This window comes from Bos indicus x Bos taurus, chromosome 18 (assembly GCF_003369695.1).
Source record: "Bos indicus x Bos taurus breed Angus x Brahman F1 hybrid chromosome 18, Bos_hybrid_MaternalHap_v2.0, whole genome shotgun sequence".
In the NCBI taxonomy this organism is placed as follows: domain Eukaryota; kingdom Metazoa; phylum Chordata; class Mammalia; order Artiodactyla; family Bovidae; genus Bos; species Bos indicus x Bos taurus.
This window is the reverse complement of record NC_040093.1, coordinates 4,273,473-4,345,561: the sequence shown is the minus strand read 5'-3', so window position 1 is coordinate 4,345,561 and position 72,089 is coordinate 4,273,473. Positions and strand designations below refer to the sequence as shown.

Below are 72,089 nucleotides of genomic sequence, written 5' to 3'. Positions count from 1 at the left end.
CTTCCAAGAAGCAAATGTCTTTTAATTTCATGGCTACAGTCACTGTCTGCAGTGATTTTGGAGACCAAGAAAAGAAAATCTGTCACTGCTTCCATTTTTTCCTCTTCTATTTGCCAGGAAGTGATGGGACCATATGCTATGGTCTTCGCTTTTTGAATGCTGATTTTTAAGCCAGCTTTTTCACTCTCCTCTTTCACTTCCATCAAGGAGCTCTTTAATTCCTCTTCGTTTTCTGCAATTAGGGTGGTATCATATGCATATCTGAGATTGTTGATATTTCTCCTGGCAATCTTGATTCCAGCTTGTGCTTCATCCAGCTTGGCGTTTTGCATAATGTACTCTGCATATAAGTTAAATAAGCAGGGTGACAATATATAGCCTTGATGTACTCCTTTCCCAATTTGGAACCTGTCCATTATTCTATATCTGGATCTAACTGTTGCTTCTTGACCTGCATAGATTTCTCAGGATACAGGTAGAGTGGTCTGGTATACTTATCTCTTTAAGAATTTTCCACTGTTTGTTGTGATACACACAGTCAAAGGCTTTAGTGTAGTCAAATGAAGCAGAAGTATATGATTTACTGGTATTTCCCCCCACTTTCTCTGTGATCCAATAAATGTTGGCAATTTGATCTCTGGTCCTTTGCATTTTCTTAACTCTTTGTACATCTGAAAGTTCTTGGTTCACATATTGCTGAAGCATAGCTTGAAGGATTTTGAGCATAAACTTGCTAGCATGTGAAATGAGTGCAATTGTACAGTAGTTGGAACATTTTTTGGCATTTCCCTTCTTTGGGGTTAGAATGAATACTGATCTAGAAGTCCTAAAGCTATTGTTGAGTTTCCCAAGTTTGTTCACATATCGAATACAGCACTTTCACAGCATCATCTTTTAGGATTTGAAATCGCTCAGCTGGAATTCCATCACTTCCACTAGCTTTGTTGTAGTATTGCTTCCTAAGACCCACTTGACTTCACACTCCAGGATGCCTGGTTCTAGGTGATTGACCACACATCTTGGTTATCCAGGCCACTGAGACCTTTTTTGTGTAGTTCTGGGTATTCTTGCCACCTCTTCTTAATCTCTTCTGCTTCTGTTAGGCCTTACCATTTCTGTTCTTTATCATGCCCATCCTTCCATGAAATGTTCCCTTAATATCCCCAATTTCCTTGAAGAGATCTCTAGTCTTTCCCATCCTACTGTTTTCCTCTATTTCTTTGCATTGTTCACTTAAGATGGCTTTCTTGTCTCACCCTTCTATTCTCTGAAATTCTGCATTCAGTTCATTATATCTTTCCCTTTCTTCTTTGCCTTTCACTTCTCATATTCCCTCAGCTATTTTTAAAGCCTTCTCAGACAACCATTTTGCCTTTTTGCATTTCTTTTTCTTGGGGATGGTTTTGGTCACTGCCTCCTGTACAGTGTTAGGAATCTCTATTCCTAATTCTTCAGACAGTCTGCCTACCAGATCTAATCCCTTGAATCTATTTCTCACCTCCACTGTATAATCATAATGGATTTTATTTAGGTCATACCTGAATGGTCTAGTAGTTTTCCCTACTTTCTTCAATTTAAGCCTGAATTTTGCAATAGGGAGCTAATGATCTGAGCCTGCCAGCTCCAGGTCTTACTTTTGCTGACTGTATAGAGCCTCTCCATCTTCAGCTACAAAGATTATAATAAATCTGATTTCAGTATTGACCTTCTGGTGATGTCCAAGTGAGGAGTCATCTCTTGCGTTGTTGAAAAAGGGTGTTTCCATGTCCTCTTCTTCTGGGACTCCTATGATTCGAATGTTGGGGCGTTTAACACTGTCCTGGAGGTCTCTGAGATTGTTCTCATTTCTTTTAATTCGTTTTTCTTTTTTCCTCTCTGATTCATTTATTTCTACCATTCTGTCTTCTAATTCACTAATCTTATCTTCTGCCTCTGTTATTCTACTATTTGTTGCCTCCAGAGTGTTTTTGATCTCATTTATTGCATTATTCATTACATATTGACTCTTTTTTATTTCTTCTAGGTCCTTGTTAAACCTTTCTTGCATCTTCTCAATCCTTGTCTCCAGGCTATTTATCTGTGATTTCATTTTGATTTCAAGTTTTGGATCATTTTCACTATCATTATTCAGAATTCTTTATCAGGTAGATTCCCTATCTCTTCCTCTTTTGTTTAGTTTGGTGAACATTTATCCTGTTCCTTAACCTGCTGGGTATTCCTTTGTCTCTTCATCTTGTTTATGTTGCTGAGTTTGGTGTATCCTTTCTGTATTCTGGCAGTTGGTGAAGTTCTCTTTATTGTGGAGTTTCCTTGCTGTGGGTGGGGTTGTACAGGTGGCTTGTCAAGTTTCTTGGTTAGAGAAGCTGCTTGTGCACTGAGAAGACCCAGAGGGATGGTACCGGGAGGGAGGAGGGAGGGGGGTTCAAGATGGGGAACAGGTGTATACCTGTGGCGGATTCATGTTGATGTATGGCAAAACCAATACAATATTTTAAAGTAATTATCCTCCAATTAAAATAAATAAATTTATTTTTATTTTAAAGAAAAAGGGTGTTTCTATGACCAGTGTATCTATAAATATATCAATAGTTTGAGTGTTTTATATTACATCTTTCCCACAGGACTACTGCTTCTTGGAGCTCGTGAGTCCATCCTGGTTACCAAAATATCCATAGGAATCAACATTTTGGTTCTCATTTTCATTATCATCACTGGCTTTGTTAAGGGAGATCTGCATAACTGGAAGCTCACAGAACAAGACTACAAACTGAACACATCTGGATCCAGAGACATCTATGGCTTAGGAGGGTAATATTGGCCATAATATATGGGTGACGGGCATGCAGAGCTGGTACGGTATGAACTAAAGATATCTGGGCTGGTGGATCCAGATGAAGTGAGTCCTGAAGCCAGGACTTGAGGTATGAAGGAAGAAGCTCAGTAGAGATGGCTTAACACGCCTCACCCACGTTATTTCTCTTTCCTTCTCTCACCATAGCTTGGGCCTTCTGGGTTCTGGAGGGTTTGCACCTTTTGGCTTTGAAGGGATTCTCCAGGGAGCATCTACGTGTTTCTACTGTTTTTTTGGTGTTACTGCTGTTGCCACTAAAGGTAAGACGGTCACTGTATGTCCCATCTGGGGTTTGGGAACAGACTGGCTGCCCCTGGCTTAGTGGAAGCCTGCTTGTGGAGTACAAGAAGGAAGGGGATTTCACCCAGTGTGTTATCCTGACCCAACACTTCTTCCCTTTCTGCAGGGGGAGAAGCTATAAATCCTCGTCGTTCCATCCCCTGGAGCATCATGATCACGATCTTCATCTGCTTTTTAGCTTACTCTGGTGTTTCAGCGGCACTCACCCTCATGGTGCCCTACCACCAGATTCAGCCTCATGACCCTTTGCCTCAAGCCATTCTCTATAGTTGGTGGCTCCCCGCCAGATACTTCGTGACTATTGGCACCCTCTGTGCTCTTATATCCAGGTTAGCGCCATGGTTTTCTCCCTGTCTACTGTCAGATGCTCAGATCTCCCAGCCTTAGGATTGGTAGAGAAGACAGAGAGACACCTTACCCCAAGCTGACAAGAGAGCAGAAGTCCCAGTCTGTCCTGCTTCTCCACATCCTTATATGTTTCCATCGTCTCTTCCAGACTTCAGAGTGCCATGTTCAGAATGCCTCCTTTGATCTACATGATGGCAAAGGACGGGCTCCTTTTCCGGATACTTACCCGGATCCATGTCCGCACAGGCACCCGTGTCGTGGCCATTATGTCTGCTGGAAATCTTACAGGTAAAAACAAAAAAATGAAACCCACACCTTAACTTACATATTTCCAGATGTTTCTCACTCCCTTCCCCACCTTGTTTGTGCCCTCATTCTAGGGGTCATGGCATTACTGTTCAAGTTGACAGACCTTGTGGACCTCGTGTCAGTTGGGACCCTGCTCATTAACTCCCTGGTGGCATTTTCTGTTCTTGTCCTCAGGTGAGACCCCACTACACATTGGTGTGGAGCCTTGGAGATTAGTTGGGAGGTAACCATCTGCTGCCTTCATGCTATCTTCTAAAAGTCCTTCTCTGCTTAAGACAGGATACATGGGGAATAGGCTGTGTGATGTTGGATGAGTAGGGGCTGCTGTTAATATTGCCTTAAAACCTCTAATTCAGGTACCAGCCAGACCAGAATTTAAGCAAGAATGAGAACACAGAGGAGGAAATTGAGATGCCTGACCTTGATGAACATCCGTTGGACTCTGAACCTGAAGCAAGAAACTCAAATGTTCTAAAGAGTCTATGGTTCCCTATCAGCACCATCCCCACTAGGAAATCTGGCCAGATTGTCTACGGATGTGCCTCACTACTCGGTGAGCAGTGGGATTTCTCTTTGGTCGTTTTCTGAAATTGACAGTATGGTGTTGAAATGTATATTTTGTCAACTGAGGAGGCTTGGTGATATGAGGGCCCTTGCTGAGGTGGGCAGCCTGGGGAGAGGTGTGACCCAAGGTCTTGACTTCTTCAGCTTCTGAAGTTGAACCTGTTCTCCTCCACCTTGACCCTGAAGTTCTCCTGATGATAATCTTGAGCCTGATCGTGGTCCAGTGGTCCAGTCAGGGGTTCTCTGCAGGCTCTGGGTACACACCAGTGGCTGTGCTGCTGCTGCTGCTCATCATTGGGGTCACAGTCATCATCTGGAGGCAGCCCCAGAACCCCATTCCTCTTTATTTTAAGGTAAGTGACCTTATGTGCTCAAACTGTCCACCTGGAGTGAACACGCTTCATGGTCTAAACATCCAGGGGGTGAGGGGAACTGCTAAATCCACGGATCCCACAGGTCCCTGCTCTGCCTGTCCTCCCACTGGTGAGCATCTTTGTGAACATTTACTTGATGATGCAGATAACTTCTGGGACCTGGGCCATATTTGGCATCTGGAATGTGATTGGTAAGTGGCTTTCTGGGATAAAGAGCCCTCTTGAGTAACAGATCCCAAACTGAGCTCCCCTAAGCTTCTTGGCCACCATAATAGGAGGCCTATTAGACACTTGTACCAGGAAGAGTGCCTACTTATCCTTCTCATTTTCTCACTTCCTTACTAGGATTTCTCATATACTTTGGATATGGGATCCGACACAGCCTGGAGGAGAATGATGAGCAACAACCACCAGCCTCCACCTCCCAGACTCTTGACAAAAACACCCCTAGTCCTGAGTCATCTTAACCACAGTCATAGATGCTGTGTAGAATCCCTACATACATAGGAGGTGTCTTCTGCTACATGAACACTTTCAGCCTCTATGGATAGTGAAGGTGTATGCATCTACAGCCCCGTCTCTATTGTCAGTGGACTAAGTGACTTTAATTTTTAAGTAAGCTTTTCAAAGCATGATGTACATACAGAAAAATACATGCTTCTTAAGTGTGCAGCAAAACCAATTTTCACGAAGAAAGTACAACAACATAACCAGCAGGAGAAAGACAATGTTAACCTGGCACCTGAGAAACAACTCCTTGTTCCCATCTCCAGCCTGAGCACAGAGCTGGCCACTTGAGGAGGAAACATAGGTAATCATATATTGTGTAAGATTTACACTTTAAATATTAGGTCATCAAAAATTTGAAGTAAAAGGTCAGTTTTCATTCCAGTCCCAAGAAGGGTAATGTCAAAGAATGTTCAAACTACCAAACGACCGTGTTCATTTCACAGCCTAGCAAGGTAATGCTCAAAATCCTAAGCTAGACTTCGACAGTACGTGAACTGACAACTTCCAGATACAAGCTGGCTTTAGAAAAGGCAGACAAACCAGAGATCAAATTGCCTATTTTTTTTGATCACAGAGAAAGCAAGGGAAGTCCAGAAAAACATCAATTCTGCTCCATTAACTATGGCAAAGCCTTTGACTGTGGGGATCACAACAAACTGTGGAATATCCTTAAAGAGATGGGAATACCAGACCACCTTACCTGTCTCCTGAGAAACCTGTATGCAGGTCAAGAAGCAACAGTTAGAATCCAACATGGAATGGTGGAGTGGTTCAAAACTGGCAAGGAGTATGTTAAGGCCAAATGTTGTTCATCTCTTATTTAACTTATATGCAGAATTCATCATGAAAAATGCTGGGCTGGATGAATCATGAGCTGGAAACAAGATTGCCAGGAGAAGTATCAACAACCTCAGATGATACCATCCTAATGACAGAAAGTGAAGAGGAAATAAAAAGACTCTTGATGAAGGTGAAAGAGGAGAGCAGAAAGCCTGACTTAATACTCAACATTCAAAAAAACTAAGATCATAGCATCTGGTCCCATCACTTCCTGGCAAATATAAAAGGAAAGTGGAAGCAGTGACAGATTTTCTCTTCTTTGGCTCCAAAATCACTGCAGACAGTGACTGTGCCATGAAATTAAAGAATGCTTGTTCCTTGAAAAGAAAGCTACGACAAACCTAGACAGCATATTAAAAAGCAGAGAGATTACTTTGCCGACAAAGTCTGTCTAGTCAAAGCTATGGTTTTTCCAGTAGTCATGTATGGATGTGAGAGTTTGGCCATAAAGAAGGCTGAACACTGAAGAATTGATGCTTTTGAAAACTGTGGTGCTGGAGAAGACTCTTGTGAGGCCCTTGTACTGCAAAGAGATGAAATCAGTCAACCCTAAAGGAAATCAATCCTGAATATTCATTTGAAGGATTGATGCTGAAGTTGAAGCTCCAATACTTTGGCCACATGATGTGCAGAGCTGACTCAATGGAAAAGACCCTGATTCTGGGAAAGACTGAGGGCAGGAGGAGAAGAGGGAACAGACAATGAAATGTTTAGATAGCATCACTAACGCAATGGACATCTCCATCACATAGTGGAGGATAGAGGAACCTGGTGTGCTGCATTCCACAGGGTCACAAAGACTTGTACATGACTTAGCAACTGAACAACCACAACAGGACCCTGCAGGCATGCCTCTGAGATATTCCTGGTTTGATTCCAGACTACCATAGTGAAGAGAACTGGCATTAAAGAGAATCACTCAAATTTTTTTTTTAACCGACTCAATGGACCTTGGTTTGGGTGGACTCCAGGAGTTGGTGATGGACAGAGGCCTAGCATGCTGTGATTCATGGGGTCACAAAGAGTTGGACATGACTGAGTGCACTGAACTGAGTGCGTATAAACTTATGTTTACACTACATTGTAGTCTATTCAGTGTGCCATATATTCTATCTAAAAAATGTAAATACTTTAACTTAAAAGTATTTTATTGATGAAAAATGCTAGGTGTCATCTGACAACCCAGAATTGCCACAAACCCTCAGTTTGCAAAAAATGCAGCATCTGCAAAGCACAATAAAATGACATATGCTTGTACATGTGTATGTATATATTAAAAGATGTATAGTTAATGCACACAAAAGATGTATATGTCATATATGTATCAAAGTATATGTGTTAAGGTTCATTGTTGATCTAAAATCAATGTATCTAGTTGTCTTGTAATACTATTTGCTGTATCTGTCACCTCTTGGTGTCTCTGTATGCTCTCTTCGCATTCTAATAGCCTCTTGACATATGGGTATAGTCATCCTTTGTTAGGGCCCATCCTCATGTCCTCATTTAATCTTAATTACCTCTTTAAGGCCCCCCACAAAATATAGTCACTTTCTGAAGTCCTGGAGACCAGGACTTCAACATATGAATTTGAAAGAAGAGAGATGCATTCACCTCTTCACACTTTTGACCACCATTTGCTTCCCAGTGGCTAAAACAGTGTCTGAAATACAATAAGTGCTCAGTTATATTTGATGAGATATTTAATGAAAGAATCATATGTACATGTAATATTTTACATGACCCAAGATGGGGAACTTTTTATTTACCCGTAATTATCAAAGGGAGACCACAGTATTTGTTTGGGTAAAATAATATTTTGTTAAATGACTTGGAACAGAAAATGAGACTTTAAGGCCATGTCTAGTCTACGACTGGTCTTCCCTGGTGGCTCCAGTGGATAGTAAAGAATCTACCTGCCAATGCAGGAGATACATTCAATCCCTCAATTGGGAAGATCCCCTGGAGGAGGAGATAGCAACTGCTTCCAGTGTTCTTGCCTGAAAAATCCCATGGACAGAGGAGCCTGGTGGGCTGTGGTCCAGGGGATTGAAAAAGAGTCAGACATGACTTAGAGACTAAACAACAATGTTTATAGCTGGTGATGGCTAGATCATTTCACAGGAGAGAAAAAAGAAGAGAGAAATTGAGAAGAGGAGAGAGAAGAGAGGGGTTAAGAGAAGGTGGTGAAGGGTTCTTTGAGAGGGGAACCTCTTCCCTTCATCTGATCTCACTTTCATATGAAAATCATAAAGTGATTGATGTAGGTGGGCATCTCATGGAAAGAAAGATTTTTTTTAATGATTATTCTTGGTGTAGATTGATGAGAGGGGGAAACAGCTGGCAGAAGAAGGAGAAAGAGCAAATCATGAGTGTGTTATTCCATGAATATGTTATTTAAATGGATGGTTCCCACAGATCGCAGAAAGTCAGTGAGTGGTTATAAGCAGGGAAAGAAGGTGAGGAAGGGGTTTGGGAGATGACTGAGGGTCTGCTCTCTTTCCAGGGATAGGGGTACAACATGGACACCTTCCAGGCATCACACATTCCTTTCCCCCCACCCCATGCCTCCCCACTTTACTGTCCAAGTGAACCTGGAAAAGTCACCTAATGTTCCCTCTAACCCTCTAAAGGCTTGGCAAAGAAGTGGAGAAATAAGACACATGATGAGTCCTTACATAACCTATGTAAGATGGGAATTTCAGAGCTGGGGTGTTTGGCTCTGTTGATGGAAAATTAAATAACAATCAAAGTAAGAAAAAAGAAAAGAGAATTTTGGTTATTTCTGTAACATTCAGATTTTTAGGATAATATCCTGAATTGTGACTGATAATTTACCAGGACATATCAGATTTTTAGGAATTTCATATAATTTTTAGAACACATATTAATAAGATTTATCCTTCCAATATAACCTAAGAAGGTTTATCATCACTTATTTTAAAATGCTTTTGTGGTCAGTCACTTCAGTTGTGTCCGACTCTTCGAGACCCAACAGACTATAGCCCGAAAGGCTCCTCTGTCCATGGGATTCCCCAGGCAAAACTACTGGAGTGGGTTGCTCTGCCCTCTTACAGGGAATCTGCTGATGGTACCCATGTAATTACATGTGCCAGTATGCCTAATTGTAATGAGGTCAGTATCATTCTTTGAGATGTTTTAGGAGCTCTCTGAAAAATCCCTAGAATAGCTAGAGGTCAAAAAATATTTCATTTGGGGCTTCTTTGGTGGCTCAGTGGTAAATCTGCCTGCCAAGGCAGGAGACACGGATTCTGATCTGGCAGATTCTCACGTGTGAGAGAGAACTTGTAGAAGGTCAGCTTTCCTGCAGAGAGGTTCTGGCACTCCAAAAAAAAAACCAAACCAAGTCTGATCAAACCAAAGATGGAGGTGAGAGAATCTTTTCCCTTCCCCACGCAAGGAAACATCCCTCCACAGAAAAGGGGAGTGATGAGTGAGTGCTCAGCTACCCTAGTTCTCCAGGACATCGCAGCAGACACCTGAGAAGGACAACATCTACAGCAGCATCAGAGACGTGAGACAGGACCTCCATGAAGAGGGAGAGGAAAAATATTTGGAAAGACACAGATAAACATTTCAAAGGGCATGAAAGGGATTGCTTTTCTCAGGGAGTCCAATCGCATACCTCTGGGAGCACCACAGCGGAGAATCTCTCTGCTGCATCCACAGGCACCCTCAGTACCCTGAGTGCTGGACCCACACCTCCCCCGACTCTTCTGGGGCTCCTTGGGGTCCCTCCCCTGCAACATCCTGAGGATCTCGGGTAGACCAGACGCAGGCTTAGAAAACCAGTCCCCGCTCTGGGCGAGGGTGCCCACAGACTGGAGCTCTAGAGCCACCTTCTGGAAATCCAGAGACAGGTTTCCAGGAGGCAGCCTGGTGGGTTGTCAGAGCAGAGAGACAGAAAAGCTTCAGAATTCTCCCACAAGGCCTCCCTGGTGGCTCAGTGGTTAAGAATCCGCCTGCCAAGGCAGAGGACCCAGGTTCAGTCCCCTGCCTGGGAGGACCCCATATGCCACGGGGCAACTAAGCCCACATGCCACAACTACTGCAGCCTGTGCTCTGCAGCAAGAGAAGCCACCCAAGGAGAAGCCCGTGCACCACAACTAGGGAAAGACTGTGCAGTAACCAAGATCCAGGGCAGACACACTTAATTAATCAATTAATTTAAAATTATTAAAAACAGTTATCCCACAAGAGGGAGCAGAAAGAGTGAAATAAGTGTAATGATACAAAGACAGAGAAAATCCCAGAAAATAACTCCAAAGGTAACCACTAAAAATGGAAGGAGGTGTCTACTACAAATACAAAAGCATAGTATAGAATTATAGTCACAGTTTTACTCACCTTCATCCTCTTGGGAGCAGCCTCTCCACTAAGGAGTTTATTACCCCTTTAATTCCCAGAATTGTCTGCTTTGAGTCAGATGAGAGAAACTCAGAGAAGGCTTCTTTCTGCATCCGTTGCATCTCAGATGTTTTCCCTTTAAAGTAATCTTCCTAAAAACTCTGGGTTCAAGAGGATCCCCGCACAACCAACTAAAACTCGCCAGAACAGCTTAAGCTGCTTCATTCCTTTTGTGGAGTTGGCTTTTCAAGGACAGACACTTAGATCAATGGGATAGAATCGACAGTCCTGAGACAAATACTTATACAGTTATGGTTCATTTAACCCATGGGAACCAAGACAATACAATGAGTAAAAGATAGTCTCATCAACAATAGTGTTCAGACAAGTATACATCCACATGCAAATAGATAAAGCTGGACCGCTACTTCACAGTAAAAAAAAAAAGAAGAAGAAGAAGAAGTTAATGTAAGCTTCAACTATGACATGTAAATTCCACAGTGACAGTCTCTGGCCAGTGTTTCAGCAAATGTGTCACTTGTTGTATGTCAGAATCTTGTCCACTCATTAACCCCTCACTCACTCGCTCATCCCTTCCCTCCGACTCCCGATTTTTTTCCCTTCTGTGAGACATAGTGCTTTTCATCTCTTACAGCATATTTCCCTTTCCTGCCTTGGAGAAGGAAATGGCAACCCACTCCAATACTCTTTCCAGGAGAATCCCAGGGTCGGTGGAGCCTGGTGGGCTGCCGTCTATGGGACCGCACAGAGTCGGACATGACTGAAGCGACTTAGCAGCAGCAGCAGCAGTAGCAGCAGCCTTGGTTCTCAGTCTTCCCAGAAAACAGACTCCTTGAAGGAGACCAAGTCACACTCCCCTTTAGCCTACTCCATCCCTTTACAACCATCCCATACAAGGCTGGGTGCAGACACGACACGTGTACAATGCTTTTGTTGCTTGAATTCATATCAGAGATTGTAAACCCCCCTTCTCCTGGTTGGGGTTCAGCTGGGCTTGGGGGTCCCCCACACTGGAGTGTCTCAGGTCAGGTGCAGGCTGTGGGGAGTTGATTCGTATGAGAGGACTGGGCAGGAGGAGGAGTGTGAGTGGGTCCCCAGTTCTACTTAGGGTCCTTGATGATCAATGAATTCAAGTGTCCCTGGAAATAATCAAGAAACACAATAGAGATGGAAAGGTTTTATTTGACTCACACTGAGGACTATAGCTTAGGAGGCCCCCTCTCCGAGAGCTCTGAGGACCTGCTCTGCTTAAGCACGGCTTCCAGCACAGTCTTACACCAAACAAAGCACACACATCAACACGACAGAGTGCATTCCTTCAAGGTTTCAAAAGAGACAGACTTAGTACATAGACAGTGAGACAGCAGGACTCTGGTGTCTGGGAAGGGAACATTATCTTTCAGGGAGTATTAATGCAGACACCATGAGAAGGGATTTGTTCATTCATATCTTCAAAACAGATTTTCTTTACCTCAGTGGTTAAAGCAGATGATCTGTGAGGGTCTGACAGGCTGTCTTAGTTCACACACAGTTCATCTTCTCCATCACAAGCAAATAAAAATCTTAGAGCCATATGATCCAGCAATTCTACCTCTGAGGATATACCCAGAAGAATTGAAACCACACCCTGGAAAAGATATCTGTACATTCATGTTCATAGCAGCTCTATTCACAACATTTAAATCATGAAAGCAATCCAAGTATCCATTGACCAAAGAAAAAGTAAGCCAAATATGGTATATACCAATAATAAAGTATTATTCAGCATTTAAAAAGAAGGGAAGGGACTTCCCTGATGGTCTAGTGGTTAAGAATCTTCCTTGCATGCAGCATATCTAGGTTCAATCCCCAGTCAGCGAACTAAGATCCCACATGCTACAGAGAAAGTCTGAGAGCTGCAACTAAATAAAGAGTGCCAGCTGCAACAAAGACCCAGCACAGCCAAAAATAAAAAATTTTTAATGTTTTTTAATGAAAGAAATAGAGGAGGTTGAAGATGGTGAAGGAATTGGATGGAGAGACCAGTTTCTCCCCCACAAATTCATCAAAAAATCATATGAACGCTGAATAAATTCCACAAAACAACACTGGTGGAGGAGACAAGGCACCTGGAAAGGTAGCCCATTCTCTTCGAAAGGAGGTAGGACAAAATAAAAGAGAAAAAAGACTTAAGGACAGAGACCCATCCTGGGGAGGGAGTCGTGAAGGAGGAGAAGTTTCCAAACACCAGGAAATCCTCTCACCAATGGGTCTGTGGGGAGTTTTGAATCTCAGAAGGCAACATAACCAAAACGGAAAAAAAAAAAAAAAAAAAGAACTACAGATTATGCGCCTAACCGCAACTCCCAGTGGAGAAGTAGCCCAGATGCTCGCGTCCACCAGCAGCGAGTGGGGGCTGAACAGGGAGGCGCAGGCTGCATTACTTAGGGTAAGGACTGGGCCTGGATGCCCTGAAGACAATCTGAGGGAGCTAATGTGAATTAGCAACCCAAAGTGTGGGATAGCCAGAGAGGAAATAAAAAGAGAGAGAGAGAACTTTCCCGCAAAAAGCTCTAACCTGAAGCACACCCTGGCCTGCTCACAGAACAAAGGACTGAGCAAATACCAGAGGAGAGCTAACCAGTTGTGGACGGCCCCATCCCTCCGCTGGAGGCAGAGAGGCGGGTGGGCGGTAGCCAGAGCCGGGAGGAGAGGGGAAATCTTGGCCCCCAGATATGACATCCTCTACCAAACTGCAAGCAGGCTCCCAGTTGCTAACCAAGTCTTCCTGGGATCCTGGACAGCTGACATTCGCCAAGAGGGTCACAGACAGAGATCAGCTCCCCTGAGGAGATACATGGCACACTTGAGATGGTGCTCTGGTGGCAAACCCAGGAAACCAAATGGCTGGGACCAGGGAGGTGATAAGCTGCACAGCCCACCTGGGGAGAGTGCGCTCCCCAAGCACCTGGTCTCCTGAGCTGCTTGGACCTGGGAAGGGCACAAAACGTAGGCCCAACCGAGTCTGTGCCTTCGTGGAGTACCCGAGAACCTGAACCTGAGCAGCTTAGACTTGGGAAGGGCATGCAACCCAGAGCCTATTTTGTAAAGTTCCCCTTCAGAGCAACCTGGAGCCTGAGCAGTGTAGACTGGGAAAGCACAGGCTCTGTGAGCGGGGGCAAACCCAGTGTGGCCCAGACACTGAGAGCACTCCCCAAACATGCCAGTGATATTTGTTTAGAGTGTTTCTCCCTCCCCAAAGCACAACTGAACAAGTGAACCTAAATAAGTGACCACCTTCACCCCCTGTGTCAGGGTGGAAATTAGACACTGAAGAGACTTGCAAACAGAGGAAGCCAAAATAAACAAAGAAAAGGGAACCACTTTGGAAGTGACAGGTGCAACAGATTAAAACCCTGTAGTTAGCACTGACTACATTGGAAGGGGCCTATAGACTTTGAGAAGAAGTATAAACTGGAACAAGAAACTATCTGAAACTGAACTGATGCCACACTGCCCTCAACAGCTCCAGAGAAATTCCTAGATATATTTTACTATGATCATTTTTTTACTTTTAAGTTCTTTATTACTACTTTAATTTTCATTTTAAAAAACCTACTGCTATTACCTTGTTTTAAAAAAAGACCCTATTTTAAAGCAAATTTCATATATATATATATATATTTTATAATTTTTGCAATTTTGTTGGTTGTTTTTTTTAATATTTTATTTTTGAGAGTCTAACCTCTACTCTAGATTTTTAACCTTTGTGGGGGGTTTTTGTTTGTTTGTTTGTTGTTGTTGTTTGGGGTTTTTTTGGTATTTGTTATCAATTTTGTACCTTTAAGAATCCAAACTTCAGTACCTATTTTTACTTAGGAGTGTGATTACTGGCTTGATTGCTCTTTCCCCTTTTGACTCACCTTTTTCTCCCCCAGGTCACCTCTATCTCCTCCCTCCCCCTTTTCTTCTCTACTTAACTCTGTGAATCTCTTTGGGTGCTCCAGGCTGTGGAGAACACTTAGGGAACTGATTACTGGCTATATTGGTCTCTCTCCTTTGACCCTCCTCCTCTCCCCCAGGTCACCTCTATCTCCTTCCTCCCTTTTCTATTCTCTATGTAACTCCATGAACCTCTCTGAGTGTTCCAGACTATAGAGAGCACATAGGGAATTGATTACTGGCTGGATTACTCTCCCCCCTTTTGATTCCCCCTCTTCTCCTCCTGGTCACCTCTATCTCCCTCGTCCCTCTTCTCTTCTCCATGTAACTCTATGAACCTCTCTGGGTGTCCCTCACTGTGGAGAATCTTTTCACCATTAACCTAAATCGTTTATCATCAGTGCTATATGGATGGAGAAGTCTTGAGGCTACTTTAAGAATAAGACTGAAAGCCAGAGGCAGGAGGCTTAAATCCAAAACTTGAGAACACCAGAGAACTCTTGACTCCAGGGAACATTAATTGATAAAAGCTCATGCAAAAGCCTCCATAACTAAACTGAAACCAAGATCCACCCAAGAGCCAAAAAGTTTCCGAGCAAGACATACCAAGCTAATTTTCCAACATCACAGGAACATAAACCTGAGCACTAAAATACAGGTGGCCAAAAATCACACCAAACCCACAGACATCTCAAAACTCACTACTGGACACTTCATTGCACTCCAGAGAGAAGAGATCCAGCTCTACCCACCAGAACATTGACTCAAGCTTCCCTAACCAGGAAACCTTGACAAGCCACTCGTCCAACCCCACCCACAGGGAGGAACCTTCACAATAAAAAGGAACCACAAACTTCCAGGAAAGGCCACCCTAAACACAGAATTATTAAAAAGCTGAAAAGGCAGAGAAATATTCAACAAGTAAAGGAACATGGTAAAAGCCCACCAAACCAAACAAAAGAAGAGGAGATAGGTAGTCTGCCTGAAAAAGAATTCGGAATAGTGAGAGTAAAAATGATCCAAAATCTTGAAAACAAAATTGAGTTACAGATAAATAGTCTGGAGACAAGGATTGAGAAGATGCAAGAAATGTTTAACAAGGACCCCGAAGAAATAAAAAAGAGTTAATCAATAATGTATAATGCAATGCTGCTGCTAAGTCACTTCAGTCGTGTCCGACTCTGTGCGACCCCATAGACAGCAGCCCACCAGGCTCCCCCGTCCCTGGGATTCTCCAGGCAATAACTGAGATCAAAAGCACTCTGGAGGGAACCAACTGTAGGATAACTGAGGCAGAAGATAGGATAAATGAGGTGGAAGATAGAATGGTGAAAATAAATGATGCAGAGAGGAAAAAAGAATTAAAAGAAATGAGGAAAACCTCAGAGACCTCTGGGACAATGTTAAATGCCCCAACATTCGAATCATAGGAGACCCAGAAGAAGAAGACAAAAAGAAAGGCCATGAAAAAATACTTGAGGAGCTAATAGTTGAAAACTTCCCTAAAACGGGACAGGAAATAGCCACCAAAGCACAAGAAACCAAGAGTCCCAAACAGGATAAACCCAAGGCAAAACATCCCAAGACACATATTAATCAAATTAACGAAGATCAAGCACAAAGAACAAATATTAAAAGCAGCAAGGGAAAAACAATAAATAACACAAAAGGGGATTCCCATAAGGATAACAACTGATCTTTAAATAGAAACTCTTCAGACCAGAAGGGAATAGCAGGACATACTTAAAGTGATGAAAGAGAAAAACCTACAATTCAGATGACTGTACCCAGCAAGGATCTCATTCAAATATGCTGCTGCTAAGTCGCTTCAGTTGTGTCCGACTCTGTGCGACCCCATAGACGGCATCCCACCAGGCCCCACTGGTCCCTGGGATTCTCTAGGCAAGAACGCTGGAGTGGGTTGCCATTTCTATCTCCAATGCATGAAAGTGAAAAGTGAAAGGGAAGCCGCTCAGTCGTGTCTGACTCTTAGGGACGCCATGGACTGCAGCCCGCCAGGCTCCTCCGTCCATGGGATTTTCCAGGCAAGAGTACTGGAATAGGGTGCCATTGCCTTCTCCGATTCAAATATGAAGGAGAATCAAAAGCTTTACAGACAAGCAAAAGCTGAGAGAATTCAGCACCACCAAACCAGCTCTTCAACAAATCTTAAAGTATCTTCTCCAGACAGGAAACACAGAAAAGGTGTATAAACACAAACCAAAAAAAAAAAAGTAAATGGCAATGAGATCATCACTTCAGTTCAGCTCAGTTCAATTGCTCTGTCATGTCTGACTCTTTGCAACCCCATAAATCGCAGCACGCCAGGCCTCCTTGTCCATCACCAACTCCCGGAGTTCACCCAAACTCATGTGCATAGAGTTGGTCATGCCATCCAATCCTGTCATCCTCTGTAGTCCCCTTCTCCTCCTGCCTCCAATCCCTCCCAGCATTAGAGTCTTTTCCAATGAGTCAACTCTTCGCATGAGGTGGCCAAAGTATTCAAGTTTCAACCTCAGCATCAGTCCTTCCAATGAACACCCAGGACTAGTCTCCTTTAGGATGGACTGGTTGGATCTCCTTGCAGTCCAAGGGACTCTCAAGAGTCTTCTCCAACACCACGGTTCAAAAGCATCAATTCTTCAGCGCTCAACTTTCCTCACAGTCCAACTCTCACATCCACACATGACCCCTGGAAAAACCATAGTCTTAACTAGATGGACCTTTGTTGGCAAAGTAATGTCTCTGCTTTTCAATATGCTATCTAGGTTGGTCATAACTTTCCTTCCAAGGAGTAAGCGTCTTTTAATTTCATGGCTGCAGTCACCATTTGCAGTGATTTTGGAGCTCAAAAAAATAAAGTCTGACACTGTTTCCCCATCTATTTCCCATAAAGTGATGGGACCAGACGCCATGATCTTAGTTTTCTGAATGTTGAACTTTAAGCCAATTTTTTCACTCTCCACTTTCACTTTCATCAAGAGGCTTTTTAGTTCCTCTTCACTTTCTGCCATGAGGGTGGTGTCATCTGCATATCTAAGGTGATTGATATATCTCCTGGTGCCGGAGACCAGCCCCGGCTGATCCAGGGTATTCGAAGGAGAGACGGCGTAGGCGAAGATCAGGAAACAATTGCTTAATTAAATGTTAATTAAGGATATAAAGAGTAATAGAATGAGGATAGCTCAGTAGGAAAATTCAGTGAAGAAAAGAGGCTGAAATAAGGATAGCTCAGTGAGGAAATTCAGTGGAGAAAAGAGGCTGAATAATTCAGCCAGAAGGTAAGAGAAAGAACGACATGGTGAGACCAAGTTTCGGTGAACAAGGCCCGCACTTTATTTTTCAAAGTAGTTTTTATACCTTAAGTTATGCACAGAGGATAATGGGGGAAGGGGTAGAGTCTTGCAGCAAACCAGGCTTTCTTCCTGCAAACTTATCATATGCAAAAGCTTAGGTGATTTGCATCATCTTCTGGCCCGGAGGCCTGTTAACATTTTAAGACCTTTTCTTCAGAAAACTTATTTTTCTCTAAAGGTGATTGGTCAGGAGCCACCCTCCAAAAGCATTAGATAAAGTTGCATTCCTACAGAGCAAAGGTGTGGTGGGCTACAACAAGAAAAAGAATTAACTCAAGGGTCCCAGGTTACAAACATTAAAGCTACTATTTACACCAATTATATTAACCAATACACTGCCAGGGACACAGCAGGTAAGGGATATGGAGACTTAGCAGCAAACATTGGCCCAACAAGTGAAAATCCCTTCACCAATACAATTTCTAATCAATCTTTTAACTACTCAAAAGAATCTGTGTTTAGACAGTTTAGAACATCTCCTGCCTCTCACAGTTGGGAGGCTCTGAACAATCACATGTGGCCGGAAAAACCTATTCAGGCAGGCTAGAGGATTTCCAAAGGAGTTTGTAAGTTAAACACTGTCACACCCAGGAATTATTAACTGGAGCTGTAAGCTAACTTTTTTCAGAGAGGTAGTGGGGGACAGCCCCCCGTAAAGTCAGAGGTGTAGGTGAAAGCACAAAGCAGAAAGTAGGCAGACTCTGGTTTTGGGGGTAGATTGCTCGAGAATTTCCAGGGAGACTCCTGAGGCTTGATCCCGCCTTTGCGTATGCCAAGCCTCCTTCCTCATGACCTTTGCCAGAGGCGGAGCTCGCTCCCCGCATCCTGGCAATCTTGATTCAAGCTTGTGCTTCTTCCAGCTCAGCGTTTCTCATGAGGTACTCTGCATATAAGTTAAATAAGCAGGATGACAATATACAGCCTTGACGTACTCCTTTTTCTGTTTGGAACCAGTCTGTTGTTCCATGTCCAGTTCTAACTATTGCTTCATGACCTGCATATAGGTTTCTCATGAGGCAGGTCAGGTGGTCTGGTATTCCCATCTCTTTCAGAAATTTCCACAGTTTATTGTGATCCACACAGTCAAAGGCTTTGGCATAGTCAGTAAAGCAAAAATAGATGTTTTTTTCTGGAACTCTCTTGCTTTTTCAATGATCCAGCGGATGTTGGCAATTTGATCTCTGGTTCATCTGCCTTTTATAAAACCAGCTTGAACATCTGGAAGTTCACAGTTCACGTATTGCTGAAGCCTGGCTTGGAGAATTTTGAGCATTACTTTACTAACATGTGAGATGAGTGCAATTTTGTGGTAGTTTGAGCATTCTTTGGCATTGCCTTTCTTTGTAATTGGAATGAAACTGACCTTTTCCAGTCCTGTCGCCACTGCTGAGTTTTCCAAATTTGCTGGCATATTGAGTGCAGCACTTTCACAGCATCATCTTTCAGAATTTGAAATAGCTCAACTGGAATGCCATCACCTCCACTAGCTTTGTTCGTAGTGGTGCTTTCTAAGGCCCACTTGACTTCACATTCCAAAATGTCTGGCTCTAGGTGAGTGATCGCACCACTGTGATTATCTGGGTCATGAAGATCTTTTTTGTACAGTTCTTCTGTGTATTATTGCCACCTCTTCTTAATATCTTCTGCTTCTCTTAGGTCCATAGCATTTCTGCCCTTTATCGAGCCCATCTTTGCATGAAGTATTCCCTTGGTATCTCTAATTTTCTTGAAGAGATCTCTAGTCTTTCCCATTCTGTTTGTTTTCCTCTATTTCTTTGCATTGATCACTGAGGAAGGTTTTTTTATCTCTCCTTGCTATTCTTTGGAACTCTGCATAATTACCTTAAATGTAAATGGGTTGAATGCCCCAACCAAAAGACAAATACTGACTGAATGGATACAAAAGCAAGACCCCTAAATATGCTGTCTACAATAGACCCACCTCAAAACAAGGGACACATACAGACTGGAAGTGAAGGGCTGCAAAAAGATATTTCACACAAATGGAGACCAAAAAAAGGCAGGAGTAGCAATACTCACATCAGATAAAATAGACTTTAAAATAAAGGCTGTGAAAAGAAACAAAGAAAAACATTACATAATGATTAAAGGATCAATCCAAGAAGAAGATATAACAATTATAAATATATACGCACCCAACATAAGAGCACCACAACATGTAAGGCAAATGCTAACAAGTATGAAAGAGGAAATTAACAATAACACAATAACAGTGGGAAACTTTAATACCCCACTTGCACCTATGGACAGATCAACTACACAGAAAATTAACAAGGAAACACAAACTTTAGATGACACAATGGACCAGTTAGCCCTAATTGATATCTATTGGACATTTCACCCCAAAACAGTGAATTTCAGCTTTTTCTCAAGTGCACACAGAATCCTCTCCAAGATAGATCACATCCTGGGCCATAAATCTAGCCTTGATAAATTTTTTAAAAATCGAAATCATTCCAATCATCTTTTCTGACCACAACACAGTAAGATTAGATGTCAATTACAGGGAAAAAAAAAACTATTAAAAATTCCAACATATGGAGGCTAAACAACATGCTTCTGAATAACCAACAAATCACAGATGAAATAAAAAAGAAATAAAAATATGCATAGAAATTAATGAAAATGAAAATACAACAATCCAAAACCTATGGGACACTGTAAAAGCAGTGCTAAGGGGAAGCTTCATAGCAGTACAGGCTTACCTCAGGAAACAAGGAAACAGTCAAATAAATAACCTAACTCTACACCTAAATCAACTAGAAAAGGAAGAAATGAAAAATCCCAGGGTTAGTAGAAGGAAAGAAATCTTAAAAATTAGGGCAGAAAGAAATGAAAAAAGAAACAAAAGAGACCATAGCAAAAATCAACAAAGCTAAAAGCTGGTTCTTTGAAAAGATAAATAAAATTGACAAACCATTAGCCAGACTCATCAAGAAACAAAGGGAGAAGAATCAAATCAATAAAACTAGAAATGAAAATGGAGAAATCACAACAAACAACACAGAAATACAAAGGATCATAAGAGACTACTATCAGCAACTATATGCAAATAAAATGGACAATTTGGAAGAAATGGACAAAGTCTTAGAAAAGTATAACTTTCCAAAACTGAACCAGGAAGAAATAGAAAATCTTAACAGACCCATCACAAGCATGGAAATTGAAACTGTAATCAGAAATGTTCCAGCAAGCAAAAGCCCAAGACCAGGCAGCTTCACAGCTGAATTCTACCAAAAATTTAAAGAAGAGCTAACACCTACCGTACTCAAACTGTTCCAGAAAATTGCAGAGAAAGGTAAACTTCCAAACTCATTCTGTGAGGCCACCATTACCCTAATACCAAAAGCAGACAAAGATGCCACAAAAGAAAGAAAACTACAGGCCAATATCAATGATGAACATAGATGCAAAAATCCTTAACAAAATTCTAGCAAACAAAATCCAACAACATATTAAAAAGATCATACATCATGACCAAGTGGGCTTTATCCCAGGAAGAAAGGATTCTCTAATATCCACAAATCAATCAATGTAATACACCACTTTAACAAATTGAAAGATAAAAACCATATGATTATCTCAATAGATGCAGAGAAAGCCTTTGACATAATTCAACATCCACTTATGATTATAAAAAAAACCCTCCGGAAAGCAGGCATAGAAGGAACATACCTCAGCATAATAAAAGCCATATATGATAAACCCACAACAAACATTATCCTCAATGGTGAAAAATTGAAAGCATTTCCCCTAGAGTCAGGAACAAGGCAAGGGTGCCCATTCTCACCACTACAATTCAACATGGTTTTTGAAGTTTTAGCCACAGCAGTCAGAGAAGAAAAAGAAATAAAAGGAATCCAGATTGGAAAAGAAAACTCTCACTGTTTGCAGATGATGTGATCCTCTACATAGAAAACCCTAAAGACTCCACCAGAAAATTACTAGAGCTAATCAGTATAGTAAAGCTGCAGGATATAAAATTAACACACAGAAATCCCTTGTATTCCTATACACTAACAATGAGAAAACAGAAAGTGAAATTAAGGAAACAATCCTGTTCACCATTGCAATGAAAAGAACAAAATACTTAGGAATAAATCTACCTAAAGAAACAAAATACCTATAAACAGAAAACTATAAGACACTGATGAAAGAAATCAAAGAGGATACAAATAGTTGGAGAAATATATCATGTTCATGGATTGGAAGAATCAATATAGTGAAAATGAGTGTACTACCTAAAGCAATCTACAGATTCAATGCAATCCCTATCAAGCTACCAACGGTATTTTTCAGAGAACTAGAACAAATAATTTCACAATTTGTATGGAAATTTAAAAACCCCAAATAGCCAAAGCAATCTTGAGATAGAAGAATGAAACTGGTGGAATCAACCTGCTTGACTTCAGACTATACTACAAAGCTACAGTCATCAAGACAGTATGGTACAGGCACAAAGACAGAAATATAGATCAATGGGACAAAATAGAAAGCCCAGAGATATATCCATGCACCTATGGACACCTTATCTTTAACAAAGGAGGCAAGAACATACAATGGAGAAAAGACAATCTCTTTAACAAGTGGTGCTGGGGAAACTGGTCAACCACTTGTAAAAGAATGAAACTAGAACACTTTCTAACACCATACACAAAACTAAACTCAAAATGGATTAAAGATCTAAATGTAAGACCAGAAACTATAAAACTCCTAGAGTAAAGCATAGGCAAAACACTCACTGACATAATCACAGCAAGATCCTCTATGACCCACCACCCAGAGTAATGGAAATAAAAGCAAAAGTAAACAAAGGGGACCTAATTAAACTGAAAAGCTTTTGCACAATGAAGGAAACTATAAGCAAGATGAAAAGACAGCCTTCAGAATGGTAGAAAGTAATAGCAAATGAAGCAACTGACAAAGAATTAATCTCAAAAATATGCAAGCAGCCCCTGCAGCTCAATTCCAGAAAAATAAATGACCCAATCAAAAAATTGGGCAAAGAACTAAACAGACATTTCTCCAAGGAAGACATACAGATGGCTAACAAACACATCAAAAGATGCTCAGCATCACTCATTATCAGAGAAATGCAAATCAAAACCACAATGAAGTACCATCTCACACTGATCAGAATGGCTGCTATCAAAAAGTCTAAAACAATGGATGCTGGAGAGGGTGCAGAGAAAGGGAACCTTCTTACACTGTTGGTGAGAATGCAAACTAGTACAGCCACTATGGGGAACAGTGTGGAAATTCCTTTAAAGACTTGAAATAGAAATGCCATATGACTCAGCAATCCCACTGCTGGGCACACACACCAAGGAAACCAGAATTGAAAGAGACACGTGTACCCCAATGTTCATTGCAGCACTGTTTATAATAGCCAGGACATGGAAGGAGCCTAGATGTCCATCAGCAGATGAATGGATAAGAAAGCTGTGGTACATATACACAATGGAATATTACTCAGCCATTAAAAAGAATACATTTGAATCAGTTCTAATGAGGTGGATGAAACTGGAGCCTATTATACAGAGTGAAGTAAGCCAGAAAGAAAAACACCAGTACAGTATACTAATGCATAAACATGGAATTTAGAAAGATGGTAACAACAACCCTGTATATGAGACAGCAAAAGAGACACTGATGTATAGAACAGTCTTTTGGACTCTGTGGGAGAGGGAGAGGGTAGGATGATTTGGGAGAATGTCATTGAAATATGTATAATATCATATATGAAACGAGTCACCAGTCCAGGTTCGATGCACGATACTGGATGCTTGGGGCTGGTGCACTGGGACGACCCAGAGGGATGGTATGGGGAGGGAGGAGGGAGGAGGGTTCAGGATGGGGGGCACATGTATACCTGTGGCAGATTCATTTTGATATATGGCAAAACCAATACAATATGGTAAAGTTAAATAAAATAAAATTTTTTCAAAATAAATTTTAAAAAGAATCAAATATAAAAAAAAAAGAAAGAGACATGTGTACCCCAGTGTCTTGCAGCACTGTTTACAATAGCCAGGACATGGAAGCAACCTAGATGTCCATGGGCAGATGAATGGATAAGAAAGCTGTGGTATATATACACAATGGAATATTACTCAGCTGTTAAAAAGAATGTATTTGAATCTGTTCTAATGAGGTGGATGAAACTGGAGCCTATTATACAGAGTGAAGTAAGCCAGAAGGAAAAACACCAATACAGTATACTAACGCATATATATGGAATTTAGAAAGATGGTAATGATGACCCTATATGCAAGACAGCAAGGGAAACACAGATGTAAAGAACAGACTTTTGGACTCTGTGGACAAGGGCGAGAGTGGGATGATTTGAGAGAATAACATTGAAGCATGTATATTATCATATGTGAAATAGATCGCCAGTCCAGGTTCGATGCATGAGACAGGGTGCTCAGGGCTGGTGCACTGGGATGACCCTGAGGGAGGGGATGGGAAGGGAGGTGGGAAGGGGGTTCAGGATGGGGAACACATGTATACCCATGGCTGATTCATGTGAATGTATGGGAAAAACCACCACAATATTGTAAAGTAATTTGCCTCCAATTAAAATAAATAAAAAAAATTTTTAAAGGAAATATAACATTAGCTACAGTGCAGATGACCTAGTGGACATTGTAGTAAGTAAAAGAAGTGTGACAAGAAATGACAAATACGACATGACTCCACTTAAATGAAGTACCTGGAGTGGTCATGAATAGAGACAAAAAGTAGAGTGGTTTTTGACAGGATCCCATTTGTTGAATGGGTAGAGTTTCATTTTGCCAGATGAAAAAAGTCTTGGAGTTTGGTTACACAAAATGTGAATGTACTTAACATGACCAAACTGCACAGTTAAAGATGGCTGAAATGGTAAATGTAATGCAATATGTATTTTAAGATATAAGAAATTCGGACCCTCCCCTGAGGGTAACCACAGAAGACTCGGGGCTGATACCAACACGGTAGGTGCTCCCTGCCCGCCCAACCCCATCCCCACCCCAACAACCCGGGGGTGAGGGCTATCTTCTGTGCTCAGGACTCCCTGCTTTGGTTTTTAGAGATGTCTCAGCTCCAGCCCCACACAGCTTAACCTCAGCTTCATTGACTGACCCACTGCTCCAGGCTCTGCTCCAAGGATCCAGTAAGTCTTGGGTCACCCTCTTCTTTGGAAGACTGGGTGGTGAGTTCACATCCTCCCAAAGAGACCTCTGCAACTCCAGAGTGCAGGGAGGTCAGCCCGGCTCTGAGGGTAGAGAGACCAGTTTTCCAGATGAAAACAAGAGCTGGGAGCTGTTGTGTTTGTGAGAGAAGGGGTGGGGTGGAGGGTTGGATCAAGTCTGAAAGTTGGGAAACTCTTTTTAGACTGATGTTCAAATGATATGAAAGGATACCTTTAGGATGGGGGGAAGGGAGTTTGGGTTGACAAGCACACACTGCCATATTTAAAATGGAAAACCAACAAGGACCCACTGTATAGCACAGGGAACTCTGCTCAGTGTTATGGGGCAGCCTGGATGGGAGGGAAGTTTGGGAGAGAATGGATACATGTGTGACTGAGTCCCTTTGCTGTCCGTCTGGAACTATCACAACATTATTAATTGGCTATATCACAATACAAAATAAAAAGCTTAAATTGTTGTTTTAAAAAGATTACTTTTATATAGGGTTTCCATCATATGAATCACTGATTTCAGGCTCCTGTATGCTGTTGGCCCTCCAAATTTATGGGTTCCTCCTCTGTGGATATTTGAGCAACTGTACTGATTGGATTTTGGTATGTGCAGAGGACAACTGCATGGTAATTTATATTAACTCACTTTTGGGTTTTCTACACCTGGGAACCCTGTGAAGCTGGCTGTATTATTTATCATTGGCAGCAATTTCTTAAATGGTTGTGAGATACTCATGACATAAATTAACCATCTTAATTATTTTAAGTGTACAGCTGGGGAAGAAGAAGGGGAGACAGGTTGAGGAAGTAACACTGACATGTATACACTGTCATGTGAGAAATAGATAGCTAGTGTGAAGCTGCTGTATAACATGGGGAGCCCAGTCTGACACTCTGTGATGACCTAGAGGGGTGGGATAGGGGGGATGGGAGGGAAGGTCAAGAGGGAGAGGAACAGATATATAGTTATAGCCGATTTGTATTGTTGTACGGCAGAAACCAACACAACATTGTGAAGCAATTATCTTCCAATTTTAAAAAATTTTAGGTATACAGTTCAATAATGTTAAGTATACTTACATTGTCGTGCAGCCAATCTCTAGATCATTTTTCATCCTGTAAAACTAAAACTTTATCCCCATTTTATGATAACTCTCCACTTCCCCCTTCACCCCAGCCCCTGGAAAACCACCATCCTGCTTTCTGTCTCTATAATTTGATAACTCTCGGAAGTTCACAGAAGTGGAATCATGCGGTATTTGTCTTCTTGTTATTGCCTGAGGTTACTTAGCATAGTATCCTCAAGGTTCCTCCATGTTGTAGCACACATCAGAATTTCCTGTCTTTTTAAGGCTGCATAATATTCCACTACATATATAGACCACATGGTGCTTATCCATTCTTTCATGAAAGGACATTTGGGTTGCTTCCAACTTTCAGCTGTTGTGATAATACTCTTTTGAACACAAATATCTCTTTGAGATCCGATTTTCCATTCTATGGGGTACACACCCATAGGGTGAATGGATCATATGGTAAATCAATCCACTTCTAGCTTTTGGAGGAATGACCACAGCAGATGCACACTTAACATGCACAAGGATTCATCAGCAGAATGTAATCAAGAAGAAAATGAAGGTCCAGAGAAGTGAACTTCTTCAAAGGCCCAGAGGCATTGAGGAAGCCAACATTCTAATAATATTCTCCTGGGTTCTTAATCCTTGCTCTTAACCAAAATGCTGAGCTTGGACTTAAGAGTATTGGAAGAGAGAGCCCCCTGAAGGTAACTCGTGGTCACTGGGTTATCCTAGCCCTACAGAGCCATGTAGGGACATTTCAGGCCTCAAATGAGCAGGAAGCAGAGTCCTGTCATTTCTGATTCAAAATGAAGTTTTATCCCCCCTCCCTCCAAGCAGTTGGGAGACCTCTCTGGTTTGACGCTATGACTGAGCTAGTCTAGAATCTGTCCCACCTACAAATTCCATCTCACTCTGCCCCAAAGCAGAGTTCCTATTCCATGTCACTCTGCAAGCAACAAAACAGGAAGCTCTCAGGTTTCAGGATCCTTGGTGAAAAATTATGCAGAGTCTGAGCTCTTTGATTACCAAGCTCCTAAAACAGTCACTTCACATGTATCAAAAAGGGGATGAAATAATGATGATAACAATTTTCCCTGTGTTATACAGGAAAGGAGGGCAAAGATGGTATAGTTTGTGAAAACTCAGAAAAATTAATATGCTCCAGAGCTGGTTGATTTCAATTAAAAAGTCATATTCTTAACTATTCATTTATTAAACTGTTCATTTATTTATTCATGCATGCTCAGTCATGTCTGACTTTTTGTGACCCCATGGACTGCAGCCCACCAGCCTCCTCTGTCCATGGACTTTTCCAGGCAAGAATACTGGAGTGGGTTCCCATTTTGTCTCGTGCATCTCCTGCATTGGTAGGCAGAGTCTTTACCACTGAGCCACCTGGAAGCCCCTCTTATCCACTCAACTTATACCAGTTAAGCAGCTTCTGTGTGTCAACACTGCATTTGAGGCTTTTTCTTCTCAAGAAGCAGAAAGCTTATGCAGAATCTTCGGCTGGTCTAATAATTAAATTGATATGAGACAAATTAACAAATTTAATTTGCTGTGTATGAGAGCCCCATAAAAACTTGAGGCTGAAGAGAGTCAAGCAATGGAAGCTTATATGGTATCATGAGTTTAACAGAACAAGGGAAGAATCTGGAGCTCCAAAGGGGAGGAAGACAGCCCAGAGGAAGATGGAAAGAGCAAACGTTTGGGGAACAAATGTTTGCCACTCCAAGCCAGGAAGACTTTCTGAGATTAAAAAGTTCTCTCTGTTAATAGCTCTCTTCCTGGCATAGGTCCCCTAATCCAATTATTTTGAGCAGTTAAGGGAGAGGCAAGGAGCTTCTCCAGAGTCTGCTGGGTCTTAACCGCCTTCAGTTCAAAGTCTACCCACCAAAGGGGTACATTTGGGGAGAGATAATCCACTCCATCTCACTTCCCTTCAAGCAATGCTGTCAGTAATTTTGAATCATATTAAAAGATGTATTTATGTTTAAGGAACCAAAGCTCAGACACAGAGAGCTGCCCAATGTGTCCATTTACCTGCTCCCCATCACTCCATTGCTCTATAGAATTGGACTCCCAGGGTCAAGGGCAGATGTGACTTTTTTTTAGTGGAAGTAAAGTTGTTTGCATCTTGTATTAATTTCTGCTGGACAGCCAAGTGATTCAGTGATACATATATATATTCTCTTTTTCATTTTCTTTTCCATCATGGTTTATCACAGGATATTGAATAGAGTTCCTTGGGCTACACAGTAGGACCTTGTTGTTTAAGATGGACATTCTTAATAACTTAGTGTCTTGCATTCTCAGCAGATCATAGCCTCCTCAACTCCGTCTAGGATGCTGCGTCAGTATGTTCGCCAACTTGGTCAGAAGCTGCTACACAAGCAGCCACTGGATCCCATAGAGGAGTCTGAGAGTCCTGCAGCTCATCTAAACACACTGGACCTGGTGGGTTTCGGTGTGGCCAGCACCTTGGGAGCAGGTGTATACATCGTGGCTGGTGCAGTGGCCAAATACATAGCTGGACCAGCGACCATCATCTCCTTCTTGGTGGCTGCCCTGTCTTGTGTGATGTGTGGGCTCTGCTATGCAGAGTTATGGGCCAGGATACCATGTTCTGGTTCTGTGTATCTCTACAGCTATGCCACCATGGGACAACTGTGTGCCTTCATCACTGGCTGGAACCTTATCCTGTCCTTAGTTGTTGGTGAGAGGTTCTTGGGGGTGGAGAGGCATGGGGTTTAAGATCAGGAAGTGAGGAGAGAGAAGGATTGGGGTCTTCTCTCATTCACAAACATTTTGTTATCTATCTTGTTGAGGAGGAGGATACCATTGTCAGGAAAACCCCACAACTTCATTGTACTCAGGTCTATCCTGTTTCTTTAAATGATGATCCAGGAAACCAGAAGGAAAGGGAACTGTAGGGAGTGGGTGAGAGGGAAGCATGCCCCACAGGCTCATCCATTCACCATATTGAATCTTTGGTCAGCTGTTGCCTTCATGGGATTTTCCTTTACCCTGTGATTTAAAAATTTCAGCTCTCATCTCCCAGCCTCCCTGGTCCCACTTTCCTGTGTTCTTTTTCTGGCATAACATTGATCTCTTCCTAATTATACCAAATAATGACCTATTTTGTGAGTTATCTGCGTCTGCTCTTCCCATTCCAAGAAGAAAAACTCTTTCAGATTGGGTAGTTTGTCTTTTTTTTTTTAATATATCCCATGGCACATAGACAAAAATCAATTTATGTTTGTTAATGAATATTCCTTCTGCCGCTGCAGCCACTACCTGTTTGTCCAAAGCCTGGAGCATCACCTTTGACAGCTTGATTGGAAACCACATCTCTCAGGCATTAGAGGGGACTTTCCCTCCGTATATGCCCTCTTTTCTGGCCACGTATCCAGACTTTGTCGCTCTGGGCCTGTTGCTGGTAATGATTGGTGAGAAGGGGACAGAGACAGGAAGAGAAGAATTGGATGTGGAGCAGGAGCTGGGGAGGGAAAGGCTTAGGTGCAGAATTAGGGGGGTTAAGACTGGAAGGAAAGGTGACAGGAGGGGAGGACACACACTGTTGTTTTTTATCCTTGGCACCATTGACAAATTGGGTTGGATCATTCTTGGTGTGGGGGGTTGTCCTATGCATTGTAAGGTTTTTAAAAAATCAGTGTTGTGTATAGAGTAGCAAACATTCCAAGCCTTTACTCACTAGACACCAGTGATGCCCTCCCTGCCCCCAAACTCTGACACCCAGAAAGTCTCGACAGTGCCAACTGGTTGTGAGGCAAAATCACAGAGAATCATTGACTTAGACCAATAAGCTTTCTCCTCTGTATTGAGGCCAAAGATTGCTTTGTTTTTCAATTGAAAGGAAGTCCTCATAGCACAAAATTAATAATTTTATTGTTCCCTCCCAGCTTTATTTAGATATATTTGACATACAGCACTGTATAAGTTTAAGTTACACAACCTGATTATTTCACAGATATATATTATGAGATACGAAATCAACCATCTGAAAGTGTACAATTCAGTGGCACTTAGTACAATTACCATGTTGTGCAACCATCATCTCCATCTACTTTCAAACATGTTTACCTCCCCAAAAGGAAAGACTGCTCCCAGTACCCGTTGAGCAGTCATTATCCATCCACCACCTCACCACAGTCTGCAACTTCCCGCCTCTGGCAACCATTAGTCTCCTTTCTCTCTCTATGGATTTATTTATTTTGAGTGTTTCATATTCCATCTATCCCACAGGAGTAATGCTTCTGGGACCTCACGCATCACCGCTGATTATCATAGTGTTCACAGGCATCAACATTTTTGTTCCAATCTTCACGATCTTCTCTGGCTTCATTAAGGGAGACCTGCACAACTGGAAGCTCACAGAACAGGACTACAGACTGAACATATCTGGATCCAGCGATATCTATAGGTTAGGAGGTTATGACCCTTGGCCAGAGTAATGCTTGTGAAGTGGGGGAGGGGGCAGTGCTGAGCTGGGAATATGGTAGGGACTAGAGAGATCTGGGCTGATGAATCCACATGATCAGATGATGGGGGTGCTAGAGCCCAGGACTTGTGGTATGAAGGGAGGAATCCAGTAGAGATGGCTGAGCACACCCAACCCATGTTCTTCCTCATTCCTTCTCTCACCATAGCTTGGGCCCTTTCGGTTATGGAGGGTTTGTACCCTTTGGCTTTGATGGGATTCTCCGAGGAGCAGCTCTGTGCTTCTACTCATTTGTTGGTTTTGATGGCATTGTCATGAAAGGTAACATGGTTATTGTGAGTCCCATAAAGGGTTTGGGCACAGTTTCAGCTGCCCGTTGGGACAGGGGTTGTAGATGGTTAGCCTGCTTTGGAAGATGCAAGAGGAAAGGGGATTTTTTTTCTCCTGTTTGCTTTCACTCCAGTGTGTTTTCCTGACCCAGTACTTCCACCCACCTACAGGGAGAGAAGCCCGAAATCCTCAGCGTTCCATCACTTTGAGCATGGTGATCTCCATCTTTGTTGGTTTTTTGGCGTACTCTGGTGTCTCGGCATCAATCACCCTCATGGTGCCCTACTACCAGATTCATCCTTTCAGCCCCTTACCGCAGGCTTTTCTCCACGTTGGGTGGGACCCTGCCAGATATGTCATGGCTATTGTCTTCTTGTGTGCTCTTTTATACAGGTCAGTGTCATGGTTTTCTCCCTGTTTGATGTCAAATTCTTAGGCATCTGTCCATTGGTATGAGAGATAAGAGAGCAAGACACCTTACCCCATGTAGACAAGGGAGGAGATGCCCTAGGCTATCCCTTGCCTCCAAGTCCCCACATATGTTTCCATTTTCTCTTCCAGCCTCCTGGGCACCATATTTTACATGTCTCAGTTGGTCTGTGCAATGGCCAAGGATGGGCTCCTTTTCCGGGGCCTTGCTCAGATCCATGCCCTCACAGGTACCCCTGTCATGGCCATAATGTCTTCTGTAAACCTGGCAGGTGAATAAATGAAACACACTCCTTCTCCAATCAATTTCCTTAACTTGGATTTTTCTAGTGGTTTCTCATCCCACTTTTCCACCTTATTCCTGCCCTCATTCTAGTCATTATGGTGTTACTCTTGGACCTCCGTCATATTGTGGAACTCATGTTAACTGGGATCATGCTTGCTTACACTTTGGCGACTTTTTCTGTGCTTGTCCTCAGGTAAGACTCCACTACACCTTGACTGGGAGTCTTGGACCCCTAGGGGTTGATGGGGAGGTAATCGTCTTCTGGTTTCATGCTGCCTTCTATTTCTGGTTAAGGCAGGAAAGAGATGAATAGATTGTCTGATGTTGGGTTAGTAGAGACTGCTGTTATTATTGCCTTGGTACCTCTATTCAGGTACCAACCAGACCTGAAGGAGAAAACAGGAGAGGAAACTGAGATGGAGCCTAAAGCTGAAGAAAGTCCTTTGGACTCTGTACCTGAAGGAGGAAACTCAAATGTTCTAAAGAGTCTGTGGTTCCCTACCAGCACCATCCCCACCCAGAAATCTGGCCAGATTGTCTATGGATGTGCCTTCCTGCTTGGTGAGCAGTGGGATTTCTCTTTTGTTGCATTCTGAAATTAACAGGATGGGGTGGGATTCTGTGTCTTTGAGAGTTGAGGAGTCTTATATCTATGATGGCCTTACCTGATGTGGGCAGCCTGGGGAAGAGTGTGACCTGAGCTCTGACATCTTTGTCTTCTGGGTCCAGCCTGTTGTCCTCCACCTTGACCCTTGCAGTTCTCCTGCTGACCATAATGAGCCTGGTCCTGGCCCAGTGACCCAGCCAGGTGTTCTCTGGAGACCCTGTGCTCATAACAGTAGCTGTGCTGCTGCTGCTGCTCATCACTGGGGTCACAGTCATCATCTGGAGGCAGCCCCAGAGTCCCTCTTCTCTTCACTTCAAGGTAGGTGACCTTATGTGCTCACAGTGTCCACCTTGAGTGAATGACGTCTGCATGCTTTAAGGTCTAAACATCCTTCGCTGGACAAGGAAATGAGGGGAGTTGCTAAAACCAGTGGACCTGTCCCTGATCCACATGCACTGTTTAAAAATCCAGTCTGAGTAGGAATTGAACACAGAGGCTGAGGACTGGTCTTCTTGCCCATTTGGAGTAGTACAGTCTTCCTTTCAGACTTCTTGGCTGTGTTCAGGGATGAACTGACTCTGCCCACAGGCCCCTGCTCTGCCTGTCCTCCCACTGGTCAGCACCTTCGTGAATGTTTACTTGATGATGCAGATAACCTCTGGGGCCTGGGCCCTATTTGGAGTCTGGAATGCCATTGGTAAGTTACTTTCTGGGCTAAAGAGGCCTCTTGGGTGACTGAACCTCTTACTCCATCCACAAAGTGTGTCAGATGCCATAATAGGAGGCCTTTTATGACTTAGTGACTAAACAACAACTGGACATTTGTAAGTGGAAAGAATGCCTACTTCACCTTCTCATTGCCTCCTTTCTCTACTAGGATCTATCATATACTTTGGATATGGGATCCGACACAGCCTGGCAGGGAACAATTATCAACAGCCACCAGCCTCCACCCCCCAGACTTGACAAAAACATCCCTAGTGCTGAGTCATCTTAACCACAGGAAGTAGATGCTGTGTGGAATCCCTCCATGCACTGGAGGATCTGCTGGTTCAAGGGGCACTGTGAACCTCTATGGAGTGTGAACATGGTGTGCATTGATAGCTGTGTATTCACTAACAGAAGACAAAATGACTTTAATGTTGTATAATTTAAAAATATAATACACATACATGGAAAGTCTGTGTTTCAGCAAGATTAAACTTTCTGTAAAAGAATATAAGGTACAAGACTACATATAAGAATGTAAGCAGCAAATGGAGGAAGAAATAAAATACTAATCATCCCAGAAAAAGCTCCTCCTTGTGCTTATTTCCAGCAAAAAGATAGAGATTGCCACATAGGAAGGAAACTCAGGTCCCTGTATTGTGTCATGAGTTGCACTTTATGCAGGAGGAAATAGCAACCAACTCCAGTATTCCTGCCTGGAGAATCCCATGGGTAAAGGAGCCTGGTGGGCTACAGTTCATAGGGTCTCAAAGAGTCAGACATGCCTGAGCAACTAAGGAGCAGCAGCATAATTAATATGCATAAGATATGTATATATAATATACTGATTAAAATATATGTGTTCATTGTTTATCTAAATTCAGTTTATCTGGTTGTTTTGTAACATTATTTGCTAAATCTCTCAGCCCTTGGTCTCTATGTATGTTCTCTGTACTCTAAAATCCTATGGTACAAGGACATTAGTTACATTTCCTTAGGGCTCACCCTTGTGACCTTTTTAACCTTAATTATCTCATTTTAAAATAATTTTCTTCATTTGAAATGTGAAGTGTTAGTCACTTCAGTCATTTCCAACTCTTTGTGACCTCATGTATTGTAGCCCTCCAGGCTCCTCTGTCCATGGGATTCTCCAGGCAAGAATACTGGAGTGAGTTGCCACTCCCTCCTTCAGGAGATCTTCCTGATTCAGGGATGGAATTCATGTCTTTCATGTTGCAGGCAGGTTGTTTACTCTCTGAGCCACCAGGGAAGTCCCTTCTTCATTGAAGTATTAAATTTATTTATTTTTGGCTGTATCAGGTCTTATTTGTGGTGCTCAGGCTCAGTAGTTGCCAGGTGGGCTTAGTCCAGACAAAGGATCAAACCCCCGTCCCCAAAAGTGAAAGGTAGATCTTAACCACCAAACCACCCTTCTACCACATATAGTCACATTCCAAGGTCCTAGAGATTAAGACATCAACCTATGAATTTGAAAGCAGAGTTACCTTCAGACCATGACACTTGACCCCTTTATGCTTCCTGGTACCTGAAACAATGCTTGGAACACAGTAAGTGCTCAACTATATTTGATGAGCCATATAATGAAAAATGCAGACATATCTGTAATATTTTACATGGTAAATCTTTTATTTACCAGGAATTATCAAAGGGAGACCACAGTATTTGCTTTGGAGGGGAAATATTTTGTTAAACTACTTAGAATAGAAAATGAGTCTTTAAAGCCATGTCTCATCTATCAATGCTGCATCCTAGACCATGTTGCAGGAGAAAAGAAACGCAGAGAGAAATTGGGAAGAGGACAGCGAAGAGAATGGGAGGGGAGGCAATGAGGCATTCTGTGAGATGACAACGTCTTCCCTTGATCTGGCCTCACTTTCATATGAAAATCATGAAGTGATGGATGTAGGTGGGCATCTCATGGAAACCTGTGAAGGCTTTTTGAAATGATTATTCTTGGTGTAGATTGATTAGGGAGATAAAACAATTGGCAGAAGCAGGAGACAGAGCGAATCATGGAAGTTTTACTCCACAGAAATTCATTTAAAAATGGGTGGTTCCCACAGGGCAGGGAGTCACTGTGTGGTTGTGAGCAGGGCAAGAAGGTGAGGAAGGAATTTGGGAGATGACTGAGGGTCTGCTGTCTTTCCAGGGATAGGGGTACAAAAAGGCAAAATGGCTGTCTGAGGAGGCCTTACAAATAGCTATGAAAAGAAGAGAAGCTAAAAGTAAAGGAGTAAAGGAGAGATATACCCATTTGAATGCAGAGTTCCAAAGAATAGCAAGGAGAGATAAGAAAGCCTTCCTCAACTGTCAATGCAAAGACATAGAGGAAAACAATAAAATGGGAAAGATAGAGATCTCTTCAAGAAAATTAGAGATACCAAAGGAACATTTCATGATACCGCACAGTATCTATAAAAATACTGAATCACCATGCTATCCACCTGAAACTAGTATGATATTATAAACCAACTACATTTCAATCATCAAACAACAAAGTAGACATCTATTTTCAGTGAGAAGCTGTGAAGGATTTTTAAAATGATTATTCTTGGTGTAGATCAGCTAGGAGGATAAAACAGTTGGCTGAAGCAGGGCAGGAAACAGAGCAAATCATTAACAGGTTATTCCCCTAATATTCATAAAATGGGAGGGTCCCACAGGGAGTCAGTGAGTGGTTGTGAACAAGGCAGCAAGACGAGGAAGGGGTTTGGGAGATGACTGAGGGTCTGCTGTCTTTCCAGGGACAGGGGTACAACGTGGACACCCTCCAAGCTTCACACATTTCTCTCCCCCCACCCCATGCCTCCCCACTTTACTGGCTACGTGAGCCTGGAAAAGTCACCTAACCTTCCCTCTAACCCTCTAAAGGCTTGGCAAAGAAGTGGAGAAATAAGACACAGGATGAGTCCTTACATAACCTATGTAAAATTTCAGAGGTGAGGTGTTTGACTTTGTTGATGAATTTAAATAACAATCAAGGTAATTGAAAAGAGGGACTTCCCTGGCAGTCCAGTGGTTAGGATTCCGCAATTTGAGCCGCAGAAAACTAAAAGCCCATCAGCTATGTGGTGCCGCCAAAAAAAAATAAAATTTTTTTTATTTTTTTAACGTTAAATCAAAAAGCTATTTCTGTAACATCCGGTTTTTTAATATAATAACTAGAATTATGACTGATGACAATTTACCAGGACATATCAGATTTTTAGGAATTTCATATGATTTTTAGAACATACATTAATAACATTTATCCTTCCACTATAACCTTAGAAGGTTTACCGTCACTTGTTTCACAATGACACTCATGTAATTATATGTACCAATATGCCTAATTATAATGAGTTTAATATCTTTATTTGAGATGCTTCAGGGGCTCCCTAAAAAAAATCCTCAAATTAGCTAGAGGTCAAAAAAATACTTCATTTAAAACTTTATTAGAGCCCGTAAATACTTCATCAAAGAGGATCATAGGTCTCTGTGAAACAATAATTATCCATCTACCAAAGTGACAATAAAATATTTCAAAAATAAATACAGACACTTACAACAGAGTATTACTGTTATCAAATATAGGAAACAAAACTCTATATCTGCACAAACTTACTTTTTTTTTTTTATATTGTAAAGTTTAAAAATAAAATAAAATTTACAAACTTACTTTTAATATTAAAATTCACTCGGTTAAAATTTATTCCCATCTTATCCAGTCCTGAAGCCAGAAAAGAAGTGTTTTTAAAGCTCCTTTTCCACAAACTTTCTATAATTTCCTTTCAGTTCAGTTCAGTTCAGTTGCTCAGTCGTGTCCAACCCCTTGCGATCCCATGAATCACAGCATGCCAGGCCTCCCTGTCCATCACCAACTCCCGGAGTTTACTCAAACTCATGTCCATCGAGTCGATGATGCCATCCAGCCATCTCATCCTCTGTCGTCCCCTTCTCCTCCTACCCCCAATCCCTCCCAGCATCAGAGTCTTTTCCAATGAGTCAACTCTTCGCATGAGGTGGCCAAAGTATTGGAGTTTCAGCTTTAGCGTCAGTCCTTCCAACGAACACTCAGGACTGATCTCTTTTAGGATGGACTGGTTGGATCTCCTTGCAGTCCAAGGGACTCTCAAGAGTCTTCTCCAACACCACAGTTCAAAAGCATCAATTCTTCGGTGCTCAGCTTTCTTCACAGTCCAACTTTCACATCCATACATGACCACTGGAAAAACCGTAGCCTTAACTAGATGGACCTTTGTTGGCAAAGTAATATCTCTGCTTTTCAATACACTATCTAGGTTGGTCATAACTTTCCTTCCAAGGAGTAAGCGTCTTTTAATTTCATGGCTGCAGTCACCATCTGCAGTGATTTTGGAGCCCAAAAAAATAGTCAGCCACTGTTTCCACTGTTTCCCCATCTATTTGCCATGAAATGATAGGACCTGTCTGGAACCACGTTAGGCATTATTGACAAAATGGAGGCACGGCCCCAACCCCCTCTCCTCATCTCACAGGCACGGTCCCAGGATGAAGGAGTTAGGCCTTGTGATTCTGACTTGTTCTTTCCTTTCTTCAGTTGAGTTGGCTGGAAAGAATGTTAAGGTGCTTGAGAGAAGAAAGCACAAAGCCTTCTACAGTTGTGCCCAGAAAATAATCTATAAAATAACCATTGACATTTGTTCAAGGATCTTTACAAAGAATGTCCCAGGATGAGCACGTAGGCCGCAGCTTGAGGCCATGGGAAGGATTATTATCTGAGACCTGTTTGTGAGGGGAATGTTTATGGCAAAAGAAGTTTGCTGAGTTTAGGGTTTAGGATTAATTAAGAATAGTTACTCTTGAGAAATTTGTATGCAGGTCAGGAAGCAACAGTTAGAACTGGACATGGAACAACAGACTGGTTCCAAATAGGAAAAGGAATACGTCAAGGCTGTATATTGTCACCCTGCTTATTTAACTTCTATGCAGAGTACATCATGAGAAACGCTGGGCTGGAAGAAGCACAAGCTGGAATCAAGATTGCTGGGAGAAATATCAATAACCTCAGATATGCAGATGACACCACCCTTATGGCAGAAAGTGAAGAGGAACTAAAAAGCCTCTTGATGAAAATGAAAGAGGAGAGTGAAAAAGTTGGCTTAAAACTCAACATTCAAAAAACGAAGATCATGGCATCCAGTCCCATCACTTCATGGGAAATAGATGGGGAAACAGTGGAAACAGTGTCAGACTTTATTTTTCTGGGGTCCAAAATCACTGCAGATGGTGACTGCAGCCATGAAATTAAAAGACACTTACTCCTTGGAAGAAAAGTTATGACCAACCTAGATAGCATTCAAAAGAAGAGACATTACTTTGCCAACAAAGGTCCATCTAGTCAAGGCTATGGTTTTTCCTGTGGTCATGTATGGATGTGAAAGTTGGACTGTGAAGAAGGCTGAGCGCCGAAGAATTAATGTTTTTGAACTGTGGTGTTGGAGAAGACTCTTGAGAGTCCCTTGGACTGCAAGGAGATCCAACCAGTCCATTCTGAAGGAGATCAGCCCTGGGATTTCTTTGGAAGGAATGATGCTAAAGCTGAAACTCCAGTACTTTGGCCACTGCATGCGAAGAGTTGACTCATTGGAAAAGACTCTGATGCTGGGAGGGATTGGGGGCAAGAGGAGAAGGGGATAACAGAGGATAAGATGACTGGATGGCATCACTGACTCACTGATGGACATGAGTCTCAGTGAACTCCGGGAGTTGGTGATGGACAGGGAGGCCTGGCATGCAGTGATTCATGGGGTCGCAAAGAGTCGGACACGACTGAGTGACTGAACTGAACTGAACTGAAGCCTTTTTAGGAGATAATGATCTTAAGATGCTAGGGGCAAACATCCTAGGATTTAGAAAGATAAAAAATAAACTGAGGGATGTAGCATGAGTTACAATGTAATCACAAGTTAAGTACAGTAAATCTGGGTGGGGGAAACTAAAAACCTCAAACCTCTGACCTAATGCTTTTGTCAAAGTATAAAACAGAATTTGAAGCTTGAAATAAACATGTAGTCCCATACTTTGAGTCAGAGACTACATCATCATTGCCGACACCGTCCATCTCTTCAGTTTGAATCCCTGGCTGCTGGAGCTGAAATCCGGCAAGGACCAGATGCCATGATCTTAGTTTTATCAATGTTGAGCTTTAAGCCAACTTTTTCACTCTCCACTTTCACTTTCATCAAGAGGCTTTTGAGTTCCTCTTTACTTTCTGCCATAAGGGTGGCATCATCTGCATATCTGAGGTTATTGATATTTCTCCCAGCAATCTTGATTCCAGCTTGTGCTTCTTCCAGCCCAGCATTTCTCATGATGTACTCTGCATAGAAGTTAAATAAGCAGGGTGACAATATACAGCCTTTTCCTATTTGGAACCAGTCTGTTGTTCCATGTCCAGTTCTAACTGTTGCTTCCTGACCTGCACACAGACTTCTCAGGAGGCAGGTCAGGTGGTCTGGTATTCCCACCTCTTTCAGAATTTTCCACAGTTTATTGTGATCCATACAGTCAAAGGCTTTGGCATAGTCAATAAAGCAGAAATAGATGTGTTTCTGGAACTCTCTTGCTTTTTCAATGATCCAGCAGATGTTGGCCATTTGATCTCTGGTTCCTCTGCCTTTTCTAAAACCAGCTTGAACATCTGAAGTTCACAGTTCATGTATTGCTGAAGCCTGGCTTGGGGGATTTTGAGCATTACTTTATTAATTTCCTTTACTACATTCCAATTTTGTCTCATGTTTCTCTGCTCTCTTTAATGTCACTTTAGGATAAAATTACCTTCTTCCCCCTTAACAAATGCATGTTCATTCCTTATAACTTTTAAAAATTTTCCTTGAACACAAAGACATTTTCCTTATTAATTTTGGAGCTCTCAGTTCACTTCAGTTCAGTCACTCAGTCGTGTCCGACTCTTTGCGACTGCATGAATTGCAGCATGCCAGGCTTCCCTGTCCATCACCAACTCTCGGAGTTCACTCAGACTCACGTCCATCGAGTCAGTGATGCCATCCAGCCATCTCATCCTCTGTTGTCCCATTCTCCTCCTGCCCCCAATCCCTCCCAGCATCAGAGTCTTTTCCAATGAGTCAACTCTTCACATGAGGTGGCCGAAGTACTGGAGTTTCAGCTTCAGCATCATTCCATCCAAAGAAATCCCAGAACTGATCTCCTTCAGAATGGACTGGTTGGATCTCCGTGCAGTCCAAGGGACTCTCAAGAGTCCTCTCCAACACCATAGTTCAAAAGCATCAATTCTTCGGTGCTCAGCCTTCTTCACAGTCCAACTCTCACATCCATACATGACCACAGGAACAACCATAGCCTTGACTAGTCGGACCTTTGTAGGAGCAAGTGTCTTTTAATTTCATGGCTGAAATCACCATCTGCATTGATTCTGGAGCTCAAAAAAATACAGTCAGCTACTATTTCCACTGTTTCTCCATCTATTTGCCATGAAGTGACGGGACCGGATACCATGATCTTAGTTTTCTGAAGTTGAACTTTAAGCCAACTTTTTCACTCTCTTTCACTTTCATCAAGAGGCTCTTTAGTTCTTCTTCACTTTCTGCCATAAGGGTGGTGTTATCTGCATATCTGAGATTATTTACATATTTCCCGACAATCTTGATTCCAGCCTGTGCTTCATCCAGTCCAGCATTTCCCCTGATGTACTCTGCATAAAAGTTAAATAAGCAGGGTGACAATATACAGCCTTGACAAACTCTTTTTTGTATTTGGAGTCAGTCTGTTGTTCCGTGTCCAGTTCTAACTATTGCTTCCTGACCTGCACACAGACTTCTCAGGAGGCAGGTCAGGTGGTCTGGTATTCCCACCTCTTTCAGAATTTTCCACAGTTTATTGTGATCCACACAGTCAAAGGCTTTGGCATAGTCAATAAAGCAGAAATAGATGTTTTTCTGGAACTCTCTTGCTTTTTTGATGATCCATCAGATGTTGGCAATTTGATCTCTGGTTCCTCTCCTTTTCTAAAACCAGCTTGAACATCTGGAAGTTCACGGTTCATGTATTGCTGAAGCCTGGCTTGGAGAATTTTGAGCATTACTTTACTAACATGTGAGATGAGTGCAATTGTGTGGTAGGCTGAGCATTCTTTGGCATTGCCTTTCTTTGGGATTGGAATGCAAACTGACCTTTTCCAGTCCCGTGGTCACTGCTGAGTTTTCCTAATTTGCTGGCATATTGAGTGCAGCACTTTAACAGCATCATCTTTCAGGATTTGAAATAGCTCAGCTGGAATTCCATCACCTCCACTAGCTTTGTTCATAGTGATGCTTCCTAAGGCCCACTTGATTTCACATTCCAGGATATCTGGCTCCAGGTGAGTGATCACACTATTGTGATTATCTGGGTCGTGAGGATCTTTTTTGTAGTTCTTTTGTGTATTCTTGCTACCTCTTCTTAATATCTTCTGCTTCTGTTAGGTCCATATCATTTCTCTAGAGTGGCGAATGGCCAAGAGGAAATACCCCACATCCAAAGTAAGGAGCAGCTGCTGTACTCTGCTGGAGCAGCTGTGAAGAGATACCCCATGTCCAAGGTAAGACAAACCCCAGTAAGATGGTAGACACAGAGGGGGCACACAAACTGAAACCACAATCACAGAAAACTAACCAATCTAACCATGTGGACCACAGCCTTGTCTAGCTCAATGAAACTAAACCATGCCATATGGGGCCACCCACGACAAAGTGTGGCCCACTGGAGAAGGGAATGGCAAACCACTTCAGTATTCTTGCCTTAAGAACCCCATGAACATGGTGGGGATGCAAACTAGTATAACCATTATGGAGAACAGTGTGAAGATTCCTTAAAATCTGGAAATAGAACTGCCATATGACCCAGCAATCCCACTACTTGGCATACACACCGAGGAAAACAGAATTTAAAGAGATATTACACAATGTTCCCCAATGTTCATTGCAGCACTGGTTATAATAGCCAGGACATGGAAGCAACCTAGATGTCCAACAGCAGATGAATTGATAAGAAAGCTGTGGTACATATACACAATGGAGTATTACTCAACCATTAAAAAGAATACATTTGAATCAGTTCTAATGAGGTGAATGAAACTGGAGCCTATTATACAGAGTGAAGTAAGCCATAAAGAAAAACACCAATACAGTATACTAACACATATATATGGAATTTAGAAAGATGATAATGATAACCCTATATGTGAGACAGCAAAAGAGACACAGATGTATAGAAGAGTCTTTTGGACTCTGTGAGAGAAGGCAAGGGTGGGATGATCTGAGAGAATAGCATTGAAACATATATATTATCATATGTGAAACAGATCACCAGTCCAAGTTTGAGGCATGAGACGGGGTGCTCCAGGCTGGTGCACTGGGATGACCCAGAGGGACGGGATGGGGAGGGAGTGAGGAGGGGAGTTCAGGATAGGGAACACATGTAAACCCATGGCTGATTCATATCAGTGTATGGAAAAAACCACTGCAATATTATAATGTAATTACCCTCCAACTAAACTAAATAATTTTTTAAAAAGATCCATAAACAGTATGAAAAGGCAAAAAGATAGGACACTGAAAGATGAACTCTCCAGGTCAGGAGATCAGTGGATAAATAAATCCAGAAAGAATGAAGGGACAGAGCCAAAGCAAAAACAACACCCAGTTGTGGATGTGACTGGTGATAGAAGCAAGATCCGATGCTGTAAACAGCAATATTGCATAGGAACCTGGAATGTTAGGTCCATGAATCAAGGCAAATTGGAAGTCGTCAAACAGGAGATGGCAAGAGTGAATGTCAACATTTTAGGAACCAGCGAACTAAAATGGACTGGAATGGGTGAATTTAACTCAGGTAACCATTATATCTACTACTGTGGGCAAGAATCCCTTAGAAGAAATGAAGTAGCCATTATAGTCAACAAGAGTCCTAAATGCAGTACTTGGGTGAAATCTCAAAAATGACAGAATGATCTCTGCTCATTTCCAAGGCAAACCATTCCATATCACAGTAATCCAACTCTGTGCCCTGACCAGTAATGCTGAAAAAGCTGAAGTCGAAAGGTTCTATGAAGACCTACAGGCCTTTTAGAAATAACACCCAAAAAAGATGTCCTTTTCATTATAGGGGACTGGAATGCAAAAGTAGGAAGTCAAGAAACACCTGGAGTAACAGGTAAATTTGGTCTTGGAATACAGAATGAAGCAGGGCAAAGTCTAATAGAGTTTTGCCAAGAGAACGCACTGCTGGTCATAGCAAACACCATTTTCCAACAACACAAGTGAAGACTCCACATGGACATCACCAGGTAACCAACACCAAAATCAGATTGATTATATTCTTTGCAGCCAAAGATGGAGAAGCTCTATACAGTCAGCAAAAGCAAGACTGGAAACTGAATGTGGCTCAGATCATGAACTCCTTATTGCCAAATTCAGACTGAAATTGAAGAAAGTAGGGAAAAACCATAGACCATTCAGGTATGACCTAAATTAATCCCTTACAATCATACAGTGGAAGTGAGAAATAGATTCAAGGTATTAGAACTGATAGACAGAGTGCCTGATGAACTATGGATGAAGGTTCATGACATTGTACAGGAGACAGGGATCAAGACCATCCCCAAGAAAAAGAAATGCAAAAAGGCAAAATGGCTGTCTGAGGAGGCCTTACAAATAGCTATGAAAAGAAGAGAAGCGAAAAGCAAAGGAGAAAAGGAGAGATATACCCATTTGAATGCAGAGTTCCAAAGAATAGCAAGGAGAGATAAGAAAGCCTTCCTCAGCTGTCAATGCAAAGACATAGAGGAAAACAATAGAATGGGAAAGATAGAGATCTCTTCAAGAAAATTAGAGATACCAAAGGAACATTTCATGATACCGCACAGTATCTATAAAAATACTAAATCACCATGCTGTCCACCTGAAACTAGTATATTATAAACCAACTACATTTCAATCATCAAACAACAAACTAGGCATCTATTTTCAGTGAGAAGCTCGTGAACTGCAACTAGAGAGTAGCCCCCGCTCACAGCAGCTAGAGAAAGCCTTCATGCAGCAAGGAAGATCCAATAGAGCCAACAATTAGTTAAACATTTAAGAAGAATTCTCCCACAAGAGGGAGCAGGAAGAGTGGAAAGTGTGTACTGATGCAAAGAGAGAAAACCCCAGATTATACCACCACCATGGAACAGAATGCCCCGGCTGAAAGGAAGCACCAAAGGTTTGAGGAGGTGTCTACTACTTCAACTGGGGCTTTCATGATGGCTCAGCAGTAAAGAATCTGCCTGCAATGCAGGAGACCTGGATTCAATCCCTGGGTTGTGAAGATCCTCTGGAGAAGGAAATGGCCACCCACTCCAGTATTCTTGCCTGGGAAATCCTATGAACCAAGGAGCCTGGTGGGCTGCAGTCCATGAGGTCTCAAAACATCAAACACAACTGAATGACTTACACTCACTAGTAACATGCCACAGAGTATAAAATTTGTCACCTGAAAATTTTTTGTGTGCCCAGTTCAGTAATGTGGCACGTTTTTATGCAGCATGTTTTGCTTCCCTCAATCCTCTTAAACTTCCATTAACTTTGAAACATATTAAAAGTCTTCCTTGTGTTTCAGAAACTAAAGCTCAGAGATGGAGAACCTGCCCAATGTGTCACTTTGCCTCCTCCTCCCCATCACTCCATTGCTGGGTGAAATTGGACTCCCAGGGCCAAGGGGAGGTGACACTCTTCTTGGCTTTGTGTCTTGTTTCTTCTGCAGAACGTAAACTCCTCAACTGTGTCCTGGATGCTGCATCAGTATGTTCACCAATTTGGTCAGAAACTGGTCAGCAGGCGGATGCAGGACACAAGGGCAGAGGTTGAGAGACCTAGAGCTGATCTGAACGCCTTTGATCTGGTGGTCTTGGGTGTGGGCAGAACCCTGGGAGCTGGCATGTACATCCTGGTTGGTGCAATGGCCAGAGTGAGAGCTGGACCAACGACTGTCATCTCCTTCTTGGCGGCCAGCCTGTCCTGTGTATTGTCTGGGATCTCTACTATGCAGAGTTTGGGGCCCTGGTACCAGGCTCTGTTTATGCGTATCTCTACAGCTACATCAACTATGGGACAACTCTGTGCCTTTATCACTGGCTGTAACCTTATATTGTCCTTAGTCATCAGTGAGATGATGGGGTGGGGAAAGGTGTAGGGCTTAAGAACAAGTTCTAGGAGGTGGGGTTTAGGTCTTCACTCATTCCTGAGCACTTTGTCATTGATCTTGTGGGGTTAAGTAGATAATAGTGGCAGGAAAACCCCACCAATTTATTGTTCTCAGGTCTATCTTGCTTTCCTTAAATGATGGATGGAGAACCCAGAGGAAAGGGAGCTGTAGGGAGTGGGAAAGATGGAGGCATGACCCACAGGCTCATCCCCTCACTATACTGAAGTCTTTGTTCAGCTGTTACCTTCATGGAATTTTCCTTTACATCTGGTCTTAAAATTTCAGTCCTCACTTTCCAGCCCTCCTGGTCCCAACTTCCCATTATATTTTCTTGCATAACATTGATCCCTTCCTAGAATATTAAATAGTTGACCTATTTTGTGAATCATCTGAGTCTTCCCACCCTAACCCTAATGAGAGTATTCTGTTTGGGTTCCCCTCTCCCCAAAATATATTCCACATTGGAAATCAATTTATGTTTATCAGTGAATGTTCCTTCTTCTGCCGCTGCAGGTATTGCCTGTATAGCCAGGGCCTGGAGCTACAACTTTGACAGCCTGATTGGGAAACAACTCTCTCAGGCGTTACATGGAACTTTCTCTCCACATACGCCCTCTTTTTTGGCCACGTACCCAGACTATTTTGCCCTAGGCCTGGTGCTGCTCTTCACAGGTGAGACAGTGATAGGATGGGAAGAGTGGGGTGTGGAGGGGCAGATGGGGTGGGAAAGGCTTGAGGGGACAGAGCGGTGGATGATTAAGACTGGAAAGAAGGATCTGTGATATTAGAGACAGGAAGACAAGAGAGAGACCATTATTTCCCTTTCTTGGCATTACTGACAATTTGGGCTGGATCGTCCATAGGTGTAGAGATGTGCATTTCAGGTTTTAAAAAAATCATTGTTGGATGTTGAGTAGCATCTCTGACATTTACTCACTAGATACCAGTGACACCCACCCAAACTGTGAAAATCAGAATGCCTCAAGACATTGCGAAATATCCCTTGGGGGAACGAAATCATTTCATTTACTTAGATCTATTGGTTTCTTCTCAGTATTGAGACCAAAGATGTGTTTTCAATTGAGAGGAATTGGTTGGATGGCATCACCAACTCAATGAACATGAGTTTGGGTAGGCTTCAGAAGTTGGTGATGGACAAGGAGGCCTGGTGTGCTGCAGTTCATGGGGTCGCAAAGAGTCGGACATGACTGAGCGACTGAACTGAACTGAACATTGCATAAAATTAAACATTATTTTTCCCAGCTTTACTGAGATACAAAAACAACACTGTCCAAATTTAAGGAGTACTCATGATGATTTAGTTGATGCATATGTTGTGAGATGATTGTCACAGTAAGACATTAACTATCTTACAGTGTGTGACTCAGTGGGACTTAGTACATTCACAATGGAGTGTAACCATCACCTCTGTCTAGTTTCAAACATGGTCATCACCCCAAAAGGAAACCCTGCACCCACTGAGCAGACACTGTCTGTCCATTGGCCATACCACCACAACCCTCAGCCCCTGGCAACCACTGGTCTGCCTTCTGTGTCTATGGATTTAGTTATTTTGGGTGTCTCATATTCCATCTTTCCCATAGGAGTACTGGTTCTGAGAGCTTGTGAGTCGACCCTGCTTTACAAAGGGTTCACAGACATCAACATTTTGCTTCTCAGTTTCCTCATCCTATCTGGCTTCATTAAGGGAGACCTGCATAACTGAAAGCTCACAGAACAGGACTACAAACTGAACACATCTGAATCCACTGACACCTCTAGGCTAGGAGAGTTCTCTTGGCCATTGTAATGCCTGCGTAGTATGGTACAGAGCTGGGAACATGGTGGGGACTAAAGAGATCTGGGCTGATGGATCCTGGTGTCAGAGGACCTGGAGCCCAGGACTTGTGGTATTAAGGGAGGAGTCCAGTAGAGATGGCTACACTCACCTCAGCCACATTCTTCTTCATTCCTTCTCTCACGATAGGTTGGATGATCTGGGTTCTGAAGGGTTTGTGCCCTTTGGCTTTGATGGGATTATCCATGGAGCAACAATGCCATTCTATGCATTTCTTGGTTTTGATTCCATTGCCATTAGAGGTAACATGGTCACGATGTGTCTTATCAGGGATTTGGGCACAGTTTGGGCTGCCCTTGGGCTTAGGGGTTAGGAGAAGGTTAGCTAGCTTTTAGACATAGAGGAGGGAATTTGACTTCAGCGTTCCATCCCCTTCAGCATCATAACGATCTTCATCTGCTTTTTGGTATATTTTGGTGTCTGGGCAGCACTCACCCTCATCGTGCTCTACTACTAGATTCATCCTGACAGCCCCTTGTTGCAGGCTTTTCTCCATGTTGGGGGGGCCCTGCCAGATATTTCATGGCTGTTGGCACCCTCTGTGCCCTTACATCCAGGTCAGTGTCATGGTTTTCTCTCCATCAACTGTCAGATGCTGAGGTATCCCAGCCCTTGGGATTGAGAGACAAGAAGGAAGGACACTTTACCCCATGTAGACGAGGGAGCAGAAGACCCAGTTGCTCCTGTTTCTGCACGTCCTCACACATGTCCCCATTTTCTCTTCTTCCAGCCTCCTGGGTACTATGTTCACCACACCTTGGTTGATCTATGCAATGGCAGATGATGGGCTCCTTTTCCATGGACTTGCCTGATCATACAGGCACCCCCATCATGGCCATCTTGGCTTCTGGAAATCTTGCAGGTGAACAGACAAAAATCCACTCTTTCTTTGATCAACTTCCTTAACATGCATGTTTCCAAATATTTTTCACTCTCTCCCCACCTTGTTTTGCCCTCCTTCTAAGGGTCATGGCATTACTCTTCAAGCTCACTGACTTTGTGGACCTCATGTTAATTGGAACTCTGCTTGCTTACTCCCTGGTGCCTTTTTCTGTTCTTATCCTCAGGTGAGACTCCACTACACCTTGACCTCGGGTTTTGGGCTTGTGGGGATTGATGGGGATTAATTCTCTTCTGCCTTCTGAATGTCCTGCTCTGCTTAACTGAGGAAAAGGATAGGTTATATTGTCTGATGTTGGATGAATAGAGACTACTGTTAATATTATCATAATGGCACTAATTCAGGTACCAGCCAGGTGAGAATTCAAGCAAGAAGGAGAAAACAGAGGAGGAAGTTGAGATGAGGACTGAAGTTGAAGAATGTTCTATGGACTCTGTACCTGAGGCAGGAACTTCAAACATCCTAAAGACTGTGTGACCCCATCAGCACCACCCCCACTCTGAAATCTGGGCAGATTGTCTATGGATATGCCTCCCTACTTGGTGACCAGTGAAATTTCTCTTTGGTCATATTCTTAAATTGACAAGATAATGTGGGAGTGTGTGTCTTTTTCAGTAGAGGAGACTTGTAGCTCTGATGGCCCTTCCTGATGGGGGCAGGCTGGGAAGGTGTGTGACCCAAGATCCTGACATCTTTGTCTTCCGGGTCCAGCCTGTTCTCCTCCTCCTTGACCCTTGCAGTTCTCCTGCTGACCATGATGAGCCTGGTCCTGGCCCAGTGGCCCAGCCAGGTGTTCTCTGGAGACCCTGTGCTCACAACAGTGGCTGTGCTGCTGCTGCTGCTCATCACTGGAGTCACAGTCATCATCTGGAGGCAGCCCCAGAGCCCCAGTCCTCTTCACTTCAAGGTATGTGACCTTCTGTGCCCAAAGTGTCCACCTTGAGTGAAAGGGGTCTGTGTACTTTAGGTCTAAACATACTTGCAGGACCAGGGAAGAAGAGAAGTTACTGAAACCAGTGAACACATCCCTGATCCACACTCAGTGCTTTATATACCCAACCTCAGTAGGCACTGAAGGCAGAGCCTGAACAGAATGAAAGTCTTCCCACCCACATGAGGTAAGGTCTCCCTCTCAGACATCTGGGTGTGTTCAGGGATGAACTGACTTTGCCCACAGGTCCCTGCTCTGCCTGTCCTCCCACTGGTGAGCAACTTTGTGAATATTTACTTGATGATGCTGATGACTCCTAGGACCTGGACCCTATTTGGCATCTGGACAGCCATTGGTAAGAGGCTTCCTTGGAAAATAAGACTCCTTGAATGACTGAAAACAACCATCATACTACTACCTCTCCCCTAAACTGTGTCAGATGCCATAATAGGAGCCCTATTGGGCATTTGTAAGTGAGGAGAGTGCCTACTCTTCCTTCTCACTGTCTCATTTCCCTACTAGGATCTGTCATATACTTTGGATATGGAATCCAACACAGCCTGGAGGAGAACAATGAGCAAGAGCCACCAGCCTCCACCTCCCAGACTTGACAAAAACAACCCTGCTACTGAGTCATCTTAACCACAGGATGGTTAAGATGGATGCTGTGTGACATTCCCCCATGCACTGGAGGGTCTGCTGGCTCACGGACACTCTGAACTTCTATGGAGTGTGAATGTGGGATGCATTTACAGTCATTAATTTTTTGCCAGTGGACAAAGTGACTTTGAAAGTGAAAGTCGCTCAGTCATGCCCAACTCTTTGTGACCCCATGGACTATGTCAGTTCAGTTCAGTCATTCACTCGTGTCCGACTCTTTGCAACCCCATGGCATAGACTATATAGTCCATGGAATTCTCCAGGCCAGAATACTGGAGTTGGTAGCCTTTCTCTTCTCCAAGAGATCTTCCCAAGCCAGGGATCAAATGCAGGTCTCCTGCATTGCAGGCAGATTGACCAAGAAGTCTCCTCTTGGTAATTTTCTAATCACTCACTCACCTTTACTCTGCTGTTAGCTATGACTCCCTGATTTTGAGCCCAATCTCAATCCTGATAGGGCTTCCATTGTGGCTCAGCTGGTAAAGAATCTGCCTGCAATGCAGGAGACCTGGGGTCATTCCCTGGATTGGGAAGATCTCCTGGAGAAGAGAAAGGCTACCCATTCCAGTATTCTGGCCTGGAGAATTCCATGGACTGACTTTAATATTGTACTTTTTTTTTTTTTTTTGCCACAGTAAATGGCTTTTAGGAACTTAGTTCACCCACCAGAGAATGAACCCTGGGGCTACAGCAGTGAAATCTCCAAGTTCTAACCACTGGACCTCTAGGGAACTCCAAATGTTGTCCAGTTTTTATGTAAACTTTCTTTTTTTTTCTTTTTTTTTAATTTTATTTTATTTTTAAACTTTACAATATTGTATGTAAACTTTAAAAATTATAGTATGTATACAGAAAAGTGCATGCTTCATAAGTGTGCAGCAAGATAAATTTTCACCGAGAAAGTACCACAATGTAATCAGGAACCAAAGAAAGAAATAAAGATATCAACCTGCACACAGGAAACAACTGCTCAGCCATAAAAAAGAACTAAACTCTCCACAACAGCATAAGCCACTTCATTACATCTTCTGTGGTTGGCTTTTTTAAAGATTTAGAGTATTTTAAATCAATTATACTTCAGTTTTTTATAAGTTAATGTAAGAGTCAACTGGAATTTTCCAGGCAGCTTGTTGGTAAAGAATTCGCCTGCCAAGCAGGAGACACAGATTCAATCTCTGGGCCAGGAAGATCCCCTGGAGAGGGAAATGGCAACTCACTCCAGTATTCTTGCCTGGAGAATCCCACAGACAGAGGAGCCTGGCAGGCTGCAGTCCATGGGGTTGCAAAGAGTCAGACACGGCTGAGTAACAACAAAGTAACAACAAAGAGTCAGCTACTACATTTAAGTCCCATTTGGAAGGTCTGTGTCCAATGTTTTCACATGTGGGTCTCTTGAGGCAGGTCAGAATCTAGTCAGCTCTTCACCCCACTATGCACCACTCCACTTCCTGCTCCCAGGTTTTCCTTCACCAAAGAGTAGAGCTCCTGACCTCTTACAGCAAGTGTCACTTCTCTGTCTCTGTGCTCAGGTCTCCCAGCCAACAGAGCTCCTGGAAGAAGACCAAGGCACCCTCCCCTTTATCCTCTTCCATCCCTCTGTGCAAGGCTGGACACCAGGCACGATGCTTGTTCCTTGCTTGTGTTGCCTGAATTCACATTGGAGATGTTAAGCTGTCCTTCTCCTGCTTGGGGTCCAGCTGGGCTTCGGGATCCCCCACCCTGGAGCAAGTCAAGTGATGTGCAGACTGTGGGAAGTTGAGTCGTGTAAAAGGGCTGGGAGGGAGAAGGCAGTAAGCAGGGTTCCCAGATTTACAGTCCTTCCTTCACAAGGTCCTTGATGATCACGTGAATTCAAGTGTGCATGAAAATAATCAATAAACAACCTGTAATGGGAATAGGGAAGAGTTTTCTCTGAGCCAAAATGAGTATTGTATTCTGGAAGACAGAGTCAGACAGCTCTGAGCAACTGCTCTGTTGAAGCATGGTGTCCAGCACAGTCTTACACCTCATCCAAGCAAAGAACACACATTACACACAACAGGGTGTATTCCTTCAAGGTTTCAAAAGAGACAGACTTAGTACATAGATACTGAGACAGCAGCTCCCTAGTGTCTGGGAAGGGAACCTTATCTTTCAGGGAGTGTTAATATGGACACCATGAGAAGGGAGTTTCTTTTTATCTTCAAAACAGGTGCTCATTACCTCAATGGTTAGAGCAGATGACCTGTGAAGGTTGGACAAGCTGTCTTAATTCACACAAAATTCAGGCTGAACCATGGATAAGCAAAAATGATTTCCCCATACCTCAGTATGTGAACATCTTCTCCATCACAAGCAGGTAAAAATCTTAGAACCATATGATCCAGCAATACTACCTCTGAGGATATACCCAGAAGAATTGAAAGCACACTCTGGAAGAGATGTTTTTACACTCAGTGTTCACAGCACCATTATTCACAGTAGCTAAAACATGAAAGCAACCCAAGCACCCATTGACCATCAAATGGATAAGCCAGTGTGGTACATACAAAGAAGACTATTATTCAGCACTAAAAAAGGAAGGGAATTCTGACACATGCTACAACATGAATGAAACTAGTGTACACAGTACTAAGTAAAATAATCTGATGTAAAGGACAAATATTGTTTGATTCCACTGAAATTAAGTAACTAGAGTGCTCAGATTCATAGAGACAAAAAGCAGAATGATGACTGCCAGGAATTAGAAAAAGAGAAAGGGAGAGTTTTTGCTTAATGAGAATAGAATTTCAGCTTTGCAAGATGAAAAAAGTTCTGGAGTTTTCACAAAACATGAATGTATTAACACTACTGAACTGCATGCTTAAAATTATAGAATGGTAAATTGCTTGTTATGTACAGTTCAGTTCACTTCAGTTCAGTTGCTCAGTCATGTCCGACTCTTTGCGACCCCATGAATCGCAGCACGCCAGGCCTCCCTCTCCATCACCAACTCCCGGAGTTCACTCAGACTCACGTCCAGCGAGTCAGTGATGCCATCCAGCGATCTCATCCTCTGTCGTCCCCTTCTCCTCCTGCCCACAATCCCTCCCAGCATCAGACTCTTTTCCAATGAGTCAACTCTTCACATGAGGTAGCCAAAGTACTGGAGTTTCAGCTTTAGCATCATTCCTTCCAAAGAAATCCCCGGGGCTGATCTCCTTCAGAATGGACTGGTTGGATCTCTGTGCAGTCCAAGGGACTCTCAAGAGTCTTCTCTAACATCGCAGTTTAAAAGCTTCAATTCTTCGGCACTCAACTTTCTTCACAGTCCAACTCTCACATCCATACATGAACACTGGAAAAACCATAGCCTTGACTAAACGGACCTTTGTTGGCAAAGTAATCTCTGCTTTTGAATATGCTGTCTAGGTTGGTCATAACTTTCCTTCCAGGAGTAAGTGTCTTTTAATTTCATGGCTGCAGTCACCATCTGCGGTGATTTTGGAGCCCAAAAAAATAAAGTCTAATACTGTTTCCACTGTTTCCCCATCTATTTCCAATGAAGTGATGGGACCGGATGCCATGATCTTCATTTTCTGAATGTTGAGCTTTAAGCCAACTTTTTCACTCTCCACTTTCACTTTCATCAAGAGGCTTTTTAGTTGCTCTTCACTTTCTGCCATAAGGGTGGTGTCTTCTGCATATCTGAGGTTATTGATATTTCTCCTGGCAATCTTGATTCCAGCTTGTGCTTCTTCCAGCCCAGCGTTTCTCATGATGTACTCTGCATATAAGTTAAATAAGCAGGGTGACGATATACAGCCTTGATGTACTCCTTTTCCTATTTGGAACCCATCTGTTGTTCCATGTCCAGTTCTAACTGTTGCTTCCTGACCTGCATATAGGTTTCTCAAAAGGCAGGTCAGGTGGTCTGGTATTCCCATCTCTTTCAGAATTTTCCACAGTCTATTGTGATTCACACAGTCAAAGGCTTTGGCATAGTCAATAAAGCAGAAATAGATGTTTTTCTGAAACTCTCTTGCTTTTTCCATGATCCAGCAGATGTTGGCAATTTGATCTCTGGTTCCTCTGCCTTTTCTAAAACCAGCTTGAACAACTGGAAGTTCACGGTTCACATATTGCTGAAGCCTGGCTTGGAGAATTTTGAGCATTACTTTACTAGTGTGTGAGATGAGTGCAATTATGTGGTAGTATGAGCATTCTTTGGCATTGCCTTTCTTTGGGATTGGAATGAAAACTGACCTTTTCCAGTCCTGTGGCCACTGCTGAGTTTTCCAAATTTACTGGCATATTGAGTGCAGCACTTTCACAGCATCATCTTTCAGGATTTGAAATACCTCAACTGGAATGCCATCACCTCCACTAGCTTTGTTCACAGTAATGCTTTCTAAGGCTCACTTGACTTCACATTCCAGGATGTCTGGCTGTAGGTCAATGATCACACCATCGTGATTATCTTGGTTGTGAACATCTTTTTTGCACAGTTCTTCTGTGTATTCTTGCCACCTCTTCTTAATATCTTCTGCTTCTGTTAGGTCCATACTATTTCTGTCCTTTATCGAGCCCATCTTTGCATGAAATGTTCCCTTGGTATCTCTAATTTTCGTGAAGAGATCTTTAGTCTTTCCCATTCTGTTATTTTCCTCTCTTTCTTTGCATTGATCGCTGAGGAAGGCTTTCTTATCTCTTCTTGCTATTCTTTGGAATTCTGCATCCAGATGCTTATATCTTTCCTTTTCTCCTTTGCTTTTCACTTCTCTTCTTTTCACAGCTATTTGTAAGGCCTCCTCAGACAGCCATTTTGCTTTTTTGCATTTCTTTTCCATGGGGATAGTCTAGATCCCTCTCTCCTGTACAATGTCACAAACATCTGTCCATAGTTCATCAGGCACTATATCTATCAAATGTAGTCCCTTAAATCTATTTCTCACTTCCACTGTATAATCATAAGGGATTTGATATAGGTCATACCTGAATGGTCTAGTGGTTTTCCCTACTTTCTTCAATTTCAGTCTGAATTTGGCAATAAACAGTTCATGATCTGAGCCACAGTCAGCTCCTGGTCTTGTTTTTGTTGACTGTATAGAGCTTCTCCATCCTTGGCTGCAAAGAATATAATCAATCTGATTTTGGTGTTAACCATCTGGTGATGTCCATGTGTACAGTCTTCTCTTGTGTTGTTGAAAGAGGGTGTTTGTTATGACCAGTGCATTTTATTGGCAAAACTCTATTAGTCTTTGCCCTGCTTCATTCCATATTCCAAGGCCAAATTTGCCTGTTACTCCAGGTGTTTCTCGACTTCCTACTTTTGCATTCCAGTCCCCTATAATGAAAAGGACATCTTTTTGGGGTGTTAGTTCTAAAAGGTCTTGTAGGTCTTCATAGAACCGTTCAACTTCAGCTTCTTCAGCGTTACTGGTTGGGGCATAGACTTGGATTACTGTGATATTGAATGGTTTGCCTTGGAAATGAACAGAGATCATTCTGTCGTTTTTGAGATTGCATCCAAGTACTGCATTTCGGACTCTTTTGTTGACCATGATGGCTACTCCATTTCTTCTGAGGGATTCCTGCCCACAGTAGTAGATATAATGGTCATCTGAGTTAAATTCACCCATTCCAGTCCATTTCAGTTTGCTGATTCTTAGAAGGTCGACGTTCACTCTTGCCATCTCCTGTTTGACCACTTCCAATTTGCCTTGATTCATGGACCTGACATTCCAGGTTCCTATGCAACATTGCTCTTTACAGCATCGGACCTTTCTTCTATCACCAGTCACATCCACATCTGGGTATTGTTTTTGCTTTGGCTCCATCCCTTCATTCTTTCTGGAGTTACTTCTCCACTGATCTCCAGTAGCATATTGGGCACCTACTGACCTGGGGAGTTCCTCTTTCAGTATCCTATCATTTTGCCTTTTCATACTGTTCATGGGGTTCTCAAGGCAAGAATACTGAAGTGGTTTGCCATTCCCTTCTCCAGTGGACCACATTCTGTCAGACCTCTCCACCATGACCCACCCATCTTGGGTGGCCCCACAGGCATGGCTTAGTTTCATTGAGTTAGACAGGGCTGTGATCCTAGTGTGATTAGATTGACTAGTTTCTGTGATTATGGTTTCAATGTGTCTGCCCTCTGATGCCCTCTTGAAACACCTACCATCTTACTTGGGTTTCTCTAAAAGACCTCTCAGGACCTACCCCGAGGGCAACCACAGAAGAGTCAGGGCTGATAGCAACACTTCAGATGCTCCCCGCCCACCCAGCCCCATCCCCACCCCAACAACCCAGGGGTAAGGACTATCTTCTGTGCTCAGGACTCCCCACTTCAGTTCTTGTAGATATCTCAGCTCCAGCCCTGCATGGCTTAACCTCAGCCTCCCTGACTGACCCAGTGCACCAGGCTCTGCTCCAAGGATCCAGTAAGTCTCGGGTCACCCTTTCCTGTAGAAGACTGGGCGCTGAGTTCACATCCTCCCAAATAGACCTCTGCAACCCCAGAGTGCAGGGGGCTCAGCCCGGCTCCTGCCTGAGGGCGCAGAGACCCATTTTCCAGATGAAAACAGGAGTTGGGGACTGCACGTATGAGGAGAGTTAGGGTTTGAGGGATTGGATCAAGTGTGGATACTTTAAGACTCTTTTTAGACTCTTTAATATTCAAGCAATAATAAAGATTCCCCTTATGCAAAGTTTATGGTAGGAATGCTGATGTCAGTCTCCTGTATACTGTTGGCCTCCATATCTGAGAGTTCCTCCTCTGTGGATATGGGGACAATTTAAGGGACTTGAGAATCCTCCAATTTTGGTAACTGCAGAGATGACTGTATGGTGATTTATATTAAATTGTCATGGGATTTGCTGCACCCAAAAACTCTGTGAAGCTGGCTCTATTGCATATCATTGGCAGCATTTTTTAAATGGTGATAAAATATATATGGGCTTCCCTGGTGGCTCAGTGGTAAAGAATTCACCTGAAATTCAGGAGATGCAAGAGATGTGGGTTCAATCCTGGGGCTAGAAAGATCCCCTCGAGTAGGAAATGGCAACCCACTCCAGTATTCTTACCTGGGAAATCTCATGGGCAGAAATCTCATGTAGCCTGGCAAGCTACAGTCCATGGGATAACAGAGTCAGACACATGAGTGACTGAGCACACACACACACACAAAATACACATAGCAAAAGTTTGCCATCTGAAACATTTTTAAGTGTCCAGTTGAATAGTGGGGCACATTTTGATGCAACATATTTTGCTTCCCTCAATTCTCATACACTTCCAGTAACTTCAAAAGACATTAAAAGTTTTATTCATGATTGTAGAAACCATAGCTCAGAGATGAAGAATTTGTCTGATGTGTTATTTTGCCCCCTGCACCCCTTAACTCCATTGTTCCAAGCAATTATACTCTTGGGGTCAAGGGCCAATGGACATTCTTAATGGCTTTGTGTCTTGTTTTCTCTGCAGATCGGAGCCCCCTCGATTATGTCTAGGATGCTGCATCATTATGTTCGCCAATTTGGTCAGAAACTTATCCACAAGCAGCCGCTGGAGCCCAGACAGGAGTCTGAGAAACCCAGAGCTTATCTGAACACCCTCGACCTGGTGGCCGTGGGTGTGGGCAGCACCCTGGGAGCTGGTGTGTACATCCTGACTGGTGAATTAGCCAAAGTGAGAGCTGGACCAGCAACCGTCATCTGCTTCCTGGTGGCTGCCTTGTCTTGTGTGATGTCTAGTCTCTGCTTTGCTGAGTTTGGGGCCCAGGTACCATGCTCTGGTACTACGTATCTCTACAGCTACATCGCCATGGGTCAACTGTGTGCCTTCATCACTGGCTGGAACCTCATACTGTCCTATGTCATTGGTGAGATGATGGATTGAGGGGAGAGTGTTGGGGCTTCAGATCAGGAAATTACTAAGTGGGTTTCAGGTCTTCACTCATTCATGAGAACATTGTTTTTGACCTTGTGAAGTGGATAATAGTGGCAAGAAAACCCCACAACTTCATTGTACTTAAGTCTATCCTGTTTTTCTTAAATAATTGGACCAAGAACCCAGAGGAAAGGGAACTGTAGGGAGCGGGTGAGAGGGAGGCATGGTCCACAGGCTCATCCCCTCCCCTTAGTGAAGTCTTTGCTCAGCTGTTGCCTTCGTGGGATTTTATTTACACCTGAACTTAAAATTTCAACCCACATCTTCCAGCTCTCCTGATCCCAACTTTGTTATATTTTCTTGTATAAAATTGATCTCCTCATAGCATATTAAACAGCTGACCTATTTTGTGAATCATCTGGGTCTTCCTTCTCCAACCCATGAAAAGAAACTCTTTGAGATTAAATATTTTGTTTGAGCTCCCCCCCAACCAAAATATACCATATCAAGAATTGGTTTATGTTTGTCAATGAATATTCCTTCTTCTGTTGCTGCAGCCATAGCCAGCATGGCCAGGGCATGGAGCTACATCTTTGACAACCTGAAAGAACAATTATTGAAGGATTCCACTTAAATGAGGTGCTTAGAGTGGTCAAATTCATTGAGATAGACAGTAGAATGGTGATTGCCAGGAATTAAGAGGAGGAGAAAGGGAAATTGTTTAACGAGTATATGATTTCAGTTTTGCACGATGAAAAGGTCCTGGACAAAATGTGAATGTACTTAACACAAATGAACTGGACACATAAAATGATTAAAGTGGTAAATTTCAAGTTATGGGTATTTTACCACAAAAAAAAAAACCCTCTCAGGATCTCCCCTGAGGGTAACCACAGAAGAGTCAGGGCTGATAGTAACACTGCAGATGCTCCCTGCCCACACAGCCCCATCTCCACCCCAACAATCCAGGGCTGAGGACTGTCTTCTGTGCTCAGGACTCCCCGCTTCTATTCTTGGAGATGTCTCAGCTCCAGCCCCACATGGCTTAACCTCAGCCTCCCTGACTGACCCAGTGCTCCAGGCTCTGCTCCAAGGATCCAGTAAGTCTCAGGTCACCCCTATTTGTAGGAGACTGGGTGCTGAGTTCACATCCTCCCAAAAAGGCTTCTGCAACCCCAGAGTGCAGGAGGTTCAGTCTGGCTCCAGCCTGAGGGCAGAGAGACCTGTTTTCCAGCTGAAAACAGGAACTGGGGACTGTATGTGTGAGAAGAGGTAGGGTCTAGGGGGTTGGATCAAGTCAGGACATTTTGAGACTCTTTAATATTCAAACAATATTAAAGATTTCCCTTATACAAGGTTTATGGTGTGAAGAGTGATGACAGCCCCTGTACACTGTTGTCCTCTGTATCTGAGAGTTCCTCCTCTGTAGATATGGGAATGATATAAGGGACTTGAGAATCCTCCAATTTTGGTAACTGCAGAGATGACTATATGGTGATTTATATTAAATTATCATGGGATTTGCTATACCCAAAAACTCTGTGATGCTGGCTCTATTGTATATCATTGGCAGCGTTTTTAAAATGATGATAAAATATGAATGGGCTTCCCTGGTGACTCAGTGGTAAAGAATTCACCTGCAATGCAGGAGATGCAAGAGATGTGGGTTCAGTCCTGGGATTGAGAAGATGCCCTCGAGTAAGAAATGGCAACCTACTCCAGTATTCTTGCCTTGGAAATCTCATGGGCAGAGGAGCCTGGCAAGCTACAGTATGTGGGATCGCAAAGAGTCGGACACACGAGTGACTGAGCACACACACACACACAAAATACACATAGCACAAAATTTGCCATCTGAAACATTTTTAAGTGTCCAGTTCAACAGTGTGGCACATTTTGATGCAACATATTTTGCTTCCCTCAATTCTCATACACTTCCAGTAACTTCAAAAGACATTAAAAGTTTTATTCATGATTGTAGAAACCATAGCTCAGAGATGAAGAATTTGCCTGATGTGTTATTTTGCCCCCTACACCCCTTAACTCCATTGTTCCAAGGAATTATACTCTCAGGGTCAAGGGCCAATGGACATTCTTGATGGCTTTGTGTCTTGTTTTCTCTGCAGATCGGAGCCCCCTCAATTATGTCTAGGATGCTGCATCAGTATGTTCGTCAATTTGGTCAGAAACTTATCCACAAGTGGCTGCTGGAGCCCAGACAGGAGTCTGAGAGAACCACAGCTTATCTGAACACCCTCGACCTGGTGGCCGTGGGTGTGGGCAGCACCCTGGGAGCTGGTGTGTACATCCTGACTGGTGAATTAGCCAAAATGAGAGCTGGACCAGCACCTGTCATCTGCTTCCTGGTGGCCGCCTTGTCTTGTGTGATGTCTAGTCTCTGCTTTACTGAATTTGGGGCCCGGGTACCGCGCTCTGGTACTGCGTATCTCTACAGCTATGTCACCAGGGGTCAACTGTGTGCCTTCATCACTGGCTGGAACCTCATACTGTCCTATGTCATTGGTGAGGTGATGGATTGAGGGGAGAGTGTGGGGCTTCAGATCAGGAAATTAGGAGGTAGGTTTCAGGTCTTCACTCATTCATGAGAGCATTGTTTTTGACCTTGTGGAGTGAAATGGATAATAGTGGCAAGAAAACCCCACAACTTCATTGTACTTAAGTCTATCCTGTTTTTCTTAAATAATTGGACCAAGAACCCAGAGGAAAGGGAACTGTAGGGAGCGGGTGAGAGGGAGGCATGGCCCACAGGCTCATCCCCTCCCCTTAGTGAAGTCTTTGCTCAGCTGTTGCCTTCGTGGGATTTTATTTACACCTGGACTTAAAATTTCAACCCACATCTTCCAGCTCTCCTGATCCCAACTTTCTGTTATATTTTCTTGTATAAAATTGATCTCCTCAAAGCATATTAAACAGCTGACCTATTTTGTGAATCATCTGGGTCTGCCCTCTCCAACCCATGAAAAGAAACTCTTTGAGATTAAATATTTTGTTTGAGCCACCCCCCCCCAAATATACCATATCAAGAATAGATTTATGCTTGTCAATGAATATTCCTTCTTCTGTTGCTGCAGCCATGGCCAGTGTGGCCAGGACGTGGAGCTACATCTTTGACAACCTGATTGGGAACCACATCTCTCAGGTGTTACAAGAATCTTTCTCTCTGAATATGCCTTACTTCCTGGCCAGGTATCCAGATTTTTTTGCCCTGGGCCTGGTGCTGCTGGTCACAGGTGAGACAGGGGTCAGTGATAGGAAGCAGGGAGTAAGGTGTGGAAGGGGGAAGTGGGGAGGGAAAGGCTTGGGATTGAAGAATGCTAGGGGATTAGGACTGGAAAGGAGGATGTGTGACACAAAAGACTGGAAGGCAAGACATAGACCATTGTTTCCACACTTGGCATTATTGACAGTCTGGGCTGGATCATTCAAAGGTGTGGAAGTGTGCACTTCAGGTTTAAACAAAAAAAAAAAAGATTCTTGTTGGATGTTGAGTAGCATCTCTGAGAAAATCAGAATGTCTCCAGACATTTCCAAAAGTCAACAGGTGGACAAATCACCCCAACTGAGGCTCAATTACTTAGACCTATAAGTTTCTTCTCTGTTTTAAGACCAAATATAGGTTATCATTTTATAAAATATATCTTTTAAATTTTTTATTTATGTATTTGGCTGTGATGGAAATTAGATATGGTGCACAGACTCTCTACTTGTGCCACTCGGGCTCCAGTGTGCAAGGGCACAGGCTTGCTTGCTCTGCAGCATGTGGGATCTTAGTTCCCTGACTAGGGATCAAACGCACATCCCCTGCATTGCAAGGCAGATTCTTAAACACTGGGCCATCAGGGAAGTCCCCAAAGATGTGTTTTAATTGAGAGGAAATTAATATAGCATAAAATTAAACATTTTATTATTTTTCCCAGCTGTATTGAAATATAAATACAACACTGTATAAATTTAAGGTTTACATGAGATGATTTGGTAGATGTATATATTGTGAGGTGATTGTCACCATAAGAATTTAACCATCTTAAAGTGTACAATTCAGTGGGACTTAGCTGTTGGGCAACCATCACCTCTATATAGTCCAAAACATGTTCATCACGCTAAAGAAAACCCTGTACCACTGAACAGTCACTTCCATCTGTCCACTACCACCAACCGCCAGCCCCAGGCAACCACTAGTCTGCTTTCTGTTTCTATGGATTTGGCTATCTTGGATGTCTCATACGCCATCTTGCCCACAGGACTACAGGTTCTGGGAGTTCGTGAGTTGACCCTGGTTAACAAAGTGTTCACAGTCATCAACATTTTGGTCCTCAGCTTCATCATCCTCTCTGGTTTCATTAAGGGAGACCTGCACAACTGGAAGCTCACAGAACAGGACTACATGTTGAACACATCTGGATCCACTGACACCTCTAGGTTAGAAGGGTTCTCTTGGTCATTGTAATGCATGTGAGGGTGCAGAACTGGGAATATGGTGGGGACTAAAGAGATCTTGGCTGATGGATCCAGATAACAGGGTCCTGGAGCCAGGACTTGTGATATGAAGGGAGAAGCCCAATAGAGGTGTCTGAACTCACTTTACCCAACTTCTTCCTTACCCCTTCTCTCATCATAGCTTTGCCCCTCTGGGTTCTGGAGGGTTTGTGCCCTTTGACTTTGAAGGAATTCTCCATGGAGCAGCTACATGTTTCTACGCATTTCTTGGCTTTGATTTAATTGCCACTAGAGGTAACATGGTTATTGTGTGTTCCATCAGGGGTTTGGGGCCAATTTGGCTGCCCTTGGCATTAGGAGTTGGGAGAAGGTGATCCTGGTTTTGAACATTGAGAAGGGAATGTAATTTTGTGATTTCACTCCAGTGTTTACCTGACCCAGTACTTCCCCCATCCTGCAGGGGGAGAAGCCCTAAATCCTCAGTGGTCCATCCCCATCAGCATCATGATCACGCTCTTCATCTGCTTTTTGGCATATTTTGGTGTCTCAGTGGCACTCACCCTCATGGTCCCCTACTACCAGATTCATCGTGACAGCCCCGTCCCACAGGCTTTTCTCCACGTTGGCTGGGACCCTGCCAGATATGTCATGGCTGTTGGCACCCTCTGTGCTCTTACATCCAGGTCAGTATCATGGCTTTCTCCCCATCTACTGTCAGATGCTCAGGTATCCCAGGCCTCAGCATTGAGAGACAAGAGGGAAGGACACCTTGCCCCATGTAGACTAGGGAACAGATGCCCTGGTCTCTCCTGCTTCTCCACATCCCCAACATGCTCCCATTTCCTCTTCCAGCTGCCTTGGTACCATGTTCACCACCCCTCCTGTGATCTGTGCAATGGCAGAAGACAGGCTCCTTTTCTGGGGCCTTGCGCAGATCCATGCCCGCACCTGTACTCCCATCATGGCCATCATGTCTGCTGGAAACCTTGCAGGTGGATAAACAAAACCCTCTACTTCATTGTTTGACTTCCCTCCCTTGCATGTTTCCAGTGGTTTCTCACGCTCTCTCCCCACCTTGTTCATGCCCTCTTTCTAGGGGTCATGGCATTACTCTTTGAGTTCAGGGATCTTGTGGACTTCCTGTCAATTGGGACTCTGTTTACTCCCTGGTGGCTTTTTCTGTGCTTGTCCTCAGGTGAGACTCCACTACACCTTGACTGGGGACCTTGGACTTGTGGGGATTAATGGGGTTGTAATCATCTTCTGCCTTCATGCTACCTTCTAAATGTGTTTCTCTGCTTAATGCAGAACAGATGTAGAATAAGCTGTGTGATGTTGGATGAGCAGGGGCTGCTGTTAATACTGCCATAATGCCTCTAATTCAGGTACCAGTGAGATTAGAATTTAAGCAAGAAGGAGAAAACTGAGGTGAAGCCCAAAGTTGAAGGAAGTTCTTTCGACTCTGTACCTGAAGCAGGAAACTCAAATATTCTAAAGAGCCTGGGGTTTTCTACCAGCACCAACCCCACCCAGAAATCTGGCCAGATTGTCTATGGATGTGCCTCCCTGCTTGGTGAGCACTGGGGTTTCTCTTTGGTCATACTCTGAAACTGACAAGATGGGTGGGATTCTGTGTCTTTGGCAGTTAAGGAGGAGTCATGGAGATATGATGGCCCTTTCTGATGTAAGCAGTTTCATGGGTGGACTCAAGATCCTGACATCTTTGTCTTCTGGGTCCAGCCTGTTCTCCTCCTCCTTGACCCTTGCAGTTCTCCTGCTGACCATCCTGAGCCTGCTCCTGGCCCAGTGGCCCAGACGTGTATTCTCTGGAGACCCCATACTCACAACAGTGGCTGTGCTGCTGCTGCTGCTCATCACTGGAGTCACGGTCATCATCTGGAGGCAGCCCCAGGACTCCACTGCTCTTTACTTCAAGGTAAGTGACCTTACATGTCCAAACTGTCCACCTTGAGTGAATGAAGTCTACATGCTTTGAGGTCTAAACATCTTTGCTGGACAAAGGAAGAAGGAAATTTGCTAAAACAAATGGACCCTTCCCTGGCCCACACTCAGCACTTTACATATACAATCTCAGTAGGCACTGAACATACAGCCTGAATTGGACTGAATGTAGGGTAGGGTAGGGTCTCCCTTTCAGATGTCTGGGCTACGTTGAGAGATTAACTGACTCTACCCACAGGCCCCTGCTCTGCCTGTCCTCCCACTGGTGAGCATCTTTGTGAATGTTTACCTGATGATGCAGATGACCTCTGGGACCTGGGCCCAGTTTGGTATCTGGAATGTGATTGGTAAGTGGTTTTCTGGGATAAAGACTCCACTTGAGTGACTGAACCCAAGCTGAACTCCCCCAAACTGTCTTAATAGGAGACTTCTTGGGCCTCTGTAAATGAGGAGAGCACCTACTTTTCCTTCTCACTGTCTCATTTTCCTATTAGGATTTCTCATATACTTTGGATATGGGATCCGACACAGCCTGGCAGAGAACAACCATCAATAGCCACCAGCCTCCACCTCCAAGACTTGACAAAAACATATCAGGTCCTGAAGCATCTTAACCACAGGAAAGAGATGCTATGTGGAACCACTCCATACAATGGAGGATCTGCTGGTTCAAGAGACACTTTGAGCCTCGATGGAGCATGAAGGTGGAAGGCATTTACAGCTGTGTATTTTTGCCAGTGGACAAAATGACTTTGATGTTTTACAATTTGTAAGCAAATTTTTTAAAGCATAATATTCATATAGATTCCTGGGCTAGGAAGATCCACTGGAGAAGGGATAGGCTACCCATTCCAGTATTCTTGGGATTCCACAGTATTCTTGTGGCTCAGCTGGTAAAGATTCTGCCTGCAATGTGGGAGACCCGGGTTCAACCCCTGGGTTGGGAAGATTCCCTGGAGAAGAGAAAGGCTATCCACTCCAGCATTCTAGCCTGGAGAATTCTATGGACAGTCCATGGGTTTGCAAAGAGTCGGACATGACTGAGTCATTCCCTTTATTCATATAGAATAGTTCATGCATCAGAAGTGAGCAACAAGATGATTTTTCACAAAGAAAGTACAACAACATAACCAGCAACTAGAGGAAGAAATAAAATATTAACATGCACATAAGAAGCACCTTCTTGTACCTAATTCCAACAAAAACACAGAGATTGAAATTTCAAAAGGAAACACACATAACTACATATTTTGTCTAGAGTTACACTTTACATTCAGTTCAGTTCAGCTGCTCAGTCATGTCCGACTCTTTGAGACCCCATGAATCGCAGCACACCAGGTCTTCCTGTCCATCACCAACTCCTGGAGTTCACCCAGACTCACGTCCATTGAGTCAGTGATGCCATCCAGCCATCTCATCTTCTATCGTCCCCTTCTCCTCCTGCCCCCAACCCCTCCCAGCATCAGACTCTTTTCCAATGAGTCAGCTCTTCGCATGAAGTGGCCAAAGTACTGGAGTTTCAGCTTTGGCATCATTCCTTCCAAAGAAATCCCAGGGCTGATCTCCTTCAGAATGGACTGGTTGGATCCCCTTGCAGTTCAAGGGACTCTCGAGAGTCTTCTCCAACACCATAGTTCAAAAGCATCAATTCTTCGGTGCTCAGCCTTCTTCACAGTCCAACTCTCACATCCATACATGAACACTGGAAAAACCATAGCCTTGACCAGACGAACCTATGTTGGCAAAGTAATGTCTCTGCTTTTCAATATGCTATCTAGATTGGTCATAACTTTCCTTCCAAGGAGTAAGCGTCTTTTAATTTCATGGCTGCAGTCACCATCTGCAGTGATTTTGGAGCCCAAAAAATAAAGTCTGACACTGTTTACACTGTTTCCCCAACTATTTCCCATGAAGTGATGGGACCGGATGCCATGATCTTCGTTTTCTGAATGTTGAGCTTTAAGTCAATTTTTCACTCTCCACTTTCACTTTCATCAAGAGGAGTTTTAGTTCCTCTTCACTTTCTGCCATAAGGGTGGTGTCACCTGCATATCTGAGGTTATTGATATTTCTCCCAGAAATCTTGATTCCAGCTTGTGCTTCTTCCAGTCCAGCGTTTCTCATGATGTACTCTGCATATAAGTTAAATACAGCCTTGACGTACTCCTTTTCCTATTTGGAACCAGTCTGTTGTTCCATGTCCAGTTCTAACTGTTGCTTCCTGACCTGCATACAAATTTCTCAAGAGGCAGATCAGGTGGTCTGGTATTTCCATCTCTTTCAGAATTTTCCACAGTTTATTGTGATCCGCACAAAGGCTTTGGCATAGTCAATAAAGCAGAAATAGATGTTTTTCTGGAACTCTTTTGCTTTTTCCATGATCCAGCAGAAGTTGGCCATTTGATCTCTGGTTCCTCTGCCTTTTCTAAAACAGGCTTGAACATCAGGAAGTTCATGGTTCATCAGGAAGCCTGGCTTGAAGAATTTTGAGCATTACTTTACTAGCGTGTGAGATGAGTGCAATTGTGCGGTAGTTTGAGCATTCTTTGGCATTGCCTTTCTTTGGGATTGGAATGAAAACTGACCTTTTCCAGTCCTGCTGAGTTTTCCAAATTTGCTAGCATACAAATAGGTTGGAAGTAACAGTAAGGGACTTCCCTGGTGGCTCAGACAGTAAAGCATCTGCCTACAATGCGGGAGACCCAGTTTCAATCCCTGGGTGGGGAAGATCCCCTGGAGAAGGAAATGGCAATCCACTCCAGTATTCTTGCCCGGTAAATCCCATGGACGGAGGAGCCTGGTAGGCTACAGTCCATGGGGTCGCAAAGAGTCGGACATGATTTAAAGACTTCACTTTCAACAGTAAGGGAACAGATATAATGTGCAAATGTAATAGTAGAAAGCCAAGGCAGCTATATTAATATCAAACAAAGTAGACTTTAAGAAAAAGAATACTCACTGATAAATTGGATCATTTCATAATGATAAAGCAAAACAGTCATTTTTATCCCTCCCCAGCTTTATTGAGTTATAGTGTAGTGGTGGTGGTTTGGTCCCTAAGTCATGTCCAACTCTTTGTGACTCCATGGACTGTAGCCCTCCAGGCTCCTCTGTCCATGGAATTTTCCAGGCAAGAATACTGGAGTGGGTTGCCATTTCCTTCTCCAAGGAATCTTCCCCGACCCAGGGATCGAACTCATGTCTCCTGCATTGTAGGTGGATTCTTAACTGACTGAGCCACCAGGGAAGCCAGTCACATAATCTTAGAGTTACACAACAGAGTTGATGGGGGAAAGTTCTTTATTGAAAAAATACTTTGCCAGAGGAGAGGGAAGTGGGTGGGAAGTAATGGTTGGTTGATAAATGGCTAGAGTTGCATAGAACTAAAAGGAAGTGAAATTGGAGAGAAAAGATTAAAATGTGTTGCTGCAGAATTAATGTTTAAATTGGGCTTACAGACATTGAAGACATTGGTAATAATGAAGTAGAGGACTGTTGGTGGGAATGAACAGCTGATGTAGAGTGAATGAGGGATGGAGGTCAAGATATTGAGTACAAGTTATTAGATTAATTTAAAAACAGATAAGGATGAACAGAATTAGGACATACAGTATCTTACAAGTTCTGAGATAACAGGCTTAGAAAGCAGTTCATGGAGACTGATTCTTTTGAGTAAAGCTTTGATGGAAGACGCTGACATCACCTGATTGCTGTTCTTCCCTTACTGCTGAGGGACAACCAGATATCCCGTGCTACCCAGTGTGCTGTAACAGGCAACACAGAATACCGTCCATGAAAGAGTCTTGATGAGAAGTTGAATCAGAATGTATTCAAGCTTCTAGTTCAACTGCTAGTTCGTAGAAGACCTTAAGAGTTTCATCCAAAAACATTATTAGCCAAAACCAGAATGTGGACAATTCTCTAGCAAGGAAAAATGATGCACTTTCTGTAACAATTAAATGATATGACCCAAAGTGGAGAGTTAATGTAGACATACCTTGGAGATTTGGTTCCAAACCACTGCAATAAAGAGAATTGGCAATAAAGAGAGTCACACAATTCTTTGTTTTTCCAGTGCATATAAGCTATCTTATACTACACTGTAGTCTGTTCAGTGTGCTATAGCACTGTCTAATTAAACAATGTGTAGACCTTATTTTTAAAGATGTTATCACTAAGAAATGCTTACCATCATCTGATGACTCAAGGTTGCCCCAAAGCTTCAATTGTAAAAAAGTAAAAAATACAGTATTTGCAAAACACAACAAAGAAACTTATATCTGTAAATACGTATGTATCTTTATATTCAATTTATATGTAATTAATACATATAAGTATTAATGTTCATAAAATGTGTATCTATGTAAAGTATTTGTATTAAAACAGTACATAATGTATAGAACTTTATAATTGGGTAAATTAATTAAAATGCAGTAAACGTGTACACTGATGGAGAAATGTTTTATAGATGTGTGTGGGTGTGGGTGTGGGTACATTCACTATGTTTTGTCTGACTCTTTGAAACATGGACTGTAGCCCGCCAGGTTCCTCTGTCCATGGGATTCTCCAGGCAAGAACACTGGAGTGGGTTGCCATTCCCTTCTCCAGGGGATATTCCCAACCCAGCGATCAAACACACATCTCCTGGACTGGCGAGCGGATTCTTTATCACAGACCCACATGGGAAGCCATTTTATAGATTATACATTTGATCCATCATCTCAGTTTCCTGTACAATCATTTGTATGTGTGGTTTGGGCAGCAGACTTTAAGCAGATGGGGATATATGTCATGAGTAACTTGATAGCTAGGGAAAGGATAATAATATTAAAACAATAATCATCTATAAAGCAGTGTGGAAAATTTGCCTAGTCCCAAGGGGAGCCAACTAATCAGGTCATTGAAAGGGTCAGTCTGTGTTACATTTTGCAACCATTTTGCCCCTTGGAAAATTTTTTCTATGTATGTCTCAATGTCTTCTGAGGTAGTAATGTAAGTCAAAGAAGTCATGTGAGTAATAGTAGAATGTCTTCTTGTTTCGCCAGTAGAAAATCTAGGGCAATTCTATTCTCTAAAACCTACTTTGGCTGAGGGTTTTAGGTATATCTGTTGTGCTACAATTCTTTCTGTGGTTTCTTCAGTTATTTGAGCAATGGTGGCTTATAGATTTCTAAGTATATTTCTGTTTACACATACCCTTGGGCTAGGAACCAAGATTCCCAAAGACTTTAGCACCACCTATCTCGGTATCCTGCTAACATGGATCTCTTGACTCTGTAATGGGGAGGTAACATAATGACCCAATACCATAAACCTACTTGCCAGTTATTGAGACATACCTTGGTTAGATGGATTAGTTCCAGAACCACATATGAAGCCAAAACCCAGGAGAGCAGAAGGCAGATTTGGATAAATGGGGACCCTCATACACTCTTGTTGGGAATGTAAATTTGTGCAAACACTATAAAACACAATATGGAGGTTTCTCAAAAAACTAAAAATAGAACTACCATCTGACCCAGCAAGTCCACTCCTGGGTATATATCCAATAAAAACAAAAACACTAATTTGAAAAGAGGCATGCCCTTCTATGTTCATAGCAGCATCATTCACAATTGCCAACAAATGGAAGCAACCTAAGTATCCATCAACAGATGAATGGATAGGCCTTCCCAGGTGGTCCATTCACTTCCAATGCAGGGTACACAGATATATGACGCCTAGTCCAGGAAAATCCTACGTGCCATGGGGAAACTAAGCCTGTGAACCACAGCTACTGAACCCACATCCTGCAAATACTGAGGCCCTTGCAGCTAGAAACCATGCTCTGCAACAAGAAAAACCCCTGCAATGAGAAGCTTGCTCACTGCAACTAGAGAGTAGTCCCCACTTGTTAAAACTAGAAAAAGCCCACGTGCAACAAGGAAGACCCAGCGCAGCCAAAAGTAATATAAGTAAATAATTTTTAAAAAAGAAATCAGATGAATGGATAAAGAAGATGTCATATAAATATTTATATATGTGTGTGTGTATATATACATATAATGATATACTACGCAGCTGGAAAAAGAACTAAAACTCTCCACAATAGCTTAATCTACTTCACTCCGTCTTGTGTGGTTGGCTTTATTTTTTTTGTTTGTTTGTTTCAACTGTCACTTTATTGTTAAGATGGCTGAATTAATTACAAATTTAAACTAAAATTTTGACTATTTTTAGCCAGGTACCAAATTTTATTCAAGCAAGATGAATTAGAGAAAGATCTTACTGGCCAATAGATTGTTTCAATTCTCTCATTGTATCAGACTCAAAACTTTTCATTTATAGGAAAGGTAAACTGTAACTTCAGTAGATAGCAATACAGAAAGATTTTATCACATTGACTGGTTTCCATTTAGTCAGTCAACTGTTTCTAGCTGTCTTAATAGGGATAGATGTGTTTACATAACTGGCTGAGCTTGAGCCTTCTTTGCGAGCAGCTTTAGATCTGCAATGCACTTGGCGACTGTTTCCTTCTCCTGCTGTGCAGAGATGCTCTGCACCACATGCTTCTCCACCCAGTTTATCATGTGCTCTTGTTCCTTCTGACGCATCATAATTCTGCACAGAGATGTGATAGTCCAGGCGATTCTTTACCTCCCTGTATACTCTATGCAGCTGTTCCCGGTAAGTAACCTCCAAGGCCATAGCAATGTTATTCCTTTGAACATCAAAAAGGTAATGGCGCTTTTGAACCAGTGCCTGCTGTGACTTCTCCATATCAATAGCATCCTGGATTTGTTTGATGGACGCCTGTTTCACCTCTTCCAGTTGGGCAATTTTTTGCTCATTGAGTTTATCAGCAAATTCCCCAACAGACGCACCATGTTTTTTAACTATATAGACAAGGAACCCTATTGTTGATATGACAGAGAAGGTCTCTGGAGTTATCGCGTATATTTCTTTGGAGAGTAAACGTAAGATAAGCCCAGTTCCAAGCACATAGGGTCCTGTTACACCAGTTTTAGGATAAAGGAACTGAAAGAATTCCTCAGGGAGCAGCCCAAAACGAACTTTTCCTCCATGTTCAGGAAGAGGTGGTACAGGGGCAAGATTTGGCTGCCCTGTGTGAAAGATCCTTGTTGCCTGCAATACCCCTGGGCGGAGGAGGGCTGCGTTCTTCAGAGATGGGGCTGCTGCGGCGGCGGCATAAAGTACCACCCGGGACAGCATTGTCAGGTAGCGTTCACCCAGCAGTCTTCCCGCCCCAGTAACCCTGACAGAAGAATCTGTCAGGGACAGACGCAAGATGGACTCTCACAAGTCTCGCGAGAAGAGCGTGGGGTTGGCTTTAAAAAACAAAATGACAATAATGTAAATCAACTATACCTCAATTTTTAAAGAAGTTAATGTAATAGTCAACCACTTATATTTAAGACCCATGTTGCTGGTTTGTGCTCAGTGTTTTAGCATGTGGGTCATCTCATGGAGGTCAGAATCTAGTCAACGCTTTACCAGTACCACCATCACCCCCTCACCACTCCACTTCCTGCTCCCGGCTTTTCCTTCTTGAGGAGCAGAGCTCCTGACCTCTCACATCAAGTATCACTTCTCTGTCTCTGTGCTTGGCTCTCCCAGCAACATAACTCCTTCAGGAAGACCAAGTCACATCCCCTTTATCCTCTCCCATTAACTGTTCAAGACTCAACAAAGCGCAGTGCTTGTCAATGTTTGTGTTGCTTGAATTCACATCAGACATGTTAAGCTGGGGCATAGCTGAGCTTGAAGGTCCCCACACTGGGGTGTCTCAGGTCAGGTGCAGACTGTGGGGAGTCGAGTCATGTAAGAGGACTGGGAGGTAGCAGGGTTGAGTGGGATCTCAAGTCTTACAGCTTGTATTTCTCAAGGTCCTTGATCTCAAGTGTCCACAGAAATGATCAATGAAAAGTACATAACTGAAATAGGAAAGAATTTTCTTTGAGCCAAATTGAGGGCTGCAGCAAGGGAGACAGTGTCCCTATAGTTCTGAGGAACTGCTCTGCTGAAGCATGTCATCCAGCACATTCTTCTACCTCATCCAAGCAAAGGACATATATATCAACATGACAGGGTGTATTCCTTCAAGGTTTCAAAAGAGAAAGACTTCATACACAGCAAGATGGCAGCTCCCTGGTGACTGGGAAGGGAGCCTTATCTCCCAGAGAGTGCTGACACTCATGCCATGAGGAGGGAGTTACTCATCCTTATCTTCAAAACTGATGCTCTTTACCTCACTAGTTAAAGAAGACATTCTGTGAGGGTTCTGTTTACACAAAATTTAGGCTGAATCATGTATTATAAGTCAAAACGATGTCCCCATACCTCAATATGTGAACATC

The 72,089-nt window shown here is 42.9% G+C and overlaps 2 protein-coding genes and 3 pseudogenes across 2 annotated transcripts in view; 4 read left to right on the top strand and 1 right to left on the bottom strand.

The window, feature by feature from the left end:
- The window catches only part of LOC113876027 (cationic amino acid transporter 3-like), an 8,274-nt gene extending 2,438 nt beyond the window's left edge, over window positions 1-5,836 (top strand). The window contains exons 3-11 of the mRNA XM_027514823.1: window positions 2,622-2,808; window positions 2,999-3,111; window positions 3,258-3,480; window positions 3,648-3,787; window positions 3,880-3,982; window positions 4,165-4,361; window positions 4,559-4,725; window positions 4,829-4,937; window positions 5,092-5,836. Coding sequence (XP_027370624.1) covers window positions 2,622-2,808; window positions 2,999-3,111; window positions 3,258-3,480; window positions 3,648-3,787; window positions 3,880-3,982; window positions 4,165-4,361; window positions 4,559-4,725; window positions 4,829-4,937; window positions 5,092-5,213 — 1,361 coding nt within the window. The 3' untranslated portion in view covers window positions 5,214-5,836. The remainder of the gene's footprint in view (window positions 1-2,621; window positions 2,809-2,998; window positions 3,112-3,257; window positions 3,481-3,647; window positions 3,788-3,879; window positions 3,983-4,164; window positions 4,362-4,558; window positions 4,726-4,828; window positions 4,938-5,091) is intronic.
- Window positions 5,837-28,391: 22,555 nt separating this feature from the next.
- LOC113875774 (cationic amino acid transporter 3-like) lies at window positions 28,392-33,220 on the top strand. Its single transcript, XM_027514459.1, is given in 11 exon segments — window positions 28,392-28,761; window positions 29,336-29,494; window positions 30,312-30,489; window positions 30,716-30,828; window positions 31,008-31,230; window positions 31,399-31,538; window positions 31,643-31,745; window positions 31,926-32,113; window positions 32,311-32,477; window positions 32,748-32,856; window positions 33,037-33,220. Coding segments are annotated over 11 exon segments (1,839 nt in total). The 3' UTR covers window positions 33,126-33,220.
- Window positions 33,221-41,377: 8,157 nt separating this feature from the next.
- On the top strand, window positions 41,378-49,411 carry LOC113875819 (annotated as a pseudogene).
- Window positions 49,412-56,918: 7,507 nt separating this feature from the next.
- On the top strand, window positions 56,919-64,568 carry LOC113876026 (annotated as a pseudogene).
- Window positions 64,569-70,025: 5,457 nt separating this feature from the next.
- Window positions 70,026-70,979, bottom strand: LOC113876024 (annotated as a pseudogene).
- Between the last annotated feature and the right edge of the window lie 1,110 nt (window positions 70,980-72,089).